Below are 72,089 nucleotides of genomic sequence, written 5' to 3' on the forward strand. Positions count from 1 at the left end.
ACAGCAAGTGCAGGGAAGCTAATAAAGAAAAGCAAGGGCAGTAACACTAAGATGGCAATCGTAATTCTACTGTTAAACGCAAAGGAGAGAACGAATGGATAGAATGAGTACATTGCGAGCCCCTATGACGGGGATGACTTTTCTGATGACATCATACAAGAACAAGAAGCATGAGTCGATAGGCAAGAGATAGGAGATCGAGTTTTAGAATCAGAATTTAAAAGAGCTTTGGAAGACTTAGGGCCGAATAAGACACAAAAGACATATAACACTCTATTTGTTTGTTGTTGTCGTCTTCAGTCCTGAGACTGGTTTGATGCAGCTCTCCATGCTACTCTATCCTGTGCAAGCTTCTTCAGCTCCCAGTACCTACTGCAGCCTACATCCTTCTGAATCTGCTTAGTGTACTCATCTCTTGGTCTCCCTCTACGATTTTTACCCCCCACGCAGACCTCCAATACTAAATTGGTGATCCCTTGATGCCTCTGAACATGTCCTACCAACCGATCCCTTCTTCTGGTCAAGTTGTGCCACAAACGTCTTTTCTCCCCAATCCTATTCAATATTTCCTCATTAGTTATGTGATTTACCCATCTAATCTACAGCATTCTTCTGCAGCACCACATTTCCAAAGCTTCTATTCTCTTCCAAACTATTTACCGTCCATGTTTCACTTCCATACATGGATACACTCCACACAAATACTTTCAGAAAAGACTTCCTGACATTTAAATCTATACTCGATGATAACAAATTTCTCTTCTTAAGAAACGCTTTCCTTGCCATTGCCAGTCTACATTTTATATCCTCTCTACTTCGACCATCATCAGTTATTTTGCTCCCCAAATAGCAAAACTCCTTTACTACTTTAAGTGTCTCATTTCCTAATCTAATTCCCTCAGCATCACCAGACTTAATTCGTCTACATTCCATTATCCTCGTTTTGCTTTTGTTGATGTTCATCTTATATACTCCTCTCAAGACACTGTCAATTCCATTCAACTGCTCTTCCAAGTCCTTTGCTGTCTCTGACAGAATTACAATGTCATCGGCGAACCCCAAAGTTTTTATTTCTTCTCCATCGATTTTAATACCTACTCCGAACATTTCTTTTGTTTCCTTCACTGCTTGCTCAATATACAGATTGAATAACATGGGGGACAGACTACAACCCTGTCTCACTCCCTTCCCAACCACTGCTTCCCTTTCATGTCCCTCGACTCTTATAACTGCCATCTGGTTTCTTTACAAATTGTAAATAGCCTTTCGCTCCCTGTATTTTACCCCTGCCACCTTTAGAATTTGGAAGAGAGTATTCCAGTCAACATTGTCAAAAGCTTTCTCTAAGTCTACAAATTCTAGAAACGTAGGGTTGCCTTTCCTTAATCTTTCTTTTAAGATAAGTCGTAAGATCAGTATTGCCTCACGTGTTAAAGTATTTCTACGAAATCCAAAGTGGTCTTCCCCGGGGTCTGCTTCTACTAGTTTTTCCATTCGTCTGTAAAGAATTGGCGTTAGTATTTTGCAGCTGTGGATTATTAAACTGATAGTTCGGTAATTTTCACATCTGTCAGCACCTGCTTTCTTTGGGATTGGAATTATTATATTCTTCTTGAAGTCTGAGGGTATTTCGCCTGTTTCATACATGTTGCTCACCAGATGGTAGAGTTTTGTCATGACTGGCTCTCCCAAGGCCGTCAGTAGTTCCAATGGAATGTTGTCCACTCCGGGGCCCTTGTTTCGACTCAGGTCTTTCAGTGCTCTGTCAAACTCTTCACCGCAGTATCGTATCTCCCATTTCATCTTCATCTACATCCTCTTCCATTTCCATAATATTGTCCTCAAGAACATCGCCCTTGTATAAACCCTCTATGTACTCCTTGCACCTTTCTGCTTTCCCTTCGTTGCTTAGAACTGGGCTGCCATCTGAGCTCTTGATGTTCATACAAGTGGTTCTCTTATCTACAAAGGTCTCCTTAATTTTCCTGTAGGCAGTATCTATCTTACCCCTAGTGAGATAAGCCTCTACATACTTACATTTGTCCTCTAGCCATTTTGCACTTCCTGCCGATCTCATTTTTGAGACGATTGTATTCCTCTTTGCCTGCTTCATTTATTGCGTTTTTATATTTTCTCCGTTCATCAATTAAATTCAATATTTCTTCTGTCACCCAACGATTTCTACTAGCCCTCGTCTTTTTACCTACTTGATCCTTTGCTGCCTTCACTACTTCATCCCTCAAAGCTACCCATTCTTTTTCTACTGTATTTCTTTCCCCCATTCCCGTCAATTGTTCCCTTATGCTCTCCCTGAAACTCTGTACAACTTCTGGTTGTTTCAGTTTATCCAGGTCCCATCTCCTTAAATTCCCACCTTTTTACAGTTTCTTCAGTTTTAATCTACAGGTTATAACCAATAGATTGTGGTCAGAGTCCACATCTGCCCCTGGAAATGTTTTACAATTTAAAACCTGGTTCCTAAATCTCTGTCTTACCATTATATAATCTGATACCTTTTAGTATCTCCAGGGTTCTTCCATGTATACAACCTTCTTTCATGATTCTCAAACCAAGTGTTAGCTATGATTAAGTTGTTCTCTGTGTAAAATTCTACCAGGCGGCTTCCTCTTTCATTTCTTAGCCCCAATCCATATCCACCTACTACGTTTCCTTCTTTCCCTTTTCCTACACTCGAATTCCAGTCACCCATGACTATTAAATTTTCTTCTTTCTTCACTATCTGAATAATTTCTTTTATTTCATCATACGTTTCTTCAATTTCTTCGTAATCTGCAGAGCTAGTTGGCATATAAACTTGTACTACTGTAGTAGGTGTAGGCTTCGTATCTATCTTGGCCACAATGATGCGTTCACTATGCTATTTGTAGTAGCTTACCCGCATTCCTATTTTCCTATTCATTATTAAACCTACTCCTGCAGTACCCCTATTTGATTTTGTGTTTATAACCCTGTAGTCGCCCGACAAGAAGTCTTGCTCTTCCTGCCACCGAACTTCACTAATTACCACTATATCTAACTTTAACCTATACATTTCCCGTTTTAAATTTTCTAACCTACCTGCCCGATTAAGGGATCTGACATTCCACGCTCCGATCCGTAGAATGCCAGTTTTTTTTCCTCCTGATAACGACATCCTCTTGAGTAGTCCCCGCCCGGAGATCCGAATGGGGGACTATTTTACCTCCGGAATATTTTACCCAAGAGGACGCCATCATCATTTAATCATACAATAAAGCTTCATGCCCTCGGGAAAATTTACGGCCGTAGTTTCCCCTTGCTTTCAGCCGTCCGCAGTACCAGCACAGCAAGGCCGTTTTGGTTAATGTTACAAGGCCAGATCAGTCAATCTTCCAGACTGTTGCCCTTGCAACTACTGAAAAGGCTGCTGCCCCTCTTCAGGAACCACACGTTTGTTTGGCCTCTCAACAGATACCCCTCCGTTGTGGTTGTACCTACGGTACGGCTATCTGTATCGCTGAGGCACGCAAGCCTCCCCACCAACGGCAAGGTCCATGGTTCATGGGTGGGGGGCATTGGAATTTCTAAAATCATTTGGGAAAGTGGCGTGCAGAATATATGAGACGGGTGATATGCCATCAGACTTAAGGAAAAACATCACCCATATAGTTTCAAAGATTGCAAGAGCCGACTAGTGTGAGAATTATCGCAGAACCAGCATAAAAGCTCATGCATTCAATTTGCTGACTAGAATACTATACAGATGAATGGAATAGAAAATTGGGGATCTGTTAGAGCACGATCAGTTTGGCTTTAGGGAAGAAAAGGGAACCGGAAAGGAAGGTCAGACGTTCCAGCTGATAATGGCAGCACTACTGAAGAAAAATCAAGACACATTCATAGGACGTTTCCGACCTTAAATAAATTTTCGACAATGTAAACGGTCCAAGACGTCCGAAATTCTGAGAAAAATAGGGGTATGCTATAGGGAGAGACAGTGAGTATGCAGTATCTACAAGAACTAAGGGGGACAATAAGAGTGGAAGACTAAGTGCGAATTGCTCTGATTAGAAGCAATACACACATCAAAAAAAAGTTTTGCATCACCTGGGTTCCGAGAGATCCGAAACCTGTACAGAGAATTGGAATAGAGATGAACATAAATAACACTGCCGCCCTTTTTATTGCCGAGAAAAACCGCACATTGCATGTTGTTCCACAATACAGCGAGACCTTCAGAGATAGTGGACCAGCAAATAATTTTTTATGCCTCCGAGCCTCTCTCTTTCTTTTGCTACTTAGAAGTGTTATAAACCGCTGATTTCATTCAGGGTGGAGGTCTGGGGGGCAAAAAACACTTGTTTTGATCAGTAAAACTCCCAAGACACTGAAACCAGCTTTGTATTTACCTTTGTTTATTTTATATCTTTGTTTCTCGTTGTTATACATGCTTGAACTATAATGTCTCCTGCATCATGTTTAGACTTACACGTAGTAGTGTATTACAGCTCCTAAACAATGTATTACTACTAATGAAGCACAAGAAAGCGGAAGCGTCTGACCTACTTCAGTAGCATACTATCAGCAAAGTCTGTGTTCATTATCTTCTTCGTCTGCAGCTCGTGATCGGGTGGCTAGAGTTGCTGCCTCTGGATCACAGGGTTCCGGGTTCGATTCCTAGCCGGGTTTGGCATTTTCTCTGTGCGAGGACTTGGTGTTTGTGTTGTCTTCATCATTTCATCATCATTATCATCATTCGTGACAGTGGCTAGATTGGACTTTGTGAAAATTTGAACTTTGTACAGGGGTTGATGACCGCGCAGTTGAACGCCCCACAAACCAATCATGATCATCTTCATTATCTTCTTGCTCGGAAAGAGGGAAACAAAGGAAGAAAGACACAATAAATACTTTCACAGGGTGACAGCAATGGTAATTTTATCGTCGACAGTGCCACTAAAGGGGGTTACTAAATATGGTTTCCCGAAATTAGTTCACCATAATACACGAAATAAATATTCCAGAATTCGAATGAAGAACAGTTGCCAACATGAGTAAATCGGCCTAACGAAGCAAAAAAAAAAAAAAAAATCTCTTAATAAAGGCAAGTGTTCCGGTAAACATTGTATACCAGTTAGTTTCATTTCATAGTATATTGATGTAATAGCTCCATGCTTCGCTCGGCCATAGATCCGTACATAAAGACTGGAGAGTTATGCAGGTCGCACCAATGCACAAACAAAGGATATGGGAGTAATCTGTTGAATTACAGATACTTGTCACCTACGTCAGTTTCCCGTAGAATTCTGGAAGATGTACTGCGTTCGGACATTTTAAGTTACCTCGAACGGAACTATGTGTTGACATGTAGTCAGCACGGACTCAGAAAATATCACACCTGTTAAACACAACTAGCTCTTTATCCTCATGTAGTAATGAGTGCTGTCGACAGTGGTTCTCAGATTGATTCCATATGTCTGCTTTTCCAAAAGGCTTTCGGTAGAGTTCCTCACAAGTGTCTCCTAATTAAACTGCGTGCCTAAAAGTGTAGTCTCAGCTGTGCGACTGGATTCGTGATTCCCTGTCAGGTAGGTCAAAGATTGTGAAAACTAACAGAAAGTCGTCATGTAAAAAAGGAGTGATATCTGACGTTCTCCAAGGAAGTGTTATAGGACCTCTGCTATTCCTAATTTATATAAAATAATGTTCTGAAGACAATCTGAGCTATCCTCTTGGATTGTGTGCAGATGATTCTATCATTTACCGTCTAGTAAAATCACCATAAGATTAAAACCAATTACAAAATGATTCAGACAAGGTGTCTGTATGGTGCGAAAGTGGCAGCTATTAGTGAATAATAATAAAATATTAGGTCATCGAGATGAGTACTTAAGGAACCTGTTACAATTCGGTTACGCGGTAAGTCCCACAGATCTAAAGGCCCTCGGTTCAGCTTATAACCGAGAGCTAATAATTATAATCAACTTAAACTGTAACTATCACATAGATAATGTTGAGGATAAGGCCAAACAAAGACTGAATTTTATTGGCAGTATATTTGGAAGACTTAACAAAGCCACTAAGGAGAATGCGTACACTGCGCTTGTCCGTCCTCTGCTGGGCGGTGTGGGATCCTCACCAGAGACGTTTCACGGCGGACATCGAAAAAGTTCAGAGAAGGGTCGCTTGTTTTTGTACTATCGTGCAATAGAATTGAGAGTGTCGCGGAAATGATATGTGAGTTGAGATGGCAATCATTGAAACAATGGCATTTTTTTATTGCGATGAAATCTTTAACGAATTTTCTACAGTCTGGAACCGCGCGACCGCTACGGTCGCAGGGTCGAATACTGCCACGGGCATGAATGTGTGTAACGTCCTCAGGTTAGTTAGGTTTAAATATTTCTAAGCTCTAGAGGACAGATGACCTCAGATGTTAAGTCCCATAGTGCTCTGAGCCAGTTGAACCATTTTTTAACGAAATTTCGGTCATCACCTTTCTCCTCAGAGTGCGAAAATATTCTATTGGCGCTCACCTTCCAAAGGAAAATGGACGTCGTAACAAAAAAAGACAAATCAGAGCTCACACGGAAAGATAAAATTTTCCTTTTCCAAGTGCGCTTTTTGAAAGTAGAACGACACAGGCTAGTACTTGAGTGTAAATTGCCGAGTAGATATGCAGACGTAGATGAATTATGATTATCATCTGAGGTCTATGCAATCTTACGCTGAACTTGCTCATTGATATCTGTCTAATATTAGAGTTTCACGTAAATAATTAAATCGGGAACTCGTTTAGTAGGACTTGTATCCACAATTCCTCAAGAGTAGCGTACACGAGTTTTAAAAATCACTGTCCACCGTGCCTACTTGCGGCTTTAGCATAAATTGTAACAGGAATTATCCGCTACTATTGTCTTGTAAAGCGGACTCGTGCTGACGTTGATCAGTAGGCATATTGTCGCCATATTGTATTGTGTCTCATGGTAGTGTAATAAAAAGTCTGGTGAAGTCTACTTTTATTAGACTTCAAAGTACTTACTGAGATAAATCGGTCATTGGTACATGCAGAAAGGTCTTTACACAAATTACGACTTCCGATGGAGGAGTGTGAATTGGCTGATCTCAGTAGGAAGACGAAAAGAATCCGCAGTAATGTAATATTCTACACATTGTTTTCTCAACCGGATTCTCGTTTATAGCCTAAGCTTTAAAGTATCTGCATGATGTATATCGAAATGTGATTCAGATAAAATTAATAATTCCAGAGGATTGGAAGTGTGCACTAATTCATCCACTGCACAAAAAGGGAGACAGAGCAGACGTAAACAACTACAGAGGCATTTCACTTTTACCTGTGACTTATAAAATTTTATCCGCGTGTCTACTAAAGAGGGCACAAGACCAACTAGAACATACAATTTCAGACTACCAAGCAGGCTTTCGACCTAACAGATGATGCCCTGAACAGATCTTTAACCTTAAAGCTATTTTAAAAATGAAAGCAATCCGGTCTAAACCAATAGTGTGCACATTCGTTGATTTTAAAAAAGCATATGACTCTATAGACAGACAGTCTCTATTTAATATTCTCGAAGAACGTGGACTAGACACCAAAACCCGAAAACTAATCGAACAAACACTGACAGAAACCAAATCAAAAATTAAATTCATAGACGAAATCTCGGAACCATTCTTAATTAAAACAGGAGTAAGACAAGGGGATGGGATCTCGCCACTATTATTCAACATAGTTTTAGACAAAGTAATGGAAGAATGGGAAATCGAACTAAGGAAACAAAACTCCTGGAAACCAATTGAACTAGGAAGAGGTAAAGGAAAATTGAACATCCCATATTTAGCGTTTGCAGATGACCTAGCAATTATAACTGACAGTGAAGAAACTGCAATAAAACAAATTGAGATCCTTAAAGAATGTGCAGAGAAGGTTGGCCTGCAAATCTCCTTTGAGAAGACTGAGTTTATGTGCTCCAAATTAGATATTCCGAAACTGGAAACAAATTTTGGTGAAATCGACAGAGTCAAACACTTTAAGTATCTCGGCGAAGTTATTGAACCAACAGGACTCGAGAAAATAGCACAAAACAACCGAGTACAGAAATTTAAGAAAGCATTCGGACTTGTTCAAAGCATATATAACAAAAAATGCCTGTCAAAAGGAACTAAAATCAGACACTACAACACAGTTATCAAACCTACAGTCACATATGCAAGTGAAACGCTCTCACTGAATAGAAAACTAGATTTACAAGATATTAAGAAAATAGAGAGAAATATTATTAGGAAAATTCTGGGACCACGATACGCACAAGATGGATACAGACTGCTGACCATCGAAACAACTGAAAAACTATCAAATATCGAAAGTGACATCAGAAAGAGACGAATGAAATTTTATGGACACTTACACAGATTACCTGGAAACAGGTTAACTAAACGTCTATTGGACTATGTGACATTACTTAAAGCAACAATACCCTGGGTAACTGAAGTTAAGAAGGATTTGACAAAAGCAAAAATTGACATAACAGACGCATCAGACAGGGATACATTCAGAAGAAAAATTGACAAGTGGAAGTTTACTTCAGAGACGGCACCAAAACCATACCGACCAAAGTGGACTGAAGAAAGAAAGAAGGCCTTTGGGGAAAAAATGAAGAAATATTGGCAAAACAAGAAGAACCTAAAGAAATATTGATAAATCACCTGCTTATCGTTCTCCTATGGGGACATTCGCTAATAATAATAAATAAATAATTCATTGGTATTTAATCATTATTCACAGGGACAATATTCCTTTCCATTTTTGCAAGTCTTTCTTCAACAGAATTACGCAGTTACGAGTATATACTATACACAGTTATGTAAACCAAACTGCCCAACTGAATTAAGAGTTCACTTTTTCGAAACTCTTTAATTAGCACACATCGCGACTCTTGAGTTTGGAATTTGGCTCGGTGGTGCGTACAGCGTTCCTCTCTAATGGTGCAAAAGCATGGCGCTCTGTGACGTCAACCTCGGGCTCAGCGACGCTTGAAACAGCACTGTGTCGGCAATTGCGGAGAAAAGTACATAGCTCGTAAGTTCATGCGACTTGTAAACTGGGTTAATGATATTGTAACTTCCCTTGGAAAAAACTTTATAAACGACAGTGCTGCAAAACATTTACGTTATTTGATTTTCAAACAGCTGAGCAAAACTGAACGTACTCAGACATTTCTCTCTTTACTTATTCTCATCAACACTAAACTGACACATAATATTTTTAGCGCAACGCAATCTGACTTTCAATAATCCCTGCAAAAGAATGGCCCTGACTAACAATAACCTATACCTTTCATGAATCACTTACCTCACGAAAATGTTCGTTACTCTAACTACTGCTTAAATCGAGCGTCAATACTACCAGCGAAATAAAAGATTATAACTACTGAAGGGACTAACTACTGATAGGTATAGTTAGCAAATGAAAGATTTTGATGGAGAACAAACAATGCATTTACCTTAATAATGTTCAAAATTCATCATATATTTAAGTTCATGTCATCCAATATTAGAAATTTACGCTTTCTGATGGACACACGTCTAGATCGTCCGCTCTCAGAATTCTGCCATCTCTCCCCCCACATCCACCACTGCTGGCGGCTCACCTCTAACTACTCAACGCTACACACGGTTCATATCCAACTGCCCACCACTACAATAGCAAATATTTCAACAATGCAAACCAGCCACAGGCTGCACACAACACTGTCAGTGATTTTCATACAGAGTGCTATGTGGCGTTACCAACATAAAAACCTAAACAGCCTACTTACAATATCACATTGAAAACAGATTTCACCACAATTCGACCCACTGCCACTGTGGACGTGTCACACGTTCGGAAGGTCGTAACAGACTCTATGACCAACATTTCATCTCTTATTTTGATCTCGCAAACACGACACCCAGTGTTTAAATCACGTGTTTTCCTTACGTGTGGCCTAAGAAAACATTCCAGACACACCGGTACTCAGAATCGGTAGGAGAAGGCTGATGGGGGTTACGTAAAGAGTCACCCATTTCCCTAGGCGTTGATTCCCACACGTTTCGCGGTCGAAAACGATAGTTCGCAGAGAGACACTCCTCATAACTTTTGACGCTGCTGACACCCATCGCTAAGGATATTATGCAGCTGCATCCGCTTCGAATGTAAACGCGCCCATTTGGAGAGAAGCGTGACCGCAGTTTTCGCTCTCCAGTACGAGTTGGAACCACCAGGGACAGTTCAAAACCAATCGGAGAAATTTGAACGTAATCAGAAGTACATGCTCAGAAATTAAGGATAACTGCAGAATGTGGTGCCACACAACGTGGCACTACACCAAACAGGTGCTGATAGTATAGCCATATAGGGAACACAGATCTGTAAGTCCACACTATTGGTGATAAGTTGAGAAAACCGTCCCAGAACACATGTGCTACAAAACGCCGCTGTTTTCTGTGCATGTACCCCGACATCAATATGGGATGTGATCACCATGCACACGTACACAGGCCGCACAACGGGTTGGCATACTCTGGATTAGGTGGTGGAGCAGCTGCTGGAGTATAGCCTCCCATTCATACACCAGTGCCTGTCGGAGATCCTGAGGTGTCGTGGGGGTTTGAAGACCTGTAGCGATACGTCGACCGAGAGCATCCCAGACTTGCTCGATGGGGTTTAGGTCTGGAAAACAGGCAGGCCACTCCATTCGCCTGATATCTTTTGTTTCAAGGGACTCCTCCAAGATGGCAGCTGGGTGGGGCCTCCATCAGGAGGAAGGTGGGACTCACTGCACCCCTGAAAAGGCGGACATACTGGCGCAAAATGATGTCCCGATGCACTTGACCTGTTACAGTTCCTCTGTCAAAGACATGCAGGGGTAAGTGTACCAATCATAATCCCACCCCACAACATCAAACCACGACCTCCACACAGGTCCCTTTCAAAGACATTAAGGGGTTGGTATCTGGTTTCTGGTCCACGCCAGATGAAAACCCGGCCAGAATCACTGTTCAAACTATACCTGGACTCGTCCGTGAACATAACCTGGGACCACTATTCCAATGACAATGTGCTGTATTGTTGACACCAGGATTTCCCTGTGAGCAGGAGTCAGTGGAATGCACCTTGCAGACCTCCAGGCGTATAACCATGTCTGTCCAGTCGTCTGTAGACTATGTGTCTGGACACAACTGTTCCGGTGGCTGCGATAAGGCCCCGAGAAAGGCTACCTGCAGTACTCCGTGGCTGTCTGCAGGAACTGATGGTGAGACATCGGTCTTCTTGTGGTGTTGTACACTGTGGATGTCCCGTACTGTAGCGCCTGGACACGTTTCCTGTCTGCTGGAGTCGTTGCCATAATCTTGAGATCACACTTTGTGGCACACAGAGGGCCCGTGCTACGACCTGCTGTGTTTGACCAGCCTCCAGTTGCCTAGTATTCTACCCCTCATAACGCATCAATATGTGTTCTTTGAGCCATTTTCAACACACACTCACCATCAGCAGGTCTTTAAACGTCTGCACACTTACTCGCTGCACCGTACTCTGACATGCACCAACACACCTGTGCGTAGGTGGACTGCTGCCATCGCCACCGTGCGACGACCGCAGGTCAAATGCACCGCATGGTCATACCCCGATATGATCTAAACCCGTAAACCGTCCACCAGAGCGTTGTTTCACCATGTATCAACATTATCCTTAATTTATGAGCATGAGTGTAGTAAAGGGTCCATATGCTTTTTCAGCTCTGCTACTTTGTGTTGATCCCGTGGCGTGATTGTGGGTGGATGTAGCATTGACATACGAATGAAAAGATTGGCAAAGAGTCCCTCTAAGACACCCAGTTCGGTGAAACCCTAGGTGCTACCGGCCCACCTCAGTTAAGAAATTTGAAAATCTACCTGTACCACTGAACCGTGATGAGAGTACCGGCGTCGGCAGGCAGGCTGCGCTGTTGCGCTGTCGTCACTACAGGATTGCTCTTATTCCTCGTAGTAGGCCATCCGGAATCGGATAGTGTCGGAGGGGATCCCAGTCTACATGTGCCGACGACGTCGTCAGCTCTTCTGTCTGAGCAGGACGATTTTTAAAACTTCGTTGTAGATTAAAACTGTGTGCCGGACCGAGACTCAACCAACTGAGCTACCCAAGCACGACTCACGCCCCGTCCTCACAGCTTTAATTCAGCCAGTATCACGTCTCCTACCTTCCAAGCTTCACAGAAACTCTCCTGCACTTTCTCGCTAAAGGCGAAGGTTCCGAATTCGAGTCTCGGTCCGGTACACAGTTTTAATCTGCCAGAAAGTTTCATATTAGAGCAGACTCAGCTATAGAGTAAAAATCTCATTCTGAAGATTTTTAAAATTCTTAAAAAAAGTGGGCAGTTCTGCTGAACTGGGGGTCTTTGAGGAACCTTTCGCCATTGTATTCGCGCATGTGCCAATGTCACATCCCTCTGTGGTCACTCCACAGGAGCACACAAAACAGGATCTCTGGAAAAGCTTAAGCATTCTTAGGTGCTTCGGATCATGTTCAATTTTTTCCGAATGGCTTTGAAGGGTCCCTAGAGGTTCCAACCTTTAAAAGACAAGAAAATCGGCGGTAGCGCTGCGCTCGAAAATGAATGCGATCACGTTAGATGGGGTGCAGGCCAACAACCTCCTAAGAGAATAGTTTAAACGCCCGACCGTATTAGGAGTGTCAAAGGTTTGTGAAGAAAATCACCCTGTTGGTGACCGCACTGCGAACTGTTGTTTTCGACCGCGAAACGAGTTGGAAACAACACCCCAAGGAGTGGGGGGTTTCACTGATGCCATTAATGTCGCCCCCTGGGCCTTTTCGTGCCGATTCTAAGTGTCTGAAAAGTTTTCATCCGCCACACATAAGACAATCGCCTCTATCAACGCTGGGCGTCGTGGTTTCGACCTCCATCGCAGAGACTTCAAGAGAAGGGGTGAAGTGTCAATAGGAGGGAGCCGGTTGACCTTCTAATCCTGTGACTCGTCCGTGGTGCTACTGGGCAGACTTGTGGTGACATTCTGAAAAATTTGGAAATTTGTGGTAAGGTCTTATGGGACCAAACTGCTGAAGTCATCGGTCCCTAAGCTTACGCACTACTTAATCTAGCTTAAACTAACTTACGCTAAGGCAGGACACACACCCTTGCCCGAGGGAGGAATCGAACCTCCGACGGGGTGGGGTTGGGGGGGGGGGGGGGCAGGAAGCAGCGCGGGGCCGGCCGCGGTAATCTCGCGGTTAAGACGCTCAGTCCGGAACCGCGTGACTGCTACGGTCGCAGGTTCGAATCCTGCCTCGGGCATGGATGTGTGTGATGTCCTTAGGTTAGTTAGGTTTAAGTAGTTCTAAGTTCTAGGGGACTGATGACCACAGATGTTAAGTCCCATAGTGCTCAGAGCCATTTGAACCAAGCAGCGCGGGCCGCCGTGACAAGATGCCTCAGACCAGGCGGGTAATATTCTGAGCATTGATCCACTTTCAGCATGTGCCGACACGTTGCTGTTTGAAGTGTCGTATCCCGAGGATTATGTTCCAAGGGCCACACTTTTCCACCATTAGAGAGGAAGATTGTATGCGTATGGACCTTCGAGCCAAACTTCACACTTTAGCGCCGTAGTGGTCAGGATTTATGGGTTTTCGAAAAAGTGACCATCTAATTGTATTGCGCTGTGTATATTGTAGAATTTACTGCAAAATTACTGACCTAATTCCTAGCTACGATGAAGGTGAAGAGTAAAGAAATATTACAGAGACTTCAAATACTTCTCGACTGAGCACAATACCACATTGAAGTGCCGCTTTTCTATCTGATAATCATACTGCCGTAGTGTCCTTTCTGCCACAGTTATCCCCGCCTACCCGGCCGCTCTATCCTCCCCCCCCCCCCCCCCCCCCCTCCGGCTTCTTGCCCTCCATCACACACACACACACACACACACACACACATACACACAGAGAGAGAGAGAGAGAGAGAGAGAGAGAGTTTAAAGAGGTGGAATAAGAGGGAGATGGAGTGGGTCTGGAAGGCAGAAGTAGTGCTACTGAGGAACCACTGGCGCCGCGCCACTTCACATACGCCGTCGCACTCGCGTCGCAGCACTCACAGTGCAGCGCAGTGGCCAGAAAGAGGGCGGCGGCTCTGCGGCCGTGGGAAGCGACACGCGGACAGGGAATTTGTTAGGGACGCCAGCCGCCAGCCGACCCCCTCTGAAACGCCGGAGAGGCAGTGGGGTGCATTGTCGGGTCCGAGCGCTGAATGCCGCCCCCGTCTATCGCCCCCCCCCCCCCTTTCCACCATTTTTATCGATGACGTATGGGGAGCGTGGCGGGAGGCGGTGAATAGCGGGGTATCACCATGCATCACCCACGTGTTTGCAGTATTGGCGCGGCGCCTAAGCAGCCGATATGAGCCGGCAAATGAAGTGTGGGCGCGGACCGCCGCAAGACGGATGGACGGACGGTTCGCCTCGGCAACACGACGCTCCGGTGTCCCTCCTCTCCAGTGTCCGACTTCGTGTCTAGCTACTTTCCGTCACGGCGATAGAGAGGATGTTGCTGTCGATCTGGAACATGTTTCGAGTCCTGCGAAAATGGTGGAGTGGGAGCAGGGAGTTGGACCCAAAATAATCTCTCGCGGAGTCGATTGATTGAATGCAAGAGGTCAAATTTACTGATCATCGTATCACACACTAGTGACCTCAGGTATAAACAGCGTAACTAGTGCAATGTAATGACTGCAAGGTAATATAAGAGGGAAAAAAAAGAAAAATACCTCCAATCCTTAACTTCCATCTGAGGTGTGGGGCTGATCTGTTATTCTGTTATTCTGCACAACGGATTAATCTGAGATGTACCCTTTAGCCTGTGGCTCCTGTGAGATGCAATGTCCTCCCCCACACTACTTCAGAAATCAGACAGACACTCCTAACCTTCTAAAGAGAAATGCAATATCTTCTGGAGTCGTCCGCTGTAAGGAAATGACACAAAAATTCACAAAATTTCTTACGTAACTAGTGGGATACTTGGGTACTGGAGTAGTGCTAGTTAGTGTAAGAAAAACATGAAACTAACTAAGTTATTATTTATTTTGAAAAATTCTGAGAAATCACAATGGAACTTTTAGTTATGAATTGAACAAATTATATCCTGGTCCTATTCAGAACGTGAAGTTACCTCTCCAGGATAAGATTCGCTAATGAAATTTCTATACAAAGTTTAAGATGGTTGTTGACTTGGCAGAATGACTGAGAGGCGCGCCTACTCGACTTGAATAATTATTCTTTAGAATGTTGCTAGGTACAGTCGAGGCTGTCGCGTGTGAAATGCAGTGAAGTGTACTGTTGTGGAGGAAACATGGGGCTCGCAGTAGCTGTAGTGCACAATACCGTAAGCTGCGATGACTGCTGTCTGCGCCACTCACTGCTGACAAATAAGATAACTCTCGTTCTGTCTGGATTGACCTTCACCAATCAAACTCTCCCTATGCCTTGATGAAGTCAAGGATTCATATTCGCCCCTAGTCTAATTATTGGCGTGGTACACCAGTCAGATAACCAGTCCACCGCGATGCCACTCAAAATTCGCTCGCAGGCGTTTAACTATAACTCTGTCCGTTCACACCGCACAATAAGTGTGTCAGCCAACACAGTGAACAACGCTTAATTGCAAGGACTCAACATAGAGTCACACTTCGATTCGCTCTCGACACAGGTGCTCTCCCAGTGAAGTACTGAGGAGAGACTTGTTCCTCACTCCAAGAGCGACAACAGAACGGCGCATCTCCACGCCAGACACGAAGGGGTATATCTTTTGGTCTCTTCCATTATTCCTTCGGCTCAAGGCGTCAGAAATATCGTCTGCCCATCAGCATTGCTCTTCTAAAACGGGAGAAAGACGTTTTGTTTAAGGCGACCAATCCGGAAACCTGTAGCATTGGCGTTTGGCTTTTGCTGTCTCCCTGTGAAAATCTGTGTGCTATGTGTAAAGAATGTGTAGGCTGGCTGCTCTCACACAATGTAGCAGAATTTGCTTTTAAGCCGAACACGGGGTTGTTCCCCCCTTTCACTTAGGCCCATGCTGTCCGCTACATGGGCGGTCAACGGCCGACATGGGCTGGGTCGTCCTCTGAAGGGACTGACGTCCCGTTGTGCGGTTTCTCTCCCGAACTAAAAGCTTCTGTGACCGTTGTGTGTGGAATGTATACGTGTACGCCAGCCTCTTGTATTTCAACCATGGTGCGCTTACTTGTTAATTGCATCTCGTTTACATGAATTCATACAACACTGTCTTTATCTTATGCAGTTTGGGTTCGAATGAAGCGTCTTGATGTGCGGAATATGATTGTGAGGGCGGAATATGTAAGTAATGAAGGTCAGGAGACCACGACCGCTGGCCAACAAAAAACCATTTTTGATGTTTCCTGCACTTCACGAGTCTATTCATACTAATTTTTTCCGAGAAAAATAAATATGACAACGGAAAATATTCCTTAGCTCTAGTTTCTGTGGTATACGCTAGGTGGAAGTAATTCATATTAACTGATTAATAGAAAAAGATACATTTTAATTACATGTGTTAACAATGTTACAAATGTGTTTGAATTTTTATAAATAGATGGTTACCTTTGAAGGTGGTGTGCAACTTGTAGCAGCCAACATGGATTTCCTGTTATCCAGTAATGCATGTTGTGCAAATTAACAAAAAAATGGTTCAAATGGCTCTGAGCACTATGAGACTTAACATCTATAATCATCAGTCCCCTAGAACTTAGAACTACTTAAACGTAACTAACCTAAGTACATCACACAACACCCAGCCATCACGAGGCAGAGAAAATCCCTGACCTCGCGGGGAATCGAACCCGAGAACCTGGGCGTGGAAAGTGAGAACGCTAGCGCACGACCACGAGATGTGGGCGCAAATTAACATTTCCGTGGTTCGTGAATGTTGCCTCGCCAGTAAATAAAACCAGATTAATAAATGTGTCATCCCCGTTAATCTGAAGCTGAGTCCATCGGCAGAATTCAATGCGACGCATACAATCCGTACCAGTTAATTCTTGGTTGAGACTTTTATTGTAAGGATGATATTCCCGGCGATGCAGGACACGAAAAACACTACTCTGCCTCAAGCCAGATTTCCTTTCGATTTGACGCGAACTAACACAAGGATCCTCGTTAGTAACTTACCTTTGGCGGATATGCCGCGCGGAGTGGCCAAGTGGTCAAGGCGCCATGTCACGGATCATGCGGTCCCTCCCGCCGGAGGGTGAGTCCTCCCACGGGCATGTGTGTCTGCGTTGTTCTTAGCATAAATTAGTTTAAGTAGTGTGTAAGTCTAGGGACCGATGACCTCTGCAGTTTGCTCCCTTAAGAATTCACAGACATTTTCCTTTTTTTTTCTTTTTTTCCGGATATGTTTCCGATGCGTTAAAGATCCAGTTGATCTCAATTTATCATACACATATTTCAATGTAAGACGTGTAGGGTAAGTACGTTGGGATATCTTTCAGGTCATAAGTCTCAAGCTCTCACTGAATTTCGTTGGCATTCTCCGCAAATGAGAAGCATACCGACTTGTTCTTCGAGGAATACATAGTTCACATTCGCTTGTTTCGACTATACTAGTCTCACATTTCCTATTACTGTTGTATTGCGAAACCGTGGAATGGTGTTTGCATGTCAAAGGCATGCTATATGGTTACGCTGTATTCGGCGAATATTTACTATTTGCACAATATGCGAGAGAGAACTGTCAGAGCATGTGTTTCGATAAGTGCCGAAGAGATAAGCAATACACTAAGAAAAAGTAATTTATGACCAACACAACGATTGTAGTAGAAACTAAGAGTGAGGTTGTAGAACCAGTCGCCGGCCAGAGTGGCCGAGCGGTTCTAGGCGCTACAGTCTGGAACGGCGCGACCGCTACGGTCGCAGGTTCGAATCTTGCCTCGGGCATAGATGTGCGTAATGTCCTTAGGTTACTTAGGTTTAAGTAGTTCTAAATTCTAGGGGACTGATGGCCTCAGAAGTCCCGTAGTGCTCAGAGCCATGTAAATCATTTGTAGAACCAGTCGTCTATATGCCAGTGAAGGTAACTAGATTGATCGGAAAAGCTATAAACAAAAGAACAATAATTGATTGAAGTGCTATTGGTAAATTAAGTAATACTTTCAAAAGGATGTTTTAGGTATATCCGAATTGAAAACTTCGGAATCATTGCTTCTAACTAATTCTTACTTATAAGGTGTAGATTTGTAATGCAAAAATCATTTAAATGTGAGGGTTCTTGCAACGGTTAGACGCTCCTCGAGATTAACTAGTAGATTTGTGAAAATAATAGGTAAAAAGCAAGAACGGATGATGTAATTATGCCCGAAATGAAAACTGAATTCAGTTGGGAGGAACATTTTGGGAAAAAGCCGTCGATGTGGAGGTCACTACAGCCCGAACGTAAGTATGACTACGGACGAAAATCGTCTTCATTCTGATAAAACGGACTATTCTGGCATTCACGTTTATCAGTCTAATGACACAATTGGAAATCTAAGACAGATTGGCAGGAAAGGAATCTTAACTAGGAATTTGCTTAAGTACAAATCGGAAGGGCAGTCGCTGTATTGTAAACTGAGCTGACACAGGTCATTGGAGAGCCATAGCCGGCCACTGTGGCCGAGCGGTTCTAGGCGCTTCAGTCTGGAACCTGGCTACTGCTACAGTCGCTGGTTCGAATCCGGCCGCGGGCATGGATGTGTGTGATGTCCTTAGGTTAGTTGGTTTAAGTAGTTCTAAGTCTAGCGGACTGATGACGTTAGATGTTAAGTCCCATAGCGCTTAGAGCGATTTTTGGATAGCGATATGCATATACACTCCTGGAAATGGAAAAAAGAACACATTGACTCCGGTGTGTCAGACCCACCATACTTGCTCCGGACACTGCGAGAGGGCTGTACAAGCAATGATCACACGCACGGCACAGCGGACACACCAGGAACCGCGGTGTTGGCCGTCGAATGGCGCTAGCTGCGCAGCATTTATGCACCGCCGCCGTCAGTGTCAGCCAGTTTGCCGTGGCATACGGAGCTCCATCTCAGTCTTTAACACTGGTAGCATGCCGCGACAGCGTGGACGTGAACCGTATGTGTAAGTGTGACTTTGAGCGAGGGCGTATAGTGGGCAAGAGGGAGGCTGGGTGGACGTATCGCCGGATTGCTCAACACGTGGGGCGTGAGGTCTCCACAGTACATCGATGTTGTCGCCAGTGTTCGGCGGAAGGTGCACGTGCCCGTCGACCTGGGACCTGACCGCAGCGACGCACGGATGCACGCCAAGACCGTAGGATCCTACGCAGTGCCGTAGGGGACCGCACCGCCACTTCCCAGCAAATTAAGGACACTGTTGCTCCTGGGGTATCGGCGAGGACCATTCGCAACCGTCTCCATGAAGCTGGGCTACGGTCCCGCACACCGTTAGGCCGTCTTCCGCTCACGCCCCAACATCGTGCAGCCCGCCTCCAGTGGTGTCGCGACAGGCGTCAATGGAGGGACGAATGGAGACGTGTCGTCTTCAGCGATGAGAGTCGCTTCTGCGTTCTTGCCAATGATGATCGTATGCGTGTTTGGCGCCGTGCAGGTGAGCGCCACAATCAGGACTGCATACGACCGAGGCACACAGGGCCAACACCCGGCATCATGGTGTGGGGAGCGATCTACACTGGCCGTACACCTTTGGTGATCGTCGAGGGGACACTGAATAGTGCACGGTACATCCAAACCGTCATCGAACCCATCGTTCTACCATTCCTAGACCGGCAAGGGAACTTGCTGTTCCAACAGGACAATGCACGTCCGCATGTATCCCGTGCCACCCAACGTGCTCTAGAAGGTGTAAGTCAACTACCCTGGCCAGCAAGATCTCCGGATCTGTCCCCCATTGAGCATGTTTGGGACTGGATGAAGCGTCGTCTCACGCGGTCTGCACGTCCAGCACGAACGCTGGTCCAACTGAGGCGCCAGGTGGAAATGGCATGGCAAGCCGTTCCACAGGACTACATCCAGCATCTCTACGATCGTCTCCATGGGAGAATAGCAGCCTGCATTGCTGCGAAAGGTGGATATACACTGTACTAGTGCCGACATTGTGCATGCTCTGTTGCCTGTGTCTATGTGCCTGTGGTTCTGTCAGGGTGATCATGTGATGTATCTGACCCCAGGAATGTGTCAATAAAGTTTCCCCTTCCTGGGACAATGAATTCACGGTGTTCTTATTTCAATTTCCAGGAGTGTATATACGTGGCTGTAGTGTCGCGTTCACAAGGTATAAAAGGGCAGTACATGTGTGGAACTGTCATTTGTACTCAGGTAATCCGTGTGGATATGTTTCCGACGTGATTAACGCCGCAAGACGAGATTAACACAGTTTGAACGCGGACTGATAGTTGTAGCTAGACGTATGGGACATTCCGTTCTGGAAATCGTACGGGAATTCGATATTCCAAGATCAAAAGTGTGCCGAGAACTGCAAATTTTGAGGCGTTACGTTTCACCATGGATAACGCAATGGCCGACAACCTCCACTTAACGACTGCGAACAGCGGCGTTTGTGTAGAGTTGTCAGTGCTAACAGACCAGCAAGACTGCGTGAAATGACTTCAGAAATCGATGTGGGACGTATGACGAATGTATCCGTTAGGACAGTGCAACGCAGTTTGGTGTTAATGGGCATCGGGAGAAGACGATCGACTCGAGTGCCCCTGCTAACAACACGACATCGCCAGCAGGGTCTCTCCTGGGCTCGTGACCACATTGGTTAGACCCTAGACGACTGGAAAAGTGTGGCCTGGTCAGATGAGTCCCGATTTCAGTTGGTAGGAGCTGGTTGTACGTTTCGAGTGTGTCACAGACTCCATGAAGTCATGGACTCAAGTTGTTAACAGGACACTGGCTCCATAATGGTATGTGCTGTGTTTACGTGGAATGGACTGGCTTCTCTGGGTGTTGGGCTACTTGGAGACCATCTACATCCATTCATGGATGTCATGTTCCCAAACAACGATGAAAATTTTATGGCTGAGAATTCGCCATGTCACCGGCCCACAATTGTTCCTGATTGGTTTGAAGAACATTCTGGACAATCGAGCGAATGATTTGGCCACCAAGACCACCCGACATGAATCCCACCGATCATATTTTGGAAATAAGTGGTAAGTTCTATGGGACCGAACTGCTGAGGTCATCGGGTCCTTAGGCCTACGCACTACTTAATGTAACCTAAACTAACTTACACTAAGGACAACTCACACACTCATGCAGAAGGGAGGACTCGAACCGCCGACGGGGGGGGGGGGGGGGGGGGGCGAGTGAACTGTGGCAAGGTGCCTAGACAGCACGGCTACCCTGAGTGGCGTCCATCATTTATGTGACATATTCGAGAAGTCAGTTCGTGCGCAGAAACGCTGCACCGTCTACACTTTCATAATTATGGACATCTGTAAAGGCAGAATTGCCCAATATTTCTGCAGGGGACGTCCAACGACTTATTGAATCCAAGTCATTTCGAAGTGCTGCATTACGCTGGGAAAAAGAGGTACAACACGAATAGTAGGGTGTATGTCAGGCCTTCTCTTACCTAAATGGAATGTCGGGCTAAGCAAAGGTGAGTTATCCAATGTTGACAGATAATGTCCTTTAGTTCTATCTAGAAACGGAATATTTCGTATGCACTTCCTGTATGTTGATAGCTCGGTGTTATATCGATCCGGTGTCATATAGAGTTCGAGAACATGTACTGACTGAAACTGCGGTTCAAAAAGAGTGGTCTGTATTCCCACATCTGAAGCTAAATATATAGAGTCATGATAAAGAAGTCTCTTCTCACCATATCACAGACAGGACATCAGATAGCGATCTAATAATTACTACCACGGAGACGACGCGACAGTCGCTTCGACTGGTGTCTTCGCGGCGAGTTTCTCCTAGCAACGTAACAGCTATCTCCAGCTCACGTCGCAGGGCCAGCACGAGTTGATTTCCCGCAGCACAACCATTTCCTACGCTGTCCTGTTGAGCACGGCAGACTACGAGTTGCAGCCACAGTCGTCATCTCGTCAGGCTAAGTCTGTAACCTCCGTTCGTGGAACCATGAAACCAGCCGTGTTTCTGACGAGTTCCGTCCAGCTAGGACTGAGGCATGTGCTCGGCCGACGTCCGTTGCTGCTCGTACCAAAGACCCCCGGTGCTGGCTGTCAGTCTAGGTGAGTGTTATCTACTAGAAGTCGACTCTTTGCAGGAATCTACTACTACTGGCTGACTTTATACGCTTTGAAAATTATGACTTAAGTATTGTGAGAGAAAGAAAACCTAAAGCGAATAGTGGCACTTGGAAAGAATAGCTCTATATGTGAGTTCTACGGAGTACTGACACTTGTTTCAGCTTTTAAATTGACCATTGGTTGCACTGAGAATACAAGGTGTCCCTGAGATGTTGCGATAAATTTCGAAGGTTGTAGAAGTATCATTCAACGACGGTGCAGAGCGTCGAAGTTAATAGCAGCAGATGCGTGTCGCTTGGTCACTCCTTCGGTGGCAAACGTAACTTTGTACGCTGACGGACCGTAGACCGAACGTCGCGCAATGTTGTTTCTTATTCAGTTATTTTTTTTATTTTATTGGTTTTTGGAAAGTGTCCATAAAGCCATCTCAACACAGGAAGTATGGTAATTTCCAAGAATGATTGCTTATCGAAGACGCGGGGTCCAAACGACACACATCGAACTTGAGATTGTAAATCGATAATGCGACTCTGGTGGTGGGTGTTATGAACAGTTATTAGTTATCGTCATTTTTATGTTTTCTGTCGTCCCTTACGTGCAGTAAGTTTCGTACCTCTGCGAATTAATGGGAAAAGGGGAATTGTTCCGGTAGCGTACACATCATAGGGACTTTCAGATGACGACAACACCGACGACGAGTAAGGTAAGTCGTCTCCTTTGTAATTACAAATATTTTTGTAACGGCCTTCTTTTGTCATTGCTTTAATGACCACCGTAAACATACTCATAACGCCCGCCACCAGAGTCGCGTGATCGATTTAGGATCGTACAGTAGATAATTATGGTTTGGACCCCGCGACTTCGATAGGCAATCATTCTAGGAAATATTATATTACATTTTGTTTTGGTAATTCACAGTAGACATTATTTTATATCATAACCTAGTACAAAGTGACACATGACTAGCAAAAGACTGTTTTAACAAAGTACAAGATTTACAGTTAGAGTATACTTAAATGATTGAATGGAACGACAATGGAATAGAGGGTAGACAGAGGTAGTGTACTATAAAAATCCTACTGGTAATACAATAACAACCGACAACTCGCCGTTGGCACCCATTTGAGACATTCCCAATTAAGTCCATATTAATGACTATAGACTAACGTGACGTAAGTAAACGGCATAGCGCACCTTCGGCGAAATTAAAAGCAACGTGGTACCATTAAGAGCGTGAAGGGAATTCCAGTATTAAATGCACAGGAGAGACTGGATAGATAAAAAGAGTACAAAGAAGGCCACTATTACGGGGAAGACATGTCTGATGTGACAGAACAGGAATCAGGAGTTGATGTAGAAGTGATGGATCCAGTATTAGAATCAGAATTTAAAAGAAGGTTGGGAAACTTAAAATGGAATAAGACAGAAGAAATAGATAATAGTCCATTAGAATTCCCAAAATAATTGGGGGAAGCGGCAACAAAACTGTTATTCACATTGGTGTATAGAATGTATGAGTCTGGCGAGATACCTGCTGACTTTCGGAAAAGTATTATACACACATTTCCGAAGACTGCAAGAGCTGACTAATGCGAGAATTATCGCACAATCAACTTAACAGCCTATGTATCCGAGTTGCTGGCAAGACTAATGGCTTTGGTAAAGGTAAAGGCAGCAGAGAGGCAGTTCTGATGTTGCGATTGATAATAGAAGCAAGACTACAGAAATATCAAGACACGTTCATACGATTTTTACACCCGGAAAAAGCGTTCGACAGTTTCCAATGGTACATGATATTTGAAATTACGAGGTAAGTAGGGGAAAGCTACAGGGAGAGGCGGATAATATACAATTTGTACAAGAGCCTCGAGAGAGAAATAATAGTGGAACACTAAGAACGAGGTGCTCGGATTAAAAAGGGTGCAAAACAGGAATGTACTCTTTCTCCCCAACTGTTCAGTCTGTACATCGAAGAAGCAATGATGACAATAAAGAAAGGTTCAAGAGTGCAATTAAAATTCAAGGTGAAAGGATATCAATGATAAGATTCGCTGATGGCATTGGTATCCTCACTGAAAGTGGAGAAGAATTACAGGATCTGCTGAATGGAATGAACAGTCTAACAAGTACAGAATATGGATGGAGAGTAAATCGAAGAAAGATGAATATGCCGGGAAGTAGCAGAAATCAGAACAGCAAGAAACTTAACGTCAGGATTGATGGTTACGCAGTAGATGAAGTTAAGGAATTCTGCCACCTTGATAGTAAAATATCCCTTGACGGACGGAGCAAGGAGGACATCAAAAGCAGACTAGTACTGGCAAAAAGTGCATTCTTGGCACACAGCGGTAACTAGAATCACACATAGACCCTAATGTGAGGAAGAAATTTCTGATAATGTGCATTTGGAGCACAGCCATGTATGGTAGTGAAACTGGATCTGTGGAAGAACCAGAACAGAAGAGAATTGAAGCATCTGAGAAATGGTTTTACAGACGAATGTTGAAAATTGTGTGGACTGATAAGGTAAGGAATTAGGAGGTTCTGCGCAGAATCGGAGAGGAAAGGAATATGTGGAAAACATTGACGAGGAGTAGGGGCAGGATGATAGGACATCTGTTAAGACATCAGGGAAGGACTTGCGTGGTACTAGGTGGAGCCGTTGAAGACAACTGTTCTAGAGGAAGACAGAGATTGGAATACATTAAGCAAATAGTTGAGGACGTAGGTTGCAAGTGCTACTAAGGGATGAAGAGGTTGGTACAGGAGAGAACTTTTAGTGGGCCTCATCAAACCAACAACAGAACGCATGTGTCAAAAAATAAAAAATAAATAAATAAATGCAGCAACTCGACGTGGCATGGATTCAATAAATCATTGGGAGTCCCCTGCTGAAATATTGAGCCATGCTGATTCTGTAGCCGCCCATAATTGCGATAGTGCTGTCGATGCAGGATATTGTGCTCGAAACGACCTCTCCCATAAATGTTCGACAGGTTTTAAGCTGGCCATCTGGGTGGCCACATCACTCGCTCAAATTGTCCAGAATGTGCTTCAAACCAATCGCAAACAGTTGTGACCCAGTGTAACGACGAATTGTTCTTCATAAAAATTCCATCTTTGTTTGGAAACAAGTAGACGTACATAACTTTTTCCAGACAATGACCAGTTCATTTGGACCAGAGGACTCAGTCCATTCCCATGTAAGCAGCGCCCGCACTACTCTGGAGCCACCACCAAATTGCATAGTTTCTTGTTGACGACTTAGTTCCACTGCTTCTCGTTAAAAAAATGGCTCTGAGCACTATGGGACTTAACTTCTGAGGTCATCAGTCCCCTAGAACTTAGAACTACTTAAACCTAGCTAACCTAAGGACGTTACACACATCCATGCTCGAGGCTGGATTTGAACCTGCGACCGTAGCCATCGCCCTGTTCCAGACTGAAGTGCCTTGAACCGCTCGGCCACAACGGCCGGCCTGCTTCTTGTGGCCTGCGCCGCACCCGAATATTGTCATCTACTTTTAGCAACTGAAATAGACACTGTTCTGACCAGTCCACTGTAACGCTGAACTTCGCCACACTAACGAATACTTTCGTTGTACGTGCCACATTGATTTCTGTGGTTACTTCACGCAGCTTTGCTTGTCTTTTAGCGCTGACAACTGTACACAAACGCTACTTCTCTAGGTCGTTAAGTGAAGGCCGCCGGACACAACGTTGTACGTGGTGAGAGGTAATGCTTGAAATTTGGTAATCTCAGCACACTTTTGACACTGTGGCTCTCGGAATAATGAATTCCCTTATTGTTTCCGAAATGGAATTTCCCGTGCGTCTAGATCCAACTACCATTACTACCATTTCGGGTTCAAAGTCTGTTAATTCCCGTCCTGCGGCCATTATTACGCATCCATAATTACGCCGGAAACTTTTCATATGAATCACTTGCGTACAAAGGATAGTTCCGCCAATGCACTGCTGCGTGCAGTGGCCACGTGGTTAGAGGCGCCGTGTCACGGATTGCGCGGCCCCTCCCGCCGGAGGTTCGAGTCCTCCCTCGGGCATGGTTGTGTGTTGCACTTAGCATACGTTAGTTTAGGTTAGTTAAAGTAGTAAGTCTAGGGACCGATGACCTCAGAAGTATGGTCCCTTAGGAATTCGCACACATTTGAACATTTGACAGCGTTTTATACCTTGTGCACGCGATACTACCGCCATCTGTATATGTACGTATCTGTGTCCCATTACTTTTGTCACCTCAGTATATATCTCAATTAACAATAAAATGTTGTTTGTATGTTCAGTGAGAGGTGTTTCAAAAACTGGGGATAGAGATTTGAATACTTGTGCGTATTTGTAAGTACCATTTAGGTAGAGCGGGAAAGCATTTTAGAAGAACCAGAGTTGTGTATTACAGCAACACGTATAGGTGCTTTATAAGAGATGATGACTATTGTCTCTTCTGTAGTCGACTGTGGGAACAGTAGGGCTTCCAAAACGGAAATCAGCTAGGCTGATGTGGAGTGTGGATCCAGCATGTATTGGCGTTGTTGTTTCTTCCGGTACCTTCACTATACTTCTACTCAGGAATTCCAATGCCGTGGGTTTTGACACATTAAACTGGTCCGGGGCATCAATGTACGGAGTCGACGTTTCATATGGCTGTTGTGGAAGAGGACTTCTCACAAACTGGTACCGTAATGTCTAGATCTCCATGTATTTAGCCACAAGAGGTGGAATTTTCTTCCGCAGAAATGCTTGCACAGTAGGATATTAATTCCTGGATTATTTCGTCAAGGGGCTTATATTCGTCGAAATAGAGTCGCAGGAGGAATTTCTTCCAAGGGAAAATTTGTAGCAACTTTAACTGTGGTCCATCCGCTTCAACCATTAATGCATTGATTGGGACTAACATGAACGCCCCAGTAACTATACGCAAGGCCTTCTACCGCTTAGCGTCGAGTCGCTGGAGCGTGCTGTCCAATGTTGATCCGTAGCAAAGGTGTCCGGAATCAAAGCGTGTCCTTAGTAGGGACCGGTATAAAGGCATCGCTGTACCCCGATCAGAGCCCCACCATACTGCAGTCGTAGTTGTGATGAGATTGCAGGCTTTTCCATGACTGGTAATGAGGAACCCATCTTAGTTTATCATAGATAATCATCCCAAGATACTCAATTGTTTTCGCAACAAAAACAGTACGTTCTCCCAGTTGGAATGTTTGGGGAAGCTGAATCCTATGGCGAGTGAAGATCGTAGGAGTAGACTTGCTGTCACAAATTTCGGAGCCACTTCCTGTACACCACTGATGTAGACGTATGAGAACGGTGTTCATTATCAGATGACAAGACTGAAGAGGGCTGTCTTCGCAAGAGATGAACAGGTCATCTTCGTATTGAAATATTTAAACGTCACTGGTAAAGGGGCATGAAAGTCTATAATATAGATACTGAATAACAAGGGAGTCAAGACTTATCCGTGTGGGAGTCCTCTGGTAGTTTCTCTGGGTTCCAATGTATTTCCGTTTTGCAAAATGATTATCTTTGTGTTGCTAAAGACGTTTATATCGTTGTGCACGAGTGGTTTTGGACTCTGGAGTTTCTCCACTTTTCTCGAGTTTGTCGTATGTTTTAGCCCAGTCTATGGACGTAACTATCGTACAGTTATTCTGAGAGAAATTTAACTGCATGTCAGTAACTAACCGTAAAATGATTTTAGCTGTTCCTTTTCCTTTCAGAAAACCAAGGTGTTTTTATGGTAATAGTTTGTTTTCGCAGCACCATTCTAGGTTCCCCTTATTCCGCCTCTGTTACACTATATCGGCGACTGCTGCACAAACCCTTTCTCCACTTACGCGTATACCATAATCACTCTACCACGCAAACATTGGCGCTACACTCGTCTGGTGAGAGAAGTTCTCGGAGGGGTGTACTGGGAGCCGAACCGCACAATAATCCTGGGTTCGGTGTGGGGCGGCGGTGGGGTGGGTTGACTGCTGTAGCCTGTTGTGCGGTTGTGAACGACTGAGGGCTACGGCGGGGATAAAGCCTCACCATCGTTTCTACGTCCCCAGTTCCATACAATACAATACAAGGTAGGTGACAGGTCGAAACGACTTCGTTTTATCACATCTTTTTCCCCATTAGCGGCTGAGGATGACAACATGTTCTTAGCCAGTATATATATATATATATATATATATATATATATATATATATATATATATATATATATACCAAACAGAACTGTAATTCCTGAGTAGCAGCAGTTTCCCGTTGTACGTGATATGTCGTAGCATAGGGTACTCAATATTATCCCGTTACAGTACCCTTCTCTTGGTAGAAGGCACCCTGGAGTTCTTCCAGTGAATAGGGTTTTGTAATGACACTGCTGTCCTCTCACATTCCGTCTCGTCTTCCTTGCCCAATACGTCAGATGGGGCTATCATGCACAAGAATGATTCTAAAAGTTCGTCAGACGGTGGATGTGCGCTTGTCCATTGTCCGACCGGTTTTCATGTTTACTTTGCAGATCGTGATTAATGGAGTCTCTTTGTGGATTGGGGTGCAAAAATTATGCCACGATTTTCTTTGTTTGCGCTCGAATATTTTCGTGGCTGCAGCTTGTGTTTTCTTCAGGGAAAGAAAATTTGTATCATTGGAGAGATTTTAGTATTTTCTCAATATCCTCCTTCGTTCCTTGAATGTTTCCGCCAACAGGGTGATAGCAACGAGTAGTTGACTTATTTCCTTTTTGAGATATTGAGACTACCGCTAAAAGCGATACCAAACCTCAAATTCCTTTTCGAGAGTCCCAGTTTAAATGATCGATTCCCATCTGCCTTCCAGTAGTGTTTCGTATAGGTTCCAATTGGCTGTGCTTGTGTTCCATTTCTGGATTATTACGTACTTGACAGCCTCCCTAGGTTGTGCGTTTATTATGATTTGAAATGGCATGTGTTCCGAACCTGAAGTATCGGGTATCACTTCCATGTTGATCCGGTATAAGGTTTCCAGTCTAGTCCATCCATTTCCATTATTCCCACTGCGTTGGTATTTCTGCAGCCCTACAGTGCATGGAAGTCGTTAAAGGTACCTGGCAGCAGAATGGATTTTCAAGGGAGGCAATGAGTGTCGTTAATTATTCTTTGGGAAGTCTGTCGTTTGGAGCTTTGCATGCTGACATAAAATTCCGATGGAGTTCCTTGATCTGTAGGCAAATAGCCACCATTTGCATGAATAATGCTGAGTGCCTATATTGACAACGGAAAAGTTGACATCTTGTCTTAAGATCAGTACTGCACCGCCATGTCCATCATCTATATCTCTAATGACAGAGTATCCCGGGAGTGCGAACAGTTCGTTCGCTTCTAGCCATGTTTCGGTGACTCTACGAATGTCTACTTTAGTTTCGAGCAGAAAATGTCGAAGGCTGTCTTTGTTTGCCTTAAGCCATCTAGCGTTCGACCGGATGATTTTATAAGCCATTGTGGGGTGTAAGCAGTGGGATCAAAATATTTGGGATTGAAATCAGGATCTAATCTGTTTGTAACTCTGGAGTGGACCCATTACTGGCATGCTGGTACGATGTATCATTCAGCACAGCCATAATTATACTTAAAATGTTGTGAACGAGATGGTTCACAACATCATTCTATTGGCTGAGTCTGTGAAATAATGTTGGGTAGGGGTTGGGACTCACTGCAGCAAGAGGAAGACAGAGTTGTGGTTGGTATAATTGGTCCCGCGTAACAACGCTTTGATGGGGTCCTCTGTGTTCTGCAAAACTTACGCGTTGCTAGTCGGATAGTTGGGCATGCGACATTAGAGGAAGGTGCTGTGGTTTCTGCGGTAAATCCACTGGAGACACCGTTCCTGACGTCCTCGGCATTGGTGTCATGATATTGGTTGGGTGCTGGTGATTGTAGATGGCGGTGCTGATAGTTGGATTGAACTGCTGTTGAGTCGGAAGAGTCGTTAATTTTGTACCCTGTGTCATAATGTTAGGGGAAAAGTGTCAACATTCTACTTTCAGACACAGGTGCTGCTTGCTGAAGGTAATATTACTGATGGATCGTTCGCTAGAGACATCGAACAAGGTCTAGGAAAGGTGCTCAATAGCCAGACAGCCCTCACAGAAGAACAGGCAAAGCTTCTGGCGACGATCACTGACGAGGAAATTGCGCTCGCACTCATGTCTGGAAAACAAAATGCAGCACATGGCAGGAACAAAATTACTAGAAAATGGTCATGGTTACTCCACCCCACATCCTCCTTGCAACACTATGCCGCCTCTTCAACGCTCCGCTTAATCTAGGAGCAAAGTCAAAACTATGAAAAGACGCAAATATTATAATGATACAGAAACCTGGCAACACACTTAATCAAACCACCTCATACCGTCCAATTTCGCTTGTACCAATAACAGGCAAGGCATTTGAAACAACTTTAAACAACAGAATCCACAAATTTATTAACAAACTAGAAAAATCCTCCACCCAGAGCAAGCCGGTTCCAGAAAAGATCACTCGACAATAGATCCCATCGTCATGAGACTAATCAGCACCACATTGGAAGCCCTAAACAGAGGTGACTGCGTACTGGCACTATTCCTAGACGTCTAACGAGCATTTGACAAGGTGTGGCACTGTGGGTTGGCATTCTAAGTGGTTACGGTCACGGCGCCAACGTTTACTGGCTGCCTATGCTACACACGATTTTAGCTTGCCTGGGCATCCCAATTATCAACTCCTGTTCTCTCAGTCTGTTGTTCATCTCCTAGAACTTTGGCCCCAGTCGGGTTGTACAATCGCAGATCGCGTCAGAGAGCTTCTCTCTGGACTTGGGGTTTTCCCTCTTCCACCTCTTTTCCGGGCTCCTCGGCGAACACCCCCGTGGTGTGTTCCCCGCCAATGCCTTCGGCTCTAATTGGCACAGGACCCGAAGGACTCGGTCCCTCCTGAGGCCTTCCGCCGCCGCTTTCTTTCCATCCTTGCACATGTTTTTCCAATAGAGGGTTCTGGGGTTTTTGGATTTTGGTTCTAATGCCTTGAGGGTATCGACACATTTGATAGTTTCTGTCGTTTCTAGAGACAGCTGCTCCTTTGGCCGTTGGGGGCATGAGTGGGAGACTGAGAGTTGCTTGTCCGCGCAGTTGGCCCATTTTGTTTCCTCAGCTTGGCATCATTTGGCTAGGGGAGTCCGGCGCATATGTTGCATTTTAGTTGTTAGTTGCAGGCTTCTGTGGGGTGGTAAAACTCGTAGCAACGAGTGCATTGGGTGGGTCAGTTTGCTCTCAGCCTTGGAGGTTCTACTGTATATGCGTAGTAATTAAATCTGAAGTGGTGGAGGAGTAGATCGTCATGGGTGTATTAATCGTGTGTGAATACTTGGATCATACTTGAGGTCTTGTTGTCACTTCGGCCAAAGACTCTGGTCACCTTGTTGAGTGAGTAACACCGGTGTTTCAACTCTTCCACGACATTGGCCCCAGAGACGTCGTCTTCAACGTTTTTGATTACAACATTTAGTATTGGGGTCCTTGGTTCCCTAGATGGTCTAGGCTGGTTGGGTCTACGTGGTGGCAGTAGTTTAATGTGAGCCACTGGAAAACTGTTTAAAAGGAGTTTTTTGCTCTAGGTATTCCTTGAGGTTAGTGCAAGTGCTTTTTATGATTGCCCCCCCTTTTTGCATTATGATGACGTCGGTGATTTCACAATCCAGATCCGTCTTTTACAGCTTGCAAGCTACTTTGGTTCTGGAGGTGCCTTTCGGGTAGTCGTAAAGCATCATGCTTGTGGGTTCCTTGATGGAGGTTTGGGTTGGGGTTGGTTTTGAAATGATTGGAGTTGGTAGTCTGTTGTTGGTGTTTCCAGACTGTGGGGGATCGATCGGGTTTTCATTGGAAGCAACGGAGGCATGTCTTCTACTGGATGGATGGGGTCGCTGTTGACGACTTCAGCATATGGCGCTCTTCTTACACCAGGTGTAGGGGACAGAATGGGTGGCGCTACATCATCGACTTCATCCCTTTCATTGGTGGGGCTGTTGGGATTACAGATTATTTCGGCTTGGATTCTCAGTGCCGGATTTTTGGCGCCCTTGGGTTTGGAAGGTTTTTGGGTTTTGATGGACGTGTCTTCAGTGTAGGGACATGTGTTTGAGTGATGGATGAAGTTGTTCGCCTAACTGCACCTGACCGTGGAGAATAGTCCTGCACCCTTCTCTGTGCCTTTGCCTCGACGAACGCGGGCATGTCTGACCTCAGTCAGGGCCCTAGCTCGCCAGATTCCCTATCTATCAGTCCCTGAATCTAGCAGTCTATATATCTCGCCTGCTTCTACGTTCGCCCTAACGCCGACAATTTTGCTTTTCAGAACATGTGACAGTTTGGTTTTTAAAATTATATACTTCACAGCAATGGCTGCATGGCGGCTGCGACGGGCGGTGTGTGCGCCCTTGGGCGGTGCACTTCGCCTGGCAGCTTCAGCGGCAGAAGCTGCAGCACCACACACAAAGGCGTCGAGGGGGGGGGGGGGACGGGGGAGGGGTGAGGCACTTGCAACAACTTCCTCAATTACTTGTTTGGAATATTCCACTGTCTGTCTTCCTCGACAGACTTTACTCTTAAGAGATCCCTCAAGTACTGTGAAAGCCATTCCTTAATGTCTCAAAACAAGCCCTACCACCCTGTCTCTTTTTTTTCTTGCCAGTGTGCATCTTCCTCGGTGATTATCTTCTCATTTCGTACCTTATCAGTCCAATCAATGCTCATCTACCTTCTACAACACCATATCTCACGCCCTTCAGTTGTTTTCTTTTCTGATTTTCTCTTTGTGCGTCATTCAATTTTCCGTAAGATTCTGTGCTCCAATCACAGATACTTCTTCCTCTAATTATGGTGATGGTTCATAGTGGTACACTTCTCTTAGCTATGAACGCCCTCTTTGCCTGACCTAGGTGGCCTTTCGTGACCTCCTTTCTGTGACGATTATTTGATGGTTTACATCGCTCTGTGTATTGCGTGGACCTCAGTTTTGACGTTAATCCTATTTCTACTACGCCTCACTAATTTCGTCTTTTTTCGGATTACTCTCAATCCATAGAGTGTGTACATTAGACTGTCCATTCTGTATGCACTGAACAGTAGGGGCAAAAATCTACATCATTGTTTTGTAGCTGTTCTAATTCGTGCACTTCGTTCTTGGCCTTTGACTTTTTATTTTCCTTTGCAGGCTGTTGTACTTATTGTATATTACCTCCCTTTCCCCTGAAGATTTCACCTCCTTTGTTGATAATTGCGAAGATCATGCACCATTTTACATTGTCAAAGTCGTTTTCTACATCAACAAATCCTATGAATATGCCTTGACGTATCTTAACTCTTTATTACATCATTAGGCGCAGAAATAGAACTGCGTTTCTAAAGTCAAACGGATCGTCATTAGCAATCTCCATTATGTAGTCAATTTTTCGGTATACTATTCCAGGTAGCAACATACTTGAAATTTTAAAACAGTTCTGTGACATTTCTCGCATTTATCTGTATTTGCCATCTTCGGGATTGTGTTGATAATATTTTCGAAAGTCTGACGGTACGTACCAGTCTCATAGATTTGGTTACCATTTCCGCCTTATCGAATATTTTTCTTAAGCTTCTTTTTATAATAAATTAAAAAAACGTATTTAAAAACGATATCCGATAAATGACTCTGCAATGGGCAGAGTTATTTAAATTCTGAAATTCAAGTTGGCTTTTTCGAGCAAAGTATATACCATGAGCGCAACTGCTTGACGAATATTCTCTTTGAAGTCTGAAAGGGGTCTTGGTCGATGGGCGTAAAAATAATTGGTCTACAAGTTCACACTGACAAAAAATCGCTAATACGTATTTTCGCTGCAAAGACAGATGGTAAGAATCTTCTAACTGGATCAGCCTTACCCTCTATTGTCCCATTCAGTGCAACCCATTAAAATCAGCGAGTTTCGTTACCTGGCTCTGTATTAACATTAGTATCATGTATTGCACGCTTATGCTGCTAATATGCAGGTGCAACTGAATTCTACAGACAAAATTGCAGAGTTTGTACAGGGATTTTTCTGAATGTTATGCTATAAGAGATCTGGGGCCTCCGTAGCTCGTTAAAATATAGTCTACATCTACATCTAAAGTGGAAAAGCCATCTTATGGTGTGGAGAGGACGGTACTTTTTGTATCATTATCAGTTTTCCCCTTTCCCTTCGGGAACGGAACGTTGAAGGAATGATAGTTAAAACTCCAAATTACCCTTGATTTCTTGGATTCTGTTGTTATCATTTCGTGAGGCGTTATGCGGGAGGATGTAGTATGTTGCCGGACTCTTTCCAGGTCGTACTCTCTCAAAATTTCAATAGTAAACATCTCTGTGGTTCTCAGAATCTCTTGTAGCGTCCATCAATGGAGTTCGTTGAGCATCTTTGTAATGCACTCCTGCTGGTAAGAAATCTCGTGATGAAAAATGTCGCTCATTGTTGGATCTTGTCTTTCTCTTGTAACGGTATCAGAGTGACGAGCAATACTCAAAAATCGGTTTAACAAGTGGTCTGTAGGTCACTTATTTCATGGATGAATTGCATTCCTTGAAGATTCTACCGACGAAACTCAGATTAGCGTCGGCTTTTCCTTCAGCTCTACAGCTATTGGACCTAGTGAAAACCACGATAAACAGTACGAACTAAAGCATAGTATTTAGAAATATATAAAACCTAATATCGTAAAATACACTTTAGCTGTATAGTTATAATGAATTTCATGGCGCGCAAGTTATGCTACAACGTAAATCTTACAATATATTTCACTCAAATCAAATATGCAATTGAAGCTTCCTGGCAGATTAAAACTGTGTGCCGGACCGAAGCTCGAACTCGGGACCTTTTCCTTTCGCGGGCAAGTGCTCTACAATCTAAGCTACCAAAGCACGACTTACGGCCCATCCTCACAGCTTTACTTCTGCCAGTACCTCGTCCCGAGTTTGAGTCTAGGTCCGACACATAGTTTTAATCTGCCAGGAAGTTTCATATCAGCACACACTACGCTGCAGAGCGGAAATCTCATTCTGGAAATATGCAGTTATCTTACAGAAAACAGGTTGGGTGAAGGTAGATCAACCCAACGTAGTCCGTTTACTACTCAACTAAAAGCAAATCAATACATCTGAATTGGACAACTCAATAAAATCACAGAGATATACCACTAGGCAAATACGATTAATAGTGCAGCTAGGTTGTAACTCGCTCTTACATTGCGTTTGAAGTTGTAAATTGCGGGATGAATGATAGGAAAAGAAGAGGACCAATTATCGAATAGACTTCGGTAGTCAATAATATTGTTCGATTGTAATGTAGTACGTTACACAAATAAAAATAGTTGATGTACCGAATAGTGGTGTGTTCCTAAGGTGCAGTAAATCACACTAAATGAATAGGGATAATTGCATTCAGTCGCAAAAGGGGTTTCATTATGAGCAGCACCTTAACGGGAGCATAATGTGCTATATCTCAAGTGAACTGTTACTTACATATTAATGCGCTGTAACTTACTGCTAACGATATATTCGAAAATCAAGACATTCGTAAAAAACGGGAAATTAATTTTGGCAAACAGTATCGTGAGTCTGGCGGATGCTCGTTTCACTTCCGGCAATATAAGCCGTGCTCTACGTTCCTGCCTAACCATATGCCCAAAGCTCGCGACACGTCTGTAAGGAACAGAAAATAAATCTTGGCAAAATGGGTGGGATTATTGGTAGTTGGGAGCTCCAACGTTAAGAGCGTTATGAGGCCCCTTAGGGACTCGGTTGACAAGAAGGGTAAGAAATCCAATGTGCACTCGGTGTTCATACCGGGTGGAGTCATTCCAGATGTGGAAAGGCTCCTCCCAGATGCCATGAAGAGCACAGGGTGCCGCCAATAGCAGGTAGTGGCTCACGTTGATACCAATGATGTGTGTCACTTTGGATCAGAAGAGATTCTCTCTGGTTTCGAGCGGCTAACAGAAGTGGTAAAGGCTGCCAGTTTTGTTTGCAAAATGAAAGCAGAGCTGACCATTTGCAGCGTAGTCGACGGGACCGATTGCGGACCTCTGGTACAGAGCCGAGACGAGGGTCTGAATCAGAGGCTCAGACGCTTCTGTGACCGTGTAGGCTGCAGATAACCTCGACTTGCGCCAAAGCGTGGTTGGTTTCGGGTTCCGCTGAATAGGTCAGGTTTCCACTATACCTAGGAGGCGGCTACACGGGTAGCAGAGGTCGTGTGGCGTGGATTGCGCGGTTTTTTAGGTTAGAGGGTCTCGGGAAAACACGAGAAGGGCTTCAGTCACAAATGGTGCAGGATGTACACAGGCTAAACGTAGATACAGGAACCATTGGTATAACAGTTCTAAATTGTCGTAGCTGTGCTGGGAAAGTACCTAAGCTCCAAGCGCATATAGAAAGCACTGATGCTCAAATCGTTATAGGCACTGAAAGCTGGCTAAAGACGGATATAAGCTCAGCCGAAATTTTTGCAAAGAACCTAAAGGTGTTCCGAAAGGATAGGATAAACACGGTTGGCGGTGGCGTCTTTGTTGCTGTTAGAAGTAGTTTAACTTGTCGCAAAATTGAAGTAGATACTTCCTGTGAGTAAGTATGGGCAGAGGTCATTGTTGGCAACCGGAATAAAATATTAATTGGATCCTTTTACCGACCTCCCAATTCAGATTATACAGTTGCTGAAACGTGCAAAGAAAATTTGAGTTTGATTTCAAACACGTACCCGTCTCATACGATAATAATTGATGGTGCCTTTTGATTTACCCTCGATATCTTGGCGAAAATACATTTTTAATTCCGAAGGTACGCGTAAAATGCTATCCGAAATTGTGCTAAACAACTTCTTTGAAAATTATTTAGAGTAGTTAGCTCATGAGCCCAGACAAATAGTAAACGGTTGTGAAAACACACTTGACATCTTAGCAATAAATAATCCTGAGATAATAACGAGCATCAAAACCGATTCATGGATTAATGAACACGGGTCTGTCGTAGCGAGACTGAATATTGTAATCCCCAAATCTTCGAAAAATAAGCGAAAAATATACCTATTCATAAAAGCAGATAAAAATTCACTTGACGCCATCCTGGGAGACAATCTTCACTCATTACAAATTAATAAGTGTAGACCAAATGTGGCCTAAATTCAAAGAAATAGTATCGGCAGCAGTTGAGAGATTTATACCAAACAAATTAAAAACGACGGAGCTGATCCTCCTTGGTACGCAAAACAGGTTAGAACAATGTTGCAGAAACAAAGACACAAATATGCCAAATTCAAACAGACGCAAAATCCCCAAGATTGGCGATCTTTTACAGAAGCTCGAAATTTAGTGCGGACTACAATGATAGATGCCTATAACAGTTTCCACAACGAAACTGTCTCGAAACCTGGCAGAAAATCCAGAGATTCTGGTCGTATGTGAAGTATGTTAGCACCAAGAAAAAATCAATGCCTTCTCTGCGTGACAGCAATGAAGATACTATCGAAGACAGTGCTGCCAAAGCAGAGTTACTAAACACAGCCTTCCGAAATGCCTCACAAAAGAAGACGAACTAATTATTCCAGAATTCGAATCGAGAACAGCTGCCAAAATGAGTAACGTAGAAGTAAATATCCTCGGAGTAGTGAAGCAACTTAAATCACTTAATAAAAGCAAGTCTCCTGGTCCAGACTGAATACCAATTAGGTTCCTTTCAGAGTATGCTGATGCATTAGTTCCATACTTAAGTATCATATACAACCGTTCGCTCGACGAAAGGTGCGTACTCAAAGACTGGAAAGTTGCACAGGTCACACCAATATTGAAGAAAGGTAGTAGGAGTAATCCACTAAATTACAGGCCCAGATCGCTAACGTCGATATGCAACAGGATTTTATAACATCTATTGTGTTCGAAGATTATGAATTACCTCGTAGAAAACGGTCTATTGACACACAGTCAACATGGGTTTAGAAAACATCGCTTCTATGAAACACAACTAACTCTTTATTCACATGAAGTGTTTGAGTGCTATTGACAAGGAATTTCAGATCTATTCCGTATTTTTTGATTTCCGGAAGTCTTTTGACACTGTAGCACACAAGTGGCTCGTAGTGAGATTGCATGCTTACGGAATATCGTCTCAGTTATGTGACTGGATTTGCGACCTCCTGTCAGAGAAGTCACAGTTCATAGTAACTGACGGAAGGTCATCGAGTAAAACAAAAGTGATTTCTGGGGTTTCCCAAGGTAGTGTTATAGGCCCTTTTCTGTTCCTTATCTACGTAAACAATTTGGGAGACAATCTTCGGTTGTTTGCAGATAACGCTGTCGTTTATCGACTAATAAAGTCACCAAAAGATCAAAACAAACGGCAAAACGATTTAGAAAAGATATCTGAATGGCGTGAAAAGTGGCAGTTGACCCTAAATAACGAAAAGTGTGAGGTCATCCACATTTGTGCTAATAGGAATTCCTTAAACTGCGGTTACACGATAAATCAGTCTAATCTAAAAGCCGTAAATTCAACTAAATACCTAGGTATAACGGTTACGAACAACTTAAATTGAAAGGACCACAGAGAAAATGTTGTGGGGAAGGCTAACCAAAGACTGCGTTTTATTGGCAGGATACTTAGAAAATTTAACAGACCCACTAAAGAGACGGCCTACACTACGCTTGTCCGTCCTCTTTTTACAATACTGTTGCGCGGTGTGGGATCCTTACCAGATAGGCCTGACGGACTACACCGAAAAAGTTCAAAGAAAGGCCGCACGTTTTGTATTATCGAGGATTATGGGGGAGAGTGTCACAGAAATGATACAGGATTTGGGCTGGACATCATTAAAAGTGAAACGTCCCCTTAGAAAAATTGTACAAGTCTGTGCTTAAACTGACACACAATATTTTTTTAGCGCAACGCAATCTGACTTTCAAAAATCCCTACAAAAGAATGGCCCTGACTAACATTAACCTATACGCTTCACAAATCACTTACCTCAAAAAAATCTTGTTTACTCGAACTACTGCAATACAGCGAGCGCCACTACTGCCAGCTAAATAAAAGATTCAAACTACGGAAGGCACTAAGTACTGATAGGCATAGTTAGCAAATGAAAGATTTTGATAGAGAACAACCAATGTATTTACCTTAATAGTCATAATATATATATCAGATGATGACATCCATTCTTACAAATTTCAAAACTCCGCCATCTCTCTCCCCACGTCCACCACTGCTGGCGGCTCACGTCCAACTGCGCAACGCTACGCGCTGTTAACGCCCAGCTGCCCAACACTACAATGGCGAGTATTACAACAATACCAACAAGCCACTGACTGCACACTGCACAGCCAGTGATTTTCATACAGAGCGCTACGTGGCGGCGGCGTTACTAATAAAAAAAAAACTAAACAGCCTACTTACAAAAGAAAGGCGTTTTTCGTTGCGACGAAATCTTCTCACGAAATTCCAGTCACCAACTTTCACCAACTTTCTCCTCCGATTGTGAAAATATTTTGTTGACACCGACCTACATAGGGAGGAATGATGACGAAGATAAAATAGAGGAAATCAGAGCTCCTACGGAAAAATTTAGGTGTTCATTCTTTTTGTGCGCTGTACGAGATTGGAATAATAAAGAACTGTGAAGGTGGTTCGGTGAACCCTCTGCCAGGCACTTAAATGTGATTCGCAGAGTATCCATGTAGATGTAGATGTACTGTACATATGAAAGCTGGTACTTTCGCTAGTAGTAACTTGAGCTGCACTGTTAGGCTCCCGACAAACCACGTACTCCACAATCGCGAACTATTTGTAAGAAACAAGAAAGAAATTGTAGCAAACTGTGCCACGAATATTATTGCTGGCAGTTTCACTCTCAGCAATTTTAGCTGTGCTCTTAAGTTTCTGCGTAACTACAAGCTCGAAAAACATGACATATTCGAAAAAATCTACAGAGTATTTTTCACAAGAACATTAAACAAGATTGCTTAATTCTGGATTGTAAATATTAGAAATATCTTCCATGAACTTTCGGGCGCTGATGACCACGCAGTTGAGCGCCCCACAAACTGACTCCACCTTCTCCCTCATATCTACTGAAACAGGTAGGAAGGCTTCTGCAATGGTTTCTTCATGAAGAGATCTCGTGATGGCCACCTATGTCACTTCTATGATATTTGTGTGTGCACGTGTGCCTCGATATTTGAAAGTAACTGCATGTGTGACAGTTCAGCGCACATATTAATCGGAAAGGTATTCGTAGCATCCAAAAACTACCGGAAATTACTGTAGTGTCAGGTAATATATTCTTTTTTATCATATTCACAGGAGCGACTTCAAAGAAACTCTTCGTGATTCTGATCTTCACGGCGTCAAACACTCCTCTGACCGAAACACGTTTATTATCTCTTCCACACTTTTTCTTGCCGAACGTAGATAAATAAAACTCTACAATCGATCCAACGTCTCCAAGCATGTCGCCATTATTCTCCCAGATCACAACACAAACCTCAAGGCAGATGATGCTGTAATTGACGACTGTATCATCCGATAAATGCAGCTATTCGGCAATGAATGTGGTACTACATTTTTAACCCACAAATAAGCTAAAAGGGGTTTGTCAAAACTTCCCGTCTGAGGGTGTTGTTTCAGTATATATGTTTATGTATGTATATAAGCACCGACATGTACGCAAGGGACTAGTATGGCATTCGCATCTTTTTGACGTGCATGCGCTAAATGCGGAAACGTGAACTGTGGGGACGTTTTTATGAATGCGTAAAAACAGAACCAACGTGCTGTTATCCTTTTCTTGGCTGTTGAAGGAAAAACGCCGGTAGAAATTAATTGGAGAAGAGGTTGTGTATGGGACAGCATTCCTATTGTGGGATGATCTGCCAAGTTTCGTGCTGCTCGGGATTCGACACAAGGGAAGGGACCATGAAAGACCTACTCTGCAGACCAATCTATGAGTTCAGAATAACACGATGCAGATACCCTTACCCCCCCAGACTTAAGCGCCTACGCAGTTCAAAGAAAGTTCTCCAGTAATAAGAAGCTAATTGAAAAAATTATAAAGAAAAGATTTCGGTGAAGCGGTTCTAGGCGCTTCTGTCTGGAACCGCGCGACCATTACGGTCGCACGTTCGAATCCTTTCTCGGGCATGGATGTGTGTGATGATGTCTTTAGGTTGTTAGGTTTAAGTAGTTCTAAGTTCTAGGGGACTGATGACCTCAGATGCTAAGTCCCATAGTGCTCAGAGTCAATTCAGTGAAGTGTAGTGCACCACACCTCCCTCCTAACCTCACAAATCAAACCAGTGAAGTGAAGTGTGCAGCGACTCATCGTAGTAACCCTGATCAACCTTCCTCCCTACTAGAGCTTAGGAATTGAGTTAACCAAAAACAAATCGTAAGATTGACAAATACTCAGAGAATACAGCGTGCCCCAATCGTAGGCATAATTTAGAAACAAGAGTAAAATTCAATAAGCAGAAGATAAAATCAGTATACCACTAGAACAACAAACAGACTAGAAACCTAATTTTATAAACTCGCAAGAGATCAGACTATGAAAATCTAGCGTCATCCCGACAGGTGTTTTGGTGGTTTCCCCTAGTTGTAAGGCGAATACTGGGATGAGGAATTCCATCACTTAGATTTAGGCGAAGTCTGCCAACGAAATGGCTTGAGCCAGGACAAAACTATCAACCCTAGTAGGCAGGACTCCCCCTGAAATAAATGAACAAATAAATGGTGTCCAAACTGCATGAACCAACACCAGGCTGAGAAGGACTAGAGTCCTCGGCAGCCACCACAACTATCGACAGTGTGGCGTCCTTAAAAAAAAAATTCCACACACACACCAGAGGTTTACACATTCCGCTTTTAACCTGTCCATGCTTGCATGTTAGCCAGGTAGGCACGCTGCCTCACGTTATCAGAAGAATGGGCAGGCTGTTTCACACCCATTCAAGCCAAGGTGCGCCCAACTCAAGCACACTAAAGGAATCTTGCTTGCCTGGCCGTCTTCCTGCTGCGCTACGCCACTTTGCATGTTTTTGTTTGGGCTTTCATTGTAGTATTCGCAAGGTTCGGAAGTTGATGAAGAGTCTTTTTTTTACCCGACGATCACGTGATGAGGCGCAATGAAATATATATTCAGTTTGGGCCAGAAAACGGTAGATCTTGTCCCTTTTTCTTTTTTGGATTATTTGGGGCTTATTTAATTTTTTCGACATGGACAATTTTCTCTGCAACTTCATCTTGTCTCGACTACTACTGGTTATTCTCAATAGAAATCATCATCAGGTCACCTGTGGTAAATGTTTCCTGTAGTAAACAGAACTAGTTCTGAAAGTCGAGACCGTTTACACCTAAGAACCTTAAGATGTCTGTTAAACTGCAACGCAACTGAAGTAAAGTTTGGAAAGTCTAGTTTCTGTAACTTAATGTCTTTCAGCCAAATATGACCCCAAATATACAAGTTTTAATTACTTTTTTCTAGAATTTGTATTGTGGGTTCGGTGAAAACTATTCATTCTAAATTCCCCAAATCCATTTCAGCAAACACGAAGTTTATTTTTCATTTTATTTTACTCTAAAACTACATATCTGAAAGAAGAAGCTTTCCTTTGATAATAAGTTTTCTTTGTACTACGTGACGTACCACCAGAATGTGGTTTTTAATATGCAACGAGCCTTTTTTCTGTTCGAATCGTTTGCCCTAAATTTGGGATGCCTACATACTGCTAAATGACCTGAAGTCCTTAGCATAAGTTTGCACACACTTGTCAGCGATGAGCTCTTTGTCCTCTTTCAAAACATTTATGGAGTGTGGAACGTGCTTGTCAGATTTATAAACATGTCTGAACATATGGGAAGTTCCCGAATGAGTGTTTAATTACTTTTTACACAATTTGCACTTAATTTCTCCCAATCTTCCTTAACCTCGGTTTGGTCATTTTCTTGCTCCTACCGTCATGATAAATGAACTCCAGTGAAACTGCTTACGCAACCATATACAAAGGCTTCTCACGTTGGACTGAGAGTGCAACCTGTTCTTAGGTGCAGTAGGCTGAATGGGCCAAGCTTACGGAAACACAAATTTCATCTGCTTTAACCACTGTAATTCAGTACACGTGTACTCTCGTGCTTATATACAAATGGCTCTGAGGACTATGCGACTTAACTTCTGAGGTCATCAGTCGCTTAGAACTTAGAACTAATTAAACGTAACTAACCTAAGGACATCATACATATCCATGCCAGAGGCAGGATTCGAACCTGTGACCGTAGCGATCGCTCGGCTCCAGACTGTAGCGCCTAGAACCGCACGGCCACTCCGGGCGGTCGCTTACATACACTCAAGCTCATAAATTAAGTATATTTTCAGAATGTGGTGCTACACAACGTGGCACTACACAAAACTGTCGCTAATAGCGTAGGCACATAGGGAACACACATGACACGGATCTGTAAGTCCACGGTATTGGTGATAAGTAGAGCAAACCGTCCCGAAACACATGTGCTCCAAAACGCCACTGTTTTCTGCGCATGTACCCCGACGTCAATACGGGTTATGATCACCATGCACTCGTACACAGGCCGCACAACGGGTTGGCATACTCTGGATCAGGTGGTCGAGAAGCTGCTGGGGTACAGCCTCCCATTCTTGCACCAGTGCCTGTCGGAGCTTCTGAAGTGTCCTAGGGGGTTTTAAGATGCGCAGCGATACGTCGACCGAGAGCATCCCAAACATGCTCGATGGGGTTTAGATCTGGAGAACAGGCAGTCCACTCCATTCGTCTGGTATCTTATGTTTCAAGGTACTCCTCCAGATGCCACCTCGGTGGGGCCGTGCGGTATCATACATCAGGAGGAAGGTGGAACCCACTGCACCCCTGAAAAGGCTGACATATTGGTGCAAAATGACGTCCCGATACACCTCACCTGTTACAGATTCTCTGTCAAAGACATGCAGGGATGTACGTGCACCAATCATAATCCCACCCCACACCATCAAACTACGACCTCCATACAGGTCGTTTTGAAGGACATTAAGGAGTTGGTATCTGGTTCCTGGTTCACGCCAGATGAAAACCCGGCGAGAATCACTATTCAGACTATATCTGGACTCGTCTGTGAACATAACCACTGTTCCAATGACCATGTACTGTGTTCTTGACACCAGGCTTTACAGGCTCTCCTGTGACCAGGGGCCAGTGGAATGCACCTTGTAGGTCTCCGGGCGAATAAACCATATCTGTTCAGTCGTCTGTAGACTGTGGGTCTGGGGACGACTGTTCCAGTAGCTGCGGTAAGGTCCCGAGCAAGGCTACCTGCAGTACTCTGTGGCCGTCTGCCGTAACTGCTGATGAGATATCGGTCTTCTTGTAGTCTTGTACACTGTGGGCGTCCCGTACTGTAGCGCCTGTGTACGTTTCCTGTCTGCTGGAATGGTTGTCATATTCTTGAGATCACACTTTGTGGCACACGGAGGGCCCGTGCTACGATCTGCTGTGTTTGACCAGCCTCCAGTATTCTACCCCTCATAACGTCATCAATATGTGTTCTTTGAGCCATTTTCTAAATACACTTACCGTTAGCATGTCTGAAAACGTCTGCACACTTACTCGCTGCACCGTACTCTTGACATGCACCAACACACCTCTGCGCATGTGGACTGCTGCCAGCGCCACCGTGCGACGACCACAGGTCATATGAACCGCATGGCCGTACCATGAGGTGATTTAAACTCGAAAACCGACCGCCAGAGCGTTTTGTTTCACCATGTATCAACATTATCCTTAATTTAGGAGCATGAGTGTATTTGCGGTCAAATTGGGGGAAGGCCGCCTGAAAGGGAATTTGTACATCTCTGATACGCACATCACATCACCGCCCAAAAGAAGAAGAAGAAGGAAAAAAATAAATATCCAGCTTACTAGAAACACAAGGAATGAAATTAAAAATATAAATATAAGTTTGTTCACCATTCAAATCAACGAGCTACAATGCCGTATCCTCTGTGTTGAGTTACAGATTGTGTGTGAGTGGTGCTGCTGAGCGCGTACGCGGAACGCGGTGTTGCAGGGCGGCGCTGTTTGACTGGACAGGTGACCTCTCCACCGACGTGGGCTCCGTCACGTCGGCCCTGACGTGCTGCGACAAGCTCAAGGAGCAGGCGTTCCAGTACCGCTTCATGAACGTGGGGACTCCTGACGGTCAGCCGAATCCAACAGCGGGGGACGCTGCTGCCCCACAGCCTGGCGCGGTACTGCAATCCCTGGTCAAAGATCTCAAGGCGAATCCACCGTCGCACGGCCCTCATGAGTCTCCCAGTTTCGCCATGTTTCTGGTCGACTTACTGTGCGCGCTAGGTAACCTATAGCGTACCTCTCCCCACCATTGTCCAATGAGCATAGGAAGCGACACTACACAATCCAGAAAATGCTGTAGATGGTCACATATACACTTTTTGATGGAAGCGTTACTTCACTGTATCGTAAACCGGATTAAATACATTGAAAAATAAATCTCTAAAATTTTATTTATTTTGTACTTCTGGTTCCGTAGTACCAAACTGAGAAGCCAATCTCGATGTTCATGAAATGTATCAGTACATGAAATTACGACAGAGAAGTAATAATAGATAAAATAAAATGTCATACACAACGAAACCCAGACTCAGAGCCACCATGTTTACAGGGGTTAAGGAGATCATTCAGTCACTGAAAAATAACAAAGCATCAAGAGAACACCAAATCATCACAGAATTATGGAAAAATGAAGGAGAAAATCTTATTGCAAAGAAATTATACAGGTGAAAAGCACTTAAACCGACAAACTCTGCGAGGTTTTAGGGGCAAATATTTTTTCCCTAATGTCATTTTTTCGCATGAGGAGTATTCAAACCGGTAGAGGAAGATTTCTCTGGCGGCAAATTAATTAAACCAACAAACACTTTCCCATTTTTTTTATGACCAAGAGACAACACATTAACACAACTCAATTTCAATTACAGTGGATTTTCAAAAATGCCTCCTTGACAAGTAAACAAAGGTTACAGCGTCGGATCATGTTCTGTCTGACACGGGGACAAATCCCAGGAGTATCCTGAATTGTTCCTCCTGCTGCTACTATCTGTGTAATCAGACCCTCTTCTGATGCAACAGGAGTTTAGTAAACAAGGTTGCGCATCTATCCCCACACAAACAAGTCCAGAGGAGACGTATCTGGGGATCGAGCAGGCCATGGTACAGGACCACCTCTGCCAATCCACGTTTCTGGGAACTGTCGGTCCAGGAATCGACGCACACGATGGCTGAAATGAGCCGGCGCCCCGTCATGTTGGAACCACATGCGTTGTCTTGTAGGAAGCGGGACGTCTTCCAGCTATTCTGGCAATGCTCTGGCGAGAAAATTGTAATAGTGTCTGCCATTCAATGGCCGAGGAAGCAGACTCGGCCCAATTAAACAGTCCCCAACAACACCGACCCACACATTAACGAAGAATCGCTCTTGATGAGCGCTAGTAACTGTGGCATGTGGGTTATTCTCACTCCAAATATGAGAATTGTGCATTTTGAAGACTCCATCACTCCCGAACGTTGCTTCATCGGTAAACAACATAGAGGATGGAAATGTAGGATGCACTCCACACTGTTCGAGGGACCACTACGAAAACTGTGCTCTGGGTGGATAATCAAATGGTTCCAGGTTGTGGACACGCTGTTGAAACGGGTATAACAATTGCTCTCGCAGGACTGTTCTTACATTCGTCTGATTCGTCCCAATGTTACTTGCAATTGCACGAGTGCTGATTGAAGGACCCCGCTCCACATGCTGCAAGACGGCTTCCTCAAATTGCAGCGTTCTACAGTGCGACGGCGTCCCTGTCCAGGTAATCTGCTAAATGACCCGTTCTCATGCAAACGTCAGTACACAGCAGCAAAGGTCGTATGTTGCGGGATACGGCGATTAGGATATTGTTGTTGATAAACCCGCTGTGCAGCTCGTCCGTTGTGGTGCGCTATGTAGTACGCACCAACCATATGAGTGTACTCAATCCAGGTGTATCGCTCCATTACTAAACAGACACAATGCACTACTACGCTGGTTGACAGCAGTTGCCTACAACTGAAGAGCGTAATACGCCCTCTAACAACTGAAGATCGTAATACGGCCTCCACCGGTTTAAATAATCCTCATAGGAAAAATGACACTAGGGAAAAATATTTGTTTTGATGTCCCCTACAAACTCCCAGAGTTTGTCGGTTTAAATACTTATCACCCTGTAGATGAAATCTAGAAAAATTAAAAAAAAATCCCCACAGACTAAAATACAGCAATCATACATACTCTGTACAAAAAAGGAAGTAGAACAGACCCCAACAACTATTGCGGAATCTCTTTATTGTCAATGACATACAAAACTCTGTCTAACGCCCTACTAAATTAAAAAGAACTTCAGCTGGATTCAGAACTAGGCGAATACCAACGTGGATTCAGAAAAGGTCGATCGTGCGTAGAACAAAGCCTTAACTTGAAAAACTCCATGAAATATTTGCATAGTACTTCAGACAAAAGTTACGTCATCACGTTTGTCGACTTTAAAAAAGCATATCACAGTATAGACCGAGAATCCCTTTTTGAAGTGTTAGAAGATTTTGGACTTGGTCAAAAGACAACAAACATCACAAAAGAAAACTCACGGAAACCAAATCCAAAGTAAAATTTATTGAAGAATTGAGAACAGGATTTGAAATAGACACACGAGTACGATAAGGGGATGGGCTGTCCCCAGGGCTCATCAATTGTGCTCTTGAAAAAGTTGTTCGAGAATGGAGAAAAGCAGGTGCACCAATACACAGACAGACTGGAACCAAAACGTAAGGGCATAGAATTAGACTTTAGCATTTGCTGACGGCATGGCACTGATCGCCCAAGACATTACCAATGCACAGAAACAGCTAGCATTATTACAAGAGCAGGCAGCAAAAATGGGATTAGAAATTTTATTTGAAAAACAAAATCTACGACTGACATCAAAGATGCTCCTTCTGATCTCAAAATTGGTAATAATCACATCTCTCGAGAAAAAGGATTTACATATTTGGGTGAATAGATTGCAGAATATTCTAATGAAAAGAAATCTGTGAGATCAAGAGTCCAGAAAATGGAGACGACGTTTCAATTAACAAAAAACGTTTACAACAAAAAGAGTCTCTCATGGAACTGCAAAATACGACACTACACAAAAGTAATTAAATCCGAAGATCTCTAGGCATCTGAGACACTGAATCTTCAACACAGAATACTAAAAGGGGAATTAGAAATGGAAGAACTCAAAATAATGATGAAAACCCTAGGACCAAGAACTAAAGATGACGTGCTTTACCCAAAACCCAAATCAGAAATATATAAAAATATCTCCAAAATAAGAGACACAATCCAATTCATGGGACATTTAGAAAGAATGGACTCAAACAAGTTAACACAAAAAAAGTATTTTTAAAGAACAAAAGTACAAGACCGAAATGCTACAAACAGACGGAAAAAGACCTGAGAGAATTAGGGTCTCCAAATCTACATGACAGAAATGAAATGAGAAAAATCACAAACACACGAGGTTTTGAGGAAAACGAGAGAAAAACTAACCGAAATACGTGGTCTGCGCAACGAAAACTAGTCCATTCGTTGCTTATGAATGAATACTGGGTGAAAAGGAAGGCCAACAAATGAGGATTACGCGTGGTCCTAAGTGATTCATTCTCGAAGAAGAAGAACATGTTTATGAATCCTCAAAAGCCGATAAGCTTTAAGTGTATATAAACGCAATCAACAATGTAACACAGGAATGAGCTTACTTTTTCAAGGAACTCCTCGACAGAATACAATGAGAGAACCAAGAGGAAACTCTCCAGTTTAGATCTGAAAGCACGAGGATTACTGTTAAAATTTTCGAATGCTTGTGACAGCTTACTGAAAATTAATGCAGCAGAATTCTGCAGTCCTTTCTGCACAAGTCCGAAATGTGTGACCCAAATGCAGATTGGATTTCTGCCTAGTAGTCACTGCTAATCTTTGGAATAACTTTATATTGTTAATAAGAAACGACATTAAAGAAATTAAGGAACAGGGATCGACAAGAGGTTCGTCGTCTTACACCACTTATTGCCCGAACCGCCCGATTTGAGCCAGAAAACCATTTTGGAATTGGAAGAGTTATCCCAAAATATATCATACGTCATAAGCGAATGAAATTCAGCAAAGTAAACAATTTTTCATGCCAAACTATCGCTTACTTCACATACTATACTGATAGTAAAAATGGCGAAATTAAGTCTTTGAACAAGATTTTGAACATGGGCATTCCGCGATAGTTTATTATCTATCTGAGCACCTAGAAATTTGGTTCTTTAGTCACACTGATCATCTGCCCAGTCTGTGTAAATAGAACGTCAGGTTTTGTTGAATTGTGTGTTAGGAACTGTAAGAACTGGGTCTTACTTGGCGTTAGTTTGTTTTCTACAAGCCATGAACTTATGTCTTGAACTGCACTATTTGAAACCGTGCCAACCTTTGCACACAACAGCCTTTACTACCAAGGTAATCAGCAATCAGAAATATTTTAGAATCACCTGAAGTTATGGAAGGCATATTATTTGTATACATAAGAAACACTGGTGGCTCAAGTGAAACGTCCCCTTAGAAAAATTTATACACGACTGTGCTTAAACTGACACACAATAGTTTTTAGCGCAACGCAATCTGACTTTCAAAAATCCCTACGAAAGAATGGCCCTGACTAACAATAACCTATACGTTTAACAAATCACTTACCTCACAAAAATCTTCGTTACTCAAGCTACTGCAATACAGCGAGCGCCACTACTGCCAGCTAAATAAAAGATTCAAACTACTGAAGGCACTAACTACTGATAGGCATAGTTAGCAAATGAAAGATTTTAATAGAGAACAAACAATGTATTTACCTCACTAGTCAGAATATATATAGCAGTTCATGACACCAATTCTTACAAATTTCAAAACTCCGCGATCTCTCTCCCCACGTCCACCACTGCTGGCGGCTCACCTCCAACTGCGCAAGTCTACGCGCTGTTAGCACCCAGCTGCCGCTGCCCAACACTACAATGGCGAGTATTACAACAATGCCAACCAGCCACAGACTGCACACGGCACAGCCAGTGATTTTCATACAGAGCGCTATGTGGCGGCGGCGTTACCAATAAACAAACCTAAACAGCCTACTTACACAATCACTGAGACGTGTGATAGCCCCATTTAACCGTGCCCCTCTCGCCTTCACATCATAAACATTCTCAGTACTGTGGATAATGACCTTCTGCTGTCTGTTCTAAGAGATAAACCAAGTGTGAGCTACTCCCCATGTTCCATAATGGTTCAACTTCTGGAGCAATGTTTTGTGGTCAACACAATCAAACGCCTTAGTTAAATCAAAAAAGATGAATTGCCTTCGAAACCTCCTATTCAATACATCCAATATCTCACATAGAAAAGAGAACATAGCATTTACAGTTGGAAAACCACTTCTAATACATCAGAGCTATTTTCTGCTGCTTTTAATCTTCACAAATAATTAAAAGTCTTTGAACATTACCATACTGAGAGGTACGTTCCGTCTCGTTCTTGGAAGTTTCTTGACTGTCGCAGTCAGAATCTGGTCAGACTTAGCGAATTGCTACTGTAAGATAAATTACACAAAGTGCTGATGAAATCTTCTCGGAGTATTGGCTTCGTTCTGCACAACGTTTCGAGCTTCCTAGTCGTCATCTTCAGGCGAAGTGTCGAGTTCGTTACCAGTTTTTTCCTTTCTAGCCGCTGGACCCTAGACCGTTCTTCCGAGCGCCCAACAGAGGAGGCAATCATGTGCCTCTGGAAGACGTGTCATTGACGATGGTGGGGGGAGGGGGGATTCCACAGGGCCTCGAGCCCTGGTACTGCTTGTCTGTTCAGTCAGCTGCATCTGAAAGGCTTTGGTGTTAAAGCAGCGGAATGGTGGAGGCAACACAGAAGCTTGGCGCCCTGTATTCTACCCTTCCTGTCATAAAATTTTGAATGTTTTTGATAATATGTAAAGAAAAAAACTGATAAAGGACAGATTACAGTTGACTGATGAGACCGGAAAAAATCGTCGTAACTCGTGGTAGCCGTTCTATCATTAATAAAGTGGTGCCTGTCGGTAAAAAGATAACTGAGAATTTCAGTGACAGTATTGCTGTTGTAGAAAGAACAATTTTCAAAGTTATATCGGGTTCGCAGAAAAAACCTAAGGTTCTAAACTCGATGTAGCGATATGTAATTAAAGCTTCTGTAATGGCGAGATTACCGTATCGAGACGTCCGACTTGATTCAAGCTCTCCAAAAATAACTGCTGGAAAATATTCAGGAAAACGAGTTAGGACAAGGAAATATGTAAGATAATAAACAAGAGGTATATTAAAATCTTATGAAATTGGTTATCAGCATAAAGTATACAACAAAAAATGAAATCACCTTCTGCTTATCTTGCAATCAGGAGGAGCACCAAGAGAGTACAGACAGTCACAGATGCAGCCGCTCCCAGCATTTGTTCTTAAACGAAATGCAACTGAAAACCTATCTCCGGGTAGTTTTGAACTACATACACATTCGATCACGTCATCTCTGGATTAGGGAAGTTATAAGTCTTCCTCTGTATGTTTTATTATCCAGCCTTCTTGAATGGTGTTGGCACTGTTTCCCATGTAACTTGACGACCCCATTCAGCAAGTTACTATGTCTTTTTACACTTGGTTGAAATTATTGTGTCTTACAAATGGAGTCATTCTACATTCCCTGATCCGTTAAATCATTCCATATACACATTACATTACGTCACACATGTACATAGGAATTAACAAATAATGTTGTGTTGGTACAAATAAGGAATGTTTGTATGTACATTAAAATGTCTCTTTTTCTTGAGTCCTTAGACTCCGATGTCTCGTTATTCCTTGTTAAAGTTTGTGGTTCTTGTATAAGATACGAGGAAGCTAACATTGAACTTTCATTTTACAGGAATTTGAGACATTGACATAAAAGTTCACTTTTTGCAAATACAGATGTAAAATATTGTCATTTATCCACTGCCACAATTATTCTCTTGTTATTTTGAAGAATACAATATGGGTCCAGGGATAACCAGTGACAGGAGGTGCTAGGGGGTTGTCGAACAGCACCAGTGAGAAGGAGAGGTTCCAGGTGACGAGTTTCTTGCTGTAGTAATACAAGATGTCGCGAATCAACCAGCTTGTCACTAGTGATTGCATCTCTTGGTCCCATTTTATGAAAGAATTGAACAGCTGAATTAGAAACGTTTTTGCACGATAAAAGATGGTTGTGCTGAAATATGTACAAAATTTACATTCTAGAAAGACATAGAATAAGTACATATATACATTCATCTACGAGATCCGTTCAACTTTTATTATGGGACATTGGTTTTATGGTTTATTTTTATAACGTACTTTGCCTTTCTCCGGAGTGTAATTTTTATAAAATGTCTTCACCGCACATCATAACGAATGTTTACGTGGTTCTACACATTACGGACATATACAACTGCCATAGTGTATCCATGTTAAACTATGGTTGCCAGATTTCTCGGTCGTCCAACAGGGACATTCTCAATTACTCGGCCGTCAAATTGGGTCTCAATAAAAAACGCATTTCAAATTGTAACATAAAAAGTGTTTATCAAGAACAGAGTCGAAAAACACATACAAAATCTATATATATGTATATGTGAACAAAAATGTAAACTATTTTTATATCTTTATAAGTTATATACGTTTTTAAGAACAAAAACTATAAGCAGAAAATAATCTCACACATTTTACAGCTTTAATACAATATCACAGAAATAAACCTGAACTTTTAGTCCTTCTATTTGTTCTTTGTATTTGACTTAGCCATTATTAATAGAGACGCTTTATTTAATAAGTATTCGTACATTTCGGAAGAGTAAAAATCATAATTTCCCAAGCATAGAAGAATAGTTTCAACAGTATCGAATGAACGTTCATTCCGCTAGAGCGTCCAAAGTATTTCTGTCAAAGGAAACATTTTTCCTATGATACCGCCGTGGCCTGTTTTGGAAAAAAGGTACTCACACACGGAATATAAATCTTTATATTGCTAATGAATTTCCGTTTCAAAGATAAAATTATCCATTTTTGGAAGCTGTTTTGTCTCTCCGATTTGGAGACTGTAAATCATAGGCTAGAATGGTTTTTACTACACTGATTCGGTTAAAAAAATTTGGCATTTATATTAACGTCTTTTTGTTTTCAAATATTTCACAGATGTTCTATATCTTTCCATTCAGGAATTTTTGTTGTTTACAAAGTCATCCACACAAACACCAAGTATTTTTTCAATGGTACTGTCCACAGTTACAAATAGTCAGCCATTGCTTTACAAAATTTTACTGCTTCTTCGTGAAAGATGTGAATTTATCTTTTTGGGAATTACTAAACTTTCTTAGCATTTTCTTAAAATTATTTGAACTTGAGAAAGTAAAAAGTAAATTTTCAATTTTTCTGTGGCTGTGTTCTCGGCCTATGTAACAACATTTAAAACATGTATGATTGACTTTTTTCTTCCTTCAGCTTTTAATGCTTGGAAATGAAAAGTGTTAGAACGGCTATTAAGAAACCAAAGACTTCGTGACGCAATTTCTGAAAAAATTAAGTAGAATTTTGTGTGCTTTTACTTCTGAAGAAAAAAAAAAGTTTTAAAGCATCAAACTAACTTTGTAGTACATTCAGTAGCTGAAAAACAATGAAATCCCTATCATTTTAGAATATGAAAGCAGAATTTTTGTTCGACATTAACAAATTCAGAAAATTATTTTAGCGCATCTTTGTTGACAGTGTGTATAGCAAAATAATTAAAAAGTTGTTGAATCATTTGACTAATGCCACCTGATAATTGCTTAGCTCCTGTTTGCAGTGTGTTATGTAATGTATGAGCTGGACATCCACTTCTACCAATATTTTGGCTCTGAGCATTATGGGACTTAACATCTGTGGTCATCAGTCCCCTAGAACGTAGAACTACTTAAACCTAACTAACCTAAGGACATCACGCACATCCATGCCCGAGGCATGATTCGAACCTGCGACCGTAGCAGTCTCGCGGTTCCGGACTGAGCGCCTAGAACCGCTAGACCACCGCGGCCGGCACCAATATTTTATTTTTGAAAACATTCCTGGAGATATTAAAGATTAAAATACAATATTAGAAAATAATTATAGCAGTCTAGATCGCAAGACTCGTTTCTTAAAAGATGAGCGGTTGCAGTCATCACTGCTCAACTATCGTGATTCAGCAGTTCCCGCTCCATGAGCAGCCATTGTCCAGAAACATGGCTACTGGTCCGAAGACGATCATGTGATTATCGAAACTAGTCTCCCCTTTAATAAACGTGTCTTGCATCTAGACTGTTATAATTGTTTCTTTCAATAACTGCTCCAATTTCTAGTTTTAGTTTACTGCATACATTATTAATAACCTTTCTCCCTCGTCCTCGAAAATTGATGTTAGCACTGTTGCCTCCAAATCTAAAACATTAATTGATGTTAGCTTTTAAATATTTCAAGACCTGTACACAAGAGATTGACCACCGTATCTCACGACTCCGTTCTTAAACTTCCCAGTTTCAACAATTTTATGTTTGTGCCTGTCTTGGTAAAATATTCAATCAAAAGCAGATTTTTTTAATGGTTATTTGCGTCATTGCAAATGCTATAAAATGAGTAGCTCTGAAGTTAATGACGAATGAGAGCAAGAGAATGAGGTGCAAGAACTTCTTTAATCAAACATGTTCTTATTCTAGCTAAAGCATACTGAGTAGCAAATATTGAACCATTAAATGTTTTTGGTTTTAAGTTATTAAGGCAGCCAGAAGAAATAAAATATTCAAGGTTTTTGACCAGGCAGTATGCAAAACACAGTTCTGCTGAAGTAACTTTTTTATTTTAAACTATAGTGTTTTACAAAATAATTTCTGAGTTTTTTTTTGTACTTGAGGTTGATAAATTGGATTTGTGTTTCTCTGTTCCAGCGTGAACTTTTACGTCTGCAGTTCCTCCACGATCAATATATATATATATATATATATATATATATATATATATATATATATATATATATATATATATTTTAGAGAGTTGGCGGGTTTCCTATTCTTTTCTGCCTTTTATAGTAAAGGGATGTTTCTCTCTAGACTTGCATGAAAATGTGCACTTTCTTTTTGTCATTTTAGGCAAGGCCAAAAATTTATAAAATATACTAGGCGCTCAGTCCGGAACCGCGCGAATGCTACGGTCGCAGGTTCGAATCCTGCCTCGGGCATGGATGTGTGTGATGTCCTTAGGTTAGTTAGGTTTAAGTAGTTCTAAGTTCTAGGGGACTGATGACCACAGATGTTAAGTCCCATAGTGCTCAGAGCCATTTGAACCATTTTTTATAAAATATATTAGTCACAAACTTACTTATGAATTTAAAAAGCTATATTTTACGTACAGTGCGACAACTTTTTAAAGAGATCGTCGTAGAGTGGACTGAGAGTGAAGGGAAGAGCAGAGGTGAGCAGTTAACAGCATTTCGTGCATTGCTATAACATAAGCTTTGGTCGAGCATCTGCTACTGTACAAATGCGGTGCGGAAGTAACAGGCTTTCGTAATTGCTCTTTAAGGACGCTCACCTTCAAATATGGTATTATTTGTAATAATAAATACTGAATAAAATAAATTCATTAGTAATGTCTGAATAAGTAGAAAATCAATGATATTTTAAACTACAGTACAGTATTTACTCCATATCAGACTTATATATCGCAAGTGTTAAGAGCAACGATAAAAGGCACGATATCTATTGACCCGAGTGGAACTAGGATGGGATGAGTTGCTTAAAAACTTGTCATACCGCAATTACTAGCTTTAGTAAAATTAACTCACACTGGCTAAAATTTTATTAGGCATAACAACATCGCTTGCCTGCTGCTGCCGCCGCTGCGAGCTACTTATTACTTTGCACGTTTCTGACCAAATATGGCCTGCGCGGTCGGTCCCTCAGGTCACCTTAAACTAGATTACCGGTATACAAACTAGAGCGACAAGTTCCCTGTCGACTGACCCAGTTGGTTCTAGTCCGCTCTTTACTCAAGATTGCTGTTGCATAATTTCCTTATTCACTACTTTTCTTAAGCAATGTTAGTTTCTTTTTAGCTTAACTTAATTGACATTTATAACGGCAGGTGAGCCGTACGCAGCTCGTGTTCGTGCCGTTATTGCTTAAAGTCTTGTCTTGGCGGTACTCGGGTGTCGTATTTATTCAATTTACTGGCGTCACTAAGTTGCTGGGTTGACTGCCTATAAGTGAAAGCAGCAGCGCTTATCGATAAGAGCACTGTCGTACTAACTTTGGAGTGACTGCTAGTATTTCCGGGTCGTCGTGTGTCGGGAGTTCAGTGGGGACAGAGCAACAGTAATGTCCGGACAGCCATGACTCGCCCGACCCTTGCCGACACACATAACTAAAGTGGGGACGACCTTGGTTCGCCGTCGGTCAGTCATCTCATCGGACGACGTGTATTTAGTCGCCGACCGCTTCTGGGTTCTCTGTGTGTGTCGACTAGTGATTCCTTCTACACTCCTGGAAATTGAAATAAGAACACCGTGAATCATTGTCCCAGGAAGGGGAAACTTTATTGACACATTCCTGGGGTCAGATACATCACATGATCACACTGACAGAACCACAGGCACATAGACACAGGCAACAGAGCATCCACAATGTTGGCACTAGTACAGTGTATATCCACCTTTCGCAGCAATGCAGGCTGCTATTCTCCCATGGAGACGATCGTAGAGATGCTGGATGTAGTCCTGTGGAACGGCTTGCCATGCCATTTCCACCTGGAGCCTCAGTTGGACCAGCGTTCGTGCTGGACGTGCAGACCGCGTGAGACGACGCTTCATCCAGTCCCAAACATGCTCAATGGGGGACAGATCCGGAGATCTTGCTGGCCAGGGTAGTTGACTTACACCTTCTAGAGCACGTTGGGTGGCACGGGATACATGCGGACGTCCATTATTCTGTTGGAACAGCAAGTTCCCTTGCCGGTCTAGGAATGGTAGAACGATGGGTTCGATGACGGTTTGGATGTACCGTGCACTATTCAGTGTCCCCTCGACGATCACCAGAGGTGTACGGCCAGTGTAGGAGATCGCTCCCCACACCATGATTCCGGGTGTTGGCCCTGTGTGCCTCGGTCGTATGCAGTCCTGATTGTGGCACTCACCTGCACGGCGCCAAACACGCATACGACCATCATTGGCACCAAGGCAGAAGCGACTCTCATCGCTGAAGACGTCACGTCTCCATTCGTCCCTCCATTCACGCCTGTCGCTATACCACTGGAGGCGGGCTGCACGATGTTGGGGCGTGAGCGGAAGACGGCCTAACGGTGTGCGGGACCGTAGCCCAGCTTCATGGAGACGGTTGCGAATGGTCCTCGCCGATACGCCAGGAGCAACAGTGTCCCTAATTTGCTGGGAAGTGGCGGTGCGGTCCCCTACGGCACTGCGTAGGATCCTACGGTCTTGGCGTGCATCCGTGCGTCGCTGCGGTCCGGTCCCATGTCGACGGGCACGTGCACCTTCCGCCGACCACTGGCGACAACATCGATGTACTGTGGAGACCTAACGCCCCACGTGTTGAGCAATTCGGCGGTACGTCCATCCGGCCTCCCGCATGCCCACTATACGCCCTCGCTCAAAGTCCGTCAACTGCACATACGGTTCACGTCCACGCTATCGCGACATGCTACGAGTGTTAAAGACTGCGATGGAGCTCCGTATGCCACGGCAAACTGGCTGACACTGACGGCGGCGGTGCACAAATGCTGCGCAGCTAGCGCCATTCGACGGCCAACACCGCGGTTCCTGGTGTGTCCGCTGTGCCGTGCGTGTGATCATTGCTTGTACAGCCCTCTCGCAGTGTCCGGAGCAAGTATGGTGGGTCTGACACACGGGTGTCAATGTGTTCTTTTTTCCATTTCCAGGAGTGTAGATGTTCTACTGTGACTGGTTTTAGTATTGTTCAAATTGTTTGTGGATCGTTTCACGGAACCATGTGTAGCTTGTGTGGTTTTGCCTGAGCAGTTATTTTAATGCTGTCTGCATGCTGGATTGAGTCAGTCAGTTGGGACAGAGCAGCGAGGAACTCTCTGCAGCGTGAGGCCAGGTCGGGACTGCTGGCGGCGGGCACGGGCTGTCAGGTCGTGAGGCGCTAGCTCCGAAAGCGAGAAAGTTTGTTGCCCACCGAACCAGGACACTGAAGTTGAGTGATCAGTTCTTCGGTTATGAAGCGTCATATATTGTGACATCTCTTCGTTCATTTGCGGGTTGTTTCTCCCTGGGCTATTCAGGTTAGCAGTGGCATGATGTGTTGGGGTCGGCGAAATGTTGCAGCCGTCTTCCTATACTGCAATTAATTATTAAATCGACTGTTACTTGCCAGTGAAGTGCACCAGCGGTAGTTTTTTCCTTGTGACCATTAACGCACCAGTTACCTGCTCTGGTCGTTAGCGTAGTTTTCCGGCAGTGTGCCTTTCCTCCTTGTGTTGATGCTGTCCACAATAGAGAGCCTGTGATTGGTAGATCAGCTTTGGCTCCATTTTTCTGCCAAACGTCTCTCGCGCTTCCTATGTTCGCCGTGTTTTTGAGCTGAATTGAAGTTCAGAGGACTTTTGGAAACTATTAAAAGGTATTTGAATTATCGAGAGATTGGTTACGCGTTGTGCATGCATGTTAGATTTATTTGTATATCGTTTTTAGTACGTAATTAGCGTTTGCGTGCATACTGGTAGCATCACAAGCTTTTCTGAAGCCAATAACTGCCAGTCCTTGCTGGAAACGGAAAGTTACTGTAATTTTTGTGCCAAGCTCATTCGACTTTATAGAGTCAAATTTTATTTCGTTCCGAATCAGAACACTAGGCATTACTTTGAAACCTTCCCGTCTAATATTGGATGAACGTTTGCTTGCTGACTGAACGCTGCGTCTCTTAAAATCTTTTAACTGCTGCTCTGTCAAGACTACCTGCTGATTATTACGACGACATAAAAGACATACAACATGGGATAAATATATTTTACAGTTTCAAGAAGTGATAAATGCAATACCCAATGAATCTACGATGCTATCACCAACCGTAATACTGACAAATAAAGACCCACCGAACAAAATTACCGAACTAATTACTTTTCCTAAGACGCGTAGGCTTCGACATTGTGAAATAATAGACACAGCATTAGCAAACACTAAAAGAGCTGCAGATCGGCGGAAGAAACAACAGAAGCAGGTAAGTCGACTACAGAAGTACGAGATTGGCGACAAAGTACTGATTCGCACTCATTTTCTTTCCAACAAAGGTAAGCACAGATGCCGTAAATTCGAACTTCTGTATGCAGGCCCTTACAGAGTTCGTAATATTCCACACGCTAATGTAGTGCATGTGGAAACGCTACGTAAGAAGAAATCATTAGGGAATCATCATGTATCCAACGTGAAACATTTCTTGACTTAAATTTTTGCATTTCAGCTGACGAAAGGACGGCGTGACACGTAAGTATGCAACAATGGTAGTTTCAGCGCGCTTCAGTAACAAACAAAGCCGCGACACGCAGCGGGCCGCTAATATTTCACCGTACCTTAAAGAACACAGCAGTACTTAATGATGCTACGCCAGCCAAGACAAATAAAAACACGAGAAACATTTCCTAACTTAAAGAGAACATGCAGACAACGACACGACGTATGAATTTGTGCACTGAGAGCTCATAAATGAAAGAAATTTTTTTTATAACGTGACATAATTCCTTAAGAAAATGTCGATTTTTGCAATAGCTAAACTGATAATATAGATCGTTCATTAATCAATTATTTTAGTGGTAACATTAACATGTACTCTTTATTCCAGAATGCAGCATTGTTGTCACACGTCATCAAAATGAAACGTAGTTTTAGTTAGAATAAGGATGTGAATCTTTAGGTCACGCAGATAGCTGACGCTAATTGTCATTACAGAAATTTTATAGGTCATGCCGGGAGCTGACGTGATTTTGCAGCAGTTAATATTATGATAAAGTGTTTTATAGGTCATGCCAGGAGCGGACGAGAAGTACCAGAAGATGTTTATTGAAGTCATGCCGTGCACTGACGATAATTAATACTGAATGTTTTATAATAAGTCATGCCGTGCGCTGACGTTAATTAATGCTGAATGTTTATAACAGGTTATGCAGAGAGTTGACACAGATGCAGAAGAAGAATGTGTATGTTATGTTAGTATATAAGAAATGTATAATGTTAAGAAATAATTTTGCTAGCATGTGACACATTGCAACACTATGGATGGGGACCACACATTACAATGTCTAACCAGAATAATGTTTACCTTAATTTTCAGCTGCAAAAGAATACTTTAAATAATTTTATGACAGTAATTTTATTGTATATTATGACCTGACATTTGACGACTCATAACTGACGACTACACCCCTGAATGGAAGATAAAATTTTAGGACAGTAAGTCAAGAAATGCATTGTCAACAGAATTTATAATTAATGATGTAAGAAACTATGATATGGAAATACAGAATAAGTAATAATGTACTTGTCTATAACAAATCTGTATACTATCAAATACTGAATAAGTAGGAACTTTTATGTCTTTTATATATGGGAATAATTTTCTGGAAGAATTCTTAAATTAAAACTACATATTGTTACAAATTACGACACAACATATTTTGTCATAGGGAAAATTATTTGGTAGTCAAATTATGGTACCAACAATGTCCGTGAACCCATTGCCAAAACAATTTTACCCGTACCTTAATTCCTGTGCATCCCCATGGTTATTGAGCACAGAATCAGTGAATTGTGAAACACGTGACTTCAACCAATGATGTTCTCGACGAGGTGTTTGCATACCTAGATGCACACCACAGCCCGATGTATGTCAATTGGTGCCTGCATACCTAGATACACACCACAGTATGATGTACGACAATAGGTGTTTGCATACCAAGATGCACACCACCAACCTTAATGGACCATTGGAGATGGAACTTAATCATGATGTGGCTGCGGCAACTCAGGCTATTCGACGACGTACTTAGTGTTTGGGTACACTAAAAATATGGAGCAAGGCGATGATGGAACCACATGGCGAAACCTGGTGTTGTGCTATGTGAGGGAAAGGAACAGACTTTTGAGTGCATTCACAGACAGTTGCCAGTGCTTTGACCATGCTATCCAATTCCTTTTGTACCTTCCTTAATTGTGGTACTAAGAGATGCCAATTTGAATTAAATGTTTCATAATGTAAACTTTCAATTGCTTCATATGATCTGTATATTGATTTTCACATTTACTCTTATTCTTGTTGTTAAATTTAAGGGAACCAAATTTTACTTGATGTACAATTCATACTAAAACCCTTTCTATTTACATATTCTCTTTATTAGAGATAGACAAATCATTTCGTATGACAGCATTTGTGTATACACTTTGTTCAAACTATTTTCTATAATCAAATTTTATACTTATGTTGAGTCCATATGACTCAACAACGTAGTAAAATTTTAAGAAAGCCGAGTAGCGGCATATGTAATTATGTAATAGGCGTATTTAAACTGTTTTAGCATGTAATTATCTGAACTGTTTCTTATTTAAATTGTTTTGTTAATTAAATTGCATTGTGTATTATTGAGAAAGAGCGGGAAACCGCGCATAGATACATTTTGAGAAAGAGCGGGAAACAGCGCGCAGTCATACATCTGTAATGGTAGCAGGGATTGTGTGCACCAAAAACCATTGTTGGCGGCGAGACCGCACTTTTGTAGCATTGAGCGTTGGAAGCGAGCAGTTGCGAGTAAGATGTGAGACGAGGCAGTCGTAGCTAGCGAGACATGAGAGGAGGTCGCTGTAAGCGAGGTATGAATTAACACTTTGAAAGAAGCGGTGTGCTCGCCAGCCACTCGCTATATGTAGCGCAATGCTAGTTTTTAAGAATTTTTGTAAAGAACTATGCCCCTTGTAATTGTTTGTCAAGATCGTTCTCAGAATACAGTTATGTAATTTTGATGGAAAATTAGGTATGTAGCGCAACGCTACTTTTTAAGAATTTTTGTAAAGAACTATACCCCTTGTAATTGTTTGTCAAGATCGTTCTCAGAATATAGTTAACTTCTACCAGATTAAATGCATTAAGAATTTTCTATCCCAAAATCATTCACGTAAATGCTTTACGGAATTTATTGTTATCTTAAAAGAAAAGTCTAAACTGAGCTTCAGCTTTTATCAAATCTAAATTAACTTCAACTTAAAGAATTCCAGTCACAAAGTATTATGAAACTCCACCAGCAGCTTATAATTATGTTAAAGAGAAGTAAGTATATTCATTCCACAGTTTGCTGTAGCAGTCAGATGGCGATCCAGTATAAATAATTAAAGGTAAGAATCAGTCTTAATAATTTCAGGTAACGACTGAGGGCCACGGCGACAACACATTTTATGTTTCGTCGTAATAATCAGCAGGTAGTCTTGACAGAGCAGCAGTTAAAAGATTTTAAGAGACGCAGCGTTCAGTCAGCAAGCAAACGTTCATCCAATATTAGACGGGAAGGTTTCAACTTTGGTTTCAATAATATTGCCTGAATGTTGACACAGTCAAGCTGTAAGCACGTTTTCCGCAGTTGTCGTGGTTGCGGAAACATTATTCGTAGTAAATAATTGTAGGTGGTCTTGAAGACAGTTTTTAATATGCCTACTTATTGTGGGGTAGAAGGTATACGGTAGTATTCTGGTTATATTTGGTCGTTATTACATTATCCTACATTTATCATTACCTGATTTTTGTAATCTTTTTCATTTGTTATCGACGAGAAGTATTTAAATCTTTAGCGTTATGCACTTCCGATACAAAACAAATGCTATAAACTATATTTTTATTTACTTTCCTTTCATTGCTATATGTCTAGTAAACGAACTTTAAAGGTGATAAATGCAAGTATCGAATAGTTTTTACAGCCCCTGTATCAAATTTTCCTGTGCTGTACGTAGTAGGCTACTATGAGTATATTATAGCTGTAAAGAAAGGCATTTCACGAATGATTTCGTTACATTGTCTTGTGCTTTTGATTCGGTGAGAGTGTACTCCACTACTCTACTACTGGCCATTCAAAAGTCCCGCCCGCAGTTTGGCAGAAAAATGGCCGCCGTATCGTCCGGTTGGCCACTCTCTCCCTATACAGGCTCTCTACACCAGAACAGCGTGTAGTTCGACAGCCTTTTAGGTTGTTTGGTTCATGTTTTGCTTAGAGTGGCTGTTGTTCCATTTGCTGTTTGTAGACGCCAATTTCTGAAGAAGTTGTGCTCTTAGTATCCTCGTCCTCGACCGATATTTTCCATCGTTGTGCCGTTGGTCGGATGGAAGGGAATTGATTAAATTGTTGGTCAGTCCTTTGGCCGTCCCTAGTTTGGGTTGCCAACCGATTATTTAACTTCAACTCTTGGCTGCCTGTCTCTCCTCACCTTATGTTTGAGCTACCTTCTCAGGCCTACGCTTGGAACACTTTTGAGCACCACTTGTTCTATTTTTGTTTTAGATTGTGATTTTCATTTGAGTTTGAAATATTGTGAGGCCTTCGGCTGAGTATTAATTCAGTTCTTTTTTAAGTTTTACATAAAGGCCTTCAGCCATGTTAAATTAAAATTTTGAAGATTGATTTTATTTTAAAGAGGAAAAAAATGTATACCTTCTATTTTTAATTATTTCTGATTTCTAAGCCAGGTCTTCAGTCATTCTTGTTTTTGGTGTGGTTTTGGGCCTTCAGCGCAGAAAACATCTCAAGTTCTTTAACTAGGCCTTCGGGTGTATTGTTTAGTTGTGATCTTTTAAAGCATTGTGTAAATGAGTGGTTCTTAGAAAAGTAAAGTTGTGTATCTGAGCAACTTCCATTAACTGTTTATGGCCTCATCGACAATCGTAACGTTATCCTGTGCGCTCTCTGAGTACCTGTTAACCTTGTTTCAGCGGGTACTGCCTCTCAGACTCTGGGATTCCAGTCCACTGTGATTTGAACGGTGACTGGGTCTGATGTTCGTCTTGTGTTTCGGTTCTTGTACGTGTTAACAAGGATTAAGTTAAGCAGACGAAGCGACTCTGTGGTATCTGGTACGACAGTGCTCAAGATAGTTTGTCACTGATAATAGTTCTCCCTGTACTCCTCATCCACGTACAGCATAAGCTTCTCCAACGAGAGTCCCCTCTCCTGGTAGTTTACGAGTTTGTCCATGGACTGGATTAACGTGGATCCTAAAGTCTGGTTCAACATAGTCAAATTCGCGGCTTGTAACACATTCATAGGTTACAATCAGTAACAACCACGTCACTCTTACCTTGACCAACTTCCTGAGCTTCCTCACTTGACGGGACTTGTGTGGACTATGTAACAGTCGCACCGTGCCTGATTCCCTGTTACTGAAAAGGAGACTGGAATGTGCACCTTTGCTCCGTCAGTCCTTGTTTCCACCATGACTAGGTTAAAGTAAAAAGGTAAGTTTTTATGGCTAGATTCCGAGACCAACTTTAAGTCGAGTGGAAGTTCGTTTTACACTTCCCGTAGTCCTCCAGGTACTGAACTGGTGGGAACAGGTTTTCTCCCAGTTGCCCTTGCACAGCCGGATGCATAGCTTCCCAAAATTCCAATGCCTGCTCTTCAAGCACTGTAACCACTTTGTTAACACTACTGCCCTATGTTACTATTTTTACTTCGGCTTGTAACTTCTTAATGTTCTGGTTCACTGATGCTGTCACAGTTTTCGCTTAATTCATTACTTCCCCGGTCAGCTGGCATAATAACCAACCATTGTTTATAACATCTTTCCACAAACTTGCAACATGCGTTGTGTGACGCTCATTTGCTGCCTTGTTTCTTTATACCCTTTGGTTTACTACAGTGTCGTACGTCCTCATGACGTCCTCATCAGACGGCCCACACATGCTGTTCAGGAGTCGGCCTCTTGTGTGCGGTATAATCCCCAGAACTTGCATCATCTCCCCTCTGAATTTCTTAAGTGCCATCTATCCTCATCCATCCACTCTTTTTAACACTCTATGATTCTCATCAGACCGATAGAAATTGTCGAGTGCTTCCTATAGTCCTCTCATCTCGGTCCTGCATTTCCTATGCATCATATACCGCCTGTGCTGATGATCATTGCATCTCCTCGTTTCATGGACAATACATACCCCTTCAAGGTGCTGGCGCTGGTTCTGTAGAGCTTTTATTCGATTGGTGACCCATATCACAGCTATGGTCCGCACCTTCTATCTTTCCTCCTGACGTGCCCAATCTGAGGAAAGAGATACCCATTACCCATTCTGTCAAATACAAGTCTCTTGCTGCTCCGCGGCATTTCATGCTGCGTACAATATACCTATGAACCATACTAAATCTGTTCTTATCTCCTAGGTCTAATTGGTTATTCTAATACTTCCCGTTCATTCACCCGTGACTTCTTTTTCACATTTTCCTTCCGTTACAACCCTACAATTCTTGGAATAACTTCCGGACTCCTATGAGACGGTTTCGAGCGCCCACATGTACAGTATATTTGTCCTTGTCAGCAAGTGGCTCTTGATGTTCACTGGTAACATAGATTCCACAATTTGAAATGGTCCTTGATATTTTACATAAAATTTCTTCGTCTTCCCTTCTGGAGCGTAAGAAGTTGATAATATTTTTCTTCGACCAACCTCGTATTGCGGAATTCTTGCTCTAGAACTAACTGGTTCTTTTGGTTTTATGGTAGCCTGGTGTTAGCCTTGAGCACTCTTTTCCATATTTGACTTATCACTCTGACGAACTCTTTTAACAGATTCTTTCCCCTTAGCCTTCTTCACTCCTGGCAGATCCATGGGGGTGACACGTTACGACCAAATACTACCTCATACGGTGAAAATCCTGTATTCGTGTGCTGTTTCGAGTTGTACACTGAGACTACATGCTTGAAACAAAAATCTCAATTTGTATGGTGTGCATTCACATAGTATCCTAGCATCTTCCTTACAGTTCTGTGAACTCTTCCCGTTCTTCCATTAGCTTGTGGATGTAGAGGACTCGCTCTCAGTTTTCTTCACCCACACAAGACACAATTCCTTGAACAGATTCGACATTAAGTCGGTACCCTGACTTGTCACTTGCATGTCGTGTAGCCCGAACTTGTTTACTATTGCTTGCACCGCTATTGCTGCCTGTTGGTTGGGTAATGTTACATTTTCATGTATCTCGAAAAATTGTCTTCAGTATAATTGTGAGTGCACATATATTCCCTGCAGGTGTTTTGTTCAAATGACCTAAGACATCAATCCCAAGAACTGGAAATGACGCTAGTGCATCAGGTAACGTCCGCTCTCTTGTACACAATGCATGTAATTCTGCACATACTGGTCCATGGCTACCTTCCTCTTCCTCCACCAGTACGACCTCACCTGTCTCCTATTGGTAGACTTTCACACCCCAAAGCCTGTTATAACACGTGATTATGTGTCTCCTGTAACACTATATCCCTCAGGTTTGCTGGCATCCTCACTCGTGGTCCCACTTCATTCTTTCTGCACAGTAACCGCCAGCCGCTGTGGACGAGCGGCTCTAGGCGCTTCAGTCTGGAACCGCGCGACGGCTACGATCGCAGGTTCGAATCCTTCCTCGGGTATGGTGGTGTGTGATGTCCTTAGGTTAGTTAGTTTTAAGTAGTTCTAAGTTCTAGGGGACTTATGACCTCAGATGTTAAGTCCCATAGTGCTCAGAGCCATTTGAATCATTTGTACAGTAACCCATCCGGTACACAAAACTACGATTCCTCACCAACTGCTCATGTTCGTCATGCATTTTCTGTGCTGTCTTCCAGTTTTTGGTACCAATACTTTCCTACTCTATCCAGTTGCATTTTCGTATTTGTTTCTGGTTTTTTTGGGACCTCAGAATCAAATTCGCTCAGTTGTACTGCCCATCATGTCAGCTTACTTGATGGATCCTTCGAACCCAGCAACTATTTTAACGCTGCCTGATCTGTTATCACTCAGACGTTTTCCCCTTAAAGATAACACCTGAAGTAGGTGATTCCATAGATACGGTTCAACATTTCCTTTCCCACTGAATTAATTTGCCACGATGCATACATAGGCCACTGGATGTTCTATGCTCTCGATTTCTTAAGACATCGCACAACCAAGTGCATGGTTGGACACATCACGCGACAGAACGAGTAAATTTGGAAAAACTAAGATCGGATTCGACATCAAAGCTTCTTCCAGTTCTCAAAAGCACGCCGAAAGTCCTGTGACCAAACAAATTTTGAAACTTTGTGTCAGCGGTCTAGCAATATTTGCAATTCCTTTTACGAACCTTCTACAATAAATAGTGAGTCCAAGAAAGGATTGCAGTTCCTTCACTGACTCAGGTACAGGGAATTTATATCGTTAAATTCGCGATTTTCCGTCTCAGGAATGTCTGCCTTAGGCACTGTATGTACTGCTCCATATCACCTGCCAATACGATTAAATCATCGAGATACAGCATGCATTGACGTGGTTTCAACTCTCCGAGAACACCGTTCAACAAACTCTGAAACTTCGTTCAACAACCTCTGAAACGCCGCAGGTGCGTTTTTCAATCCGAAAGGTATCGTTCTGAATTGATAGTTCCCCTAAGGCGAAGAAAATGTATTTTTGGCTGCTTCTCTGGAATGACTTCCAGTTGATGGCAGAATCTCCTTAAGTCCATCGCCGAAAAATACTTGCACTGGCCTAAATCGTATGTGGTAGGCGTCTATTAATGTCTTGGCATTGAATTGTCGCTAATCACAACAAAACGTATATATTCATGACCCAGTTCTTCTTCTCCACTATTCCTTTGACCGCACAGTCCACCTCTGCATATGACTTTGTAGCATCTAATTTTGCTGGGAATGTCCATAGGTGGACCTCAGATTTCCTTTGGTGTTTAATGTCTGTTTCGTCCTCAGACCCCTACCCCTGGAACTACTCTTACCGTTATGCTGACCTCTTCCCATCTTTCCACTGTCCCATAGCTGGCGACACTGCTTCCACACGTTCCCAATCAGTTGAGACGGTACGGCACATAAATGGACATTTGGAGAAAAGGAAAAAAAAAGGTTTTTACTTGTGTCACGTGTTAATTATAAATTATGTGTACGTGTGAACGATGTATAAGAAAGGTTAAATAAGTTAAATAATACCCCCAAAAATCACAAACAGCGATGTGATACAAAAAAGAGCGTTCTTTTTATCTGTGTAGTGAAAATGAACATGAGCCGAGACTATTGCTTTATTGAAAGTGCTCCTTTTTTTGTTTCGTCTAGAGGTAGGACGCCATTGTAGCGCTAGATAATAATTAATGTAAGTTTTTCTGTATTTTTACAAAATATAACAGAAATTGTTATTAGAAAGTGTGTACTATTGACTTAGTTGTCACCTCTCATGACCTCAACCATTAATTCTTATTAATCAAGTTTTTACAGAACTTCGTAGTGCAGGGAGCTCATTTCCCCTAGCTGGATGTAGTCGGCCATTACGCTGACGATTCATGTTATTAAATGTAAACCCGAGAGACTTCTCAATGTTGATCTTTCATCAATTTCAAAGTTAAAGACAGTAGTGATAGATTTCATTTACCAAAATTCACAGCACTGAATGAGTTCAGTATGTTTCATTTTGGCCGCCTAACGGCAGATGAGATTCTCTCCAGTTTTGCCTTGCAGATAATGAACAAGAAATATTGAAAATCATTCCATTCAATAACCTCAGCAATATCTCAGTTAATATTTATGTAGTTTCGTACATAAATAACCATTAACGCCTGAGACCCATATTAATAATTACAGTTAGCGTTAGAATAATCACATTTTCTTTTCTAAACAGTAGCGCTCACACAAACTATTTATTAGAAGGCGGCGTTGTCTTTAAAAAATATATCGTACGTACTTCGGTGCAGCCAATGTCAGTACGAGTGATATCGCGGTATAAGTTGATTAAGTCTCATGCTCGCCCACAGTATTTAAAGCTACCTTAACCAAAATCATAAAATATAATTATAAAAATAAAAATATATAACTATCCCGTGATAAGGGACCCACACCCATATATATATAGTGATACCGAGATACAGTCCACATCTACAACATTTTATACTGGCGAAAACACTGTTTAGCTTGTCACATGAGTTCCATTGCATTCTGCACCAGTCTAACAGCTGTGCTCAAATCAATTGGTACCCCTGTTTGCGCTCTCCTCGACATTTCTGAAGGCAACCCTCTGAAAAGCTTCAAGCACCCTCTGCTCGGTCTCTTGTAAAATTACTTCTTTCACTTTGCCGTTTTCCGAACTCTTTAAGTACAACCATTGATCTTCCTTACTCTATCCGCAAATTCTTCTGCTGATTTCATATGCATGTTTGGTACCATGCCCAACTGTTCCCTAAAATGGAACTGTTCTGCTTTGTGAACCTTTCTACTAACCCTTTTTAATTTCTTAAATGGTTCCAATTTCATTGACAGCGTGCGCTAACAAAATAATGGTAATGAAGACTCATCATGTCTTACAGTATCAAAAACAATCGTTGTTGTTATAGAAATGCGTGAGGCTATATTAGCGTACAAAGACGCAAAACCTCTGATGTAGTACAATGAACAACAGTTGTCGCAGGAGATGCAATACCGTTGATTTGAAAAACTTATTAGTAAACAATTCCGTCAGTTAGTAGTGTAGATGGGAAGCACCTGTATGAAGTTCTGTTACACACGTCTAGCACGTAATAGTCTCTCATGAGACGTCCCAGTGATTTGTGTGTTGATCTTAATACTGTCACGAGATACACAACACACATTGTTTATCTTTTATTCTCTAATTACTGTTATACATAAATTATCGTGAAACCGTAGGATGGCCATTTTGCTTTGAAGAGGAACAGGAATAATCTCTCAGAGCTATTATTTACATAATTGCCTCTTTATGTGACTGTTAATGACCATAGCTTTATGTTATTTTAGTGCAGGAATTCTTCACATGTGCTTTTTTCGGTTTACCTACTTAAGCTGAAGCGCAATCGATATAGCCGCTCCTTAGCTGATCATAATTTATTTGATACTGAATCAGTAGCAAGTAATCTACTAAAACTATAATATTTCACAGCCTATTTATTTTTAATTCGTGACATTACTTTAGTAAATATTGATTTCACTAATTTCTTAATACGTTTTACGTTAGTTTCAGTTTAGACCGTTTCATTCTTTAGAAGAAGGGATTCGTTGGTTGAGTTTGGTAAGGAGAGCAAATGTGTGTAAAATAAAAGAAATAATTGTATTATGCATTGTTCAAGCACATGGGATATATTTGTAACGCACTCCATCTTGATCTGTGAGCGACGTCCCAACAGTTTCGCCGTAACTCTTGATGATACGTATCGTTCTTCGCTATAGGTTTTTCATAAGAAAAGTTCCTGTTTCCTTTCTATTTTTTTAAAAATTTAGATCCTTGAGTAACTTCACGGTTCGACAAAGCACTTTTTGTATTATCGGGAAATGGGGGCGATAATGTCCGGAGATAATACAGGATTTGGAGTGGACACCATTAAAACAAAGGCGAGTGTTGTTGCGACAGGACATTCTCACGAAACTTGAATCACCAGCTTCCTCCTGTGAATGCGGAAATGTGTTGTTGACGCCGACCTACTTAGGGAGACACGACCATCGTAATAAAATAAGGGAAATCAGAGCTTGCACGAAAAGGTACAGGTGTTCGTTCTGTCCACGTGCTGTTCGAGAGTGGATGTACAGATAATTATTGCGAAGGTGTTTCGACGAACCCTCTGCCAGGCACTTAAGTGTGATTTGCAGAATAGTCATGTAGATGTATCTTCTAACATCTGATGCCAATTGATGAAGGTTTCTCGGGTCTCCAGCCGGGTGGTAGCGTTGATATCTCGCGACGTTTCGGGATGTGTCATACTACCCATCTTCTGGCTATGTGTGGAGATTCGCTGAGAGCAAGCTATTTATATGCGTGGTCACCCCCCTTGTAAAGGAACTGAAAATATTGTGATTTAATCGCAGAGGTACTGAAAAATTGTTCCAGTGACACACCAGAGAAATATCTGGTAAACTTTTTATCTTTGAGAGACATAGGAACAATTTCGCCCTTCGTTTTTTATTTCTTGTATGAACGACTACTTTCTGTTCTGATGGGCTGGTGGGATGTCGTACTGTCTAATTACTAGTGTGTGTGTGTGTGTGGTAAATGAAAGAGTTAAAAGACGCAAGATGTGTTTTATATTATTTTCATCGCACAACAAGCCTTATTCCCATGCCTATGGAGTATTTATGTTAAGCAGAGAAGGCGAGTTTTAGATGGAACCGAAGATCTTCAAAACGGCACTGCTCAACAATAGAGGTACGTGATTGTGCTCTCTACTTTCCTTTCGTGGCCGCTAAAATTACTTCCGATTCGTTTTGCCGAGACATTCAGAACCTGCAATCTTCGTTTTCTTATAAAA

General features: G+C 42.6%; 1 protein-coding gene across 1 annotated transcript; it reads left to right on the forward strand.

The window, feature by feature from the left end:
• The first annotated feature begins 22,072 nt into the window (after positions 1 to 22,072).
• LOC126336716 (uncharacterized) lies at positions 22,073 to 45,875 on the forward strand. The gene is made up of 2 exons (XM_050000689.1): positions 22,073 to 22,300; positions 45,466 to 45,875. Exons 1-2 carry the CDS (start codon positions 22,188 to 22,190, stop codon positions 45,761 to 45,763), a joined length of 411 nt encoding a protein of 136 aa, XP_049856646.1. The 5' UTR covers positions 22,073 to 22,187; the 3' UTR covers positions 45,764 to 45,875.
• Positions 45,876 to 72,089: the final 26,214 nt, after the last annotated feature.

The sequence above is a fragment of the Schistocerca gregaria genome, chromosome 2, assembly GCF_023897955.1.
Source record: "Schistocerca gregaria isolate iqSchGreg1 chromosome 2, iqSchGreg1.2, whole genome shotgun sequence".
Lineage (NCBI taxonomy): Eukaryota > Metazoa > Arthropoda > Insecta > Orthoptera > Acrididae > Schistocerca > Schistocerca gregaria.

Coding starts and splice junctions, on each gene's coding strand:
- LOC126336716 (XM_050000689.1), top strand. CDS start 22,188: ATGAAACCAGCCGTGTTTCTGACGAGTTCCGTCCAGCTAGGACTGAGG. Junction 22,301..45,465: donor GGTGCTGGCTGTCAGTCTAG/GTGAGTGTTATC, acceptor GCGGTGTTGCAG/GGCGGCGCTGTTTGACTGGA.